Here is a 64,203-nt window from a genome sequence, read left to right as displayed (position 1 = left end):
TAGGGCAGCAAGGTGTCCTGATCTCCGCAGATCATGTGACACTAACCACACCCCTTCTTACCAATGACGATTGTGCGTCCTACATTACAAGGCTTCAATGCCGGACGTAACCTGCAGCAACTTCACATCAGGACTGATTTGCTACAGGCACCCTGTGGTAGGCCACTAACTGTAGAATAAAGCAGTTTTGATAAATGGTGGCACAACCCCTTTAAAAAAAAAAAAAAAAAAAAGTGAGATAGATAGATATATCTATCTATCTCATGCTGCACTATAATGTTGCATAGCCTGCTACAATATTCCATATATATAGATTTTTTTTTTAACAATGTGACTATGGGTGATGTACCTCTAATGGAAGTGTGATACAAGTCAGGGGCATGATATGTAATCACTCACAACCTGCACGGTTCAGAGAGAAAGCAGCCATGTTGTTATAAACCCTTTAAAGGGGTTGTCTCATCTCGGACATTGGGGGCATATTGCTAGGATATGCCGCCAATGTCTGATAGGTGAGGGTCCCACACCCATCTTTAGAATGGAGCCCACCAAGTGCTGGAAGGTGCACCTTGCATGCACGGCCGCCCTCCATTCATTTCCATGGGACTGCCAAAAATGCTGGTTCGCCTATTTCTATCAGCCCCATAGAAGTGAATGCAGCAGTGGCCGCGCTTGCGCAGTACGCTTCCCTTTCATTTCAATAGGACTTCCAAAAATAGTGCACCGCCCCTTTCAGACATTGGGGGCACATCCTAGCGATATGCCCCCAATGTCCAAGATGATACAACCCCTTTAAGGGCGAGTTCACATCACCGTTAAGGATTCCATAAGACGGAAGTCAAAACGTGAGACTTTAAGAGGCATTCCGTTTTACTCCGTCATGATAGAAGTCTATAGGAACCATAACGGATCCGCCTGGTTTCCTGTCAACAGGACTTTGTTTTCCCTCCTGCATAACGGAAACTAGACGGATCCAATATGCTTGGCCATAGACTGGATGAAAACAGAATGCCTCTTAAAGGCTCCTGTTGTGAGTTCCGTCTTATGGATGTTATTTTCCGTTATAACCATATTTAACGGAATTCATAATGGTGATGTGAACTCACCCCAAGTCATAACCTAAAAACCCCTTTACATAAAAAGGATCAGCTCACATTACTGTCTTCCCCAGACACAGCACCACTCCTGTCCACAGGCTGTGACTGGTATTGCAGCTCAATTCAAGTTAAATGGACTAAGCTGCAATACCAGACACAGCCCATGGGCACAAGTGGCGCTGTTTCTGGGTGAAGGGACTTTATTATTTTTTTTCTAACCTCAGATAATCCCTTTAAAACTAGCATATTATATGCATTAATATCCTACTACTAAAGAAACCGAGCAGCGACAGAATGGAGGCCGCTGCATTGTCAGTAAGCAGCTTCCCTCTTCTACAGAGCGCGTGACAGCAGAGTCGTATCTGTAAAACCTTGTACAGTTTGTCAAAATGCCCGTTCACACCCGAGGAGGAGCAATGAACCTTGATATGTGTACGAAATCATCCCAATGTTCATGCGCGGTCTAGTCCGTGAAATGAACGCTCTCCTGGTACTCGTGTATGTTCCCCTTTGAACATTACAGTTTACATATAGAACCATTATAAAAAGTTGAATACATTTTTTTAATTTCAGTGCATTACTTCTCTAATTTAAAGGGATTTTCCAATACTTAGCCCATTCTCAGGATCAGATTGGCGGGGTCCAAAACCTGGCACCCCTGATGATCAGCTGTTTCAAGCAGCCAACAGAAGGTTCTGCCCACTGCTACTTAGGGTGCTTTCACACTTGCGGCAGAGGATTCCGGCAGGCAGTTCCGTCACCGGAACTGCCTGCCGGACCCAGCAATCCAGACGCAAACAGATGGCATTTGTCAGACAGATCCGGATGCGGTTCAGTCTGACAAATGCATTGAAATACCGGATCCATCTCTCCGGTGTCATCCGAAAAACCGAATCCGGCATTTTTTGCACTGGAAAACCGGATCTGTTTTGCCGAAAAACTTAAAGGGAACAGGTCACCGGGACTGTGTATAGAGCTGAGGACAGGAGTTGCTAGATGGCCGCTAGCACATTCGCAATATCCAGTCCCCATAGCTCTGTGTGCTTATATTGTGTAAAAAAAACAACTATTTGATCCATATGCAAATTACCCCGAGATGTGTCCAGCGTGAAGGAGCCCAGCACCGCCCCACATCCTCAGAATCTCCTCCTTGCTCCCCGATGCCAGAGCGCCGTAATCTCGCGATGCGAGAGCTAGCGCATGCGCAGGGTCGTCAGTGTTCCTTCCCTGTGCTGGCATCAGCCTCAGTGAAGGAACTGCGCATGCGCTAGCTCGCGCATCGAGAGATTACTGCGCTCTGGCTTTCTGATGTCAGGGAGCAAGGAGGAGATTCTGAGGATGCGGGGCGGTGCTGGGCTCCTTCACGGGACTGAACTGATGCATCCTGAACGGATTGCTCTCCATTCAGAATGCATTAGGATAAAACGGATCAGTTTTTTTCCCCGGTATAGAGCCACTAGGACGGAACTCAATACCGGAAAAGAAAAACGCTAGTGTGAAAGTACCCTTAGCTCATTCACTTGCATGGAATCGGATCTGTAGTATCCCAGCATGGCCACTAGGTGGCAAACAGAGCTTTCCGCTTCTGGCACTGGGCTGAAATAGCTTATTGGTGGGGGCGAGGCGTGTCGGACCCTCAGCGATCAGATATTAGTGACCTATCCTGAGAATAGGCCATCAAGTACCAGAAAATACCTTTAATGCAGAGTTACAGTTTGTATGGTAATCCTGAGCTGTATTCATAATTCTGCAGCCTTCAAAGCTGAACGCTTTGTTTGGTCTATTCTGTGTATTGGCGTCTTTACAGCAATCCAATGACCTAATCACATTACAGCTACGTGCATAGGGACTGGTTCCAATCACAACGAGCAGAATTGTGAATGCAGCCCTGGATTATAACACAGGATGTAACTCTGGATCAGTACAATATAAAGCATTGCAATGCACTTACATAGCGACTCATCATATTCTTTAGTGCTGCACACACCGTCACCAATTACACTGGTCCTTGTTGTTACTAAGAGCTCACAATCTACTTTTTACTCTCAAATACACACACATACCAGTGTCACAGAAAGCCAGTATATCCATATATAAACTGTAAAATGATGGTCTGAAGGTGATAAATGTATGATTGCCGAGGCCCTGACTCCAAGGGGCCCTCCCAATCATAAGATTACCTCCCCCCCCCCCCCCCAAAGTCACCTGTGTGAATGGAGCCATAGTGCATGTGGGTGACCACCATATTCACTTCTATGGGACTGATGGACATAGCTGAGAGCTGTGCTCCGAAGCCCCATAGAAGTTAATAGGGGAGGGTCACAAGTACTACTGCTCCGTTCACTCAAGGGAATCAGGGATCCCAGTCTTTGGACCCCCAGGGATCATGTACTTGTAATAGAATGTCCCCTTTAAGGTAGATATACCCAACTGGATTGGCCATGTTCTTACTGTTATATAGAAGACATCGGTCTTCTATATAACAGTAAGAACATGGCTGTACCTATGAGGTATGCTGCTCTTCCCTTTCGGTCCTAACTCAATAGGGGGGTTATGAACTTTTGGCCCACCCTGTGTAGTGCATTCTTATGAGCACTAGATCTGCCCATGCAGCAATGGCTTATACCTTGTAATGGTGTTCATTCTGCTGATCAGAGTGTTAATATAAGGCCCCATAGTGACAGAGCGATTATACGTGACCGTTATTGATCAGTACAGAGGGTGTGGATAACAGCCGATCAAGAATTTTCCATGCCACCTGATTTCGGGCTACTTGGATCAGTCTTATGACTACGGCATACCTCTATTATTCCTACTAGAAGTTATGAATGAATTACTAGCAGTTTGCAATTAAGGTTCATCTGGGCGACACCAGTTGGGGGGTGTCCCTGAACAGTCTTCTAGTAGAAATAATTAAGGAATGGCACAACAGAGCTGTAAGAATAGATGCTCCAGAATTATTAGAATTGCAAGTCATATCTAAAACAGACATGTCCGGAGAGGCGACCAGCCTTCAAGTGCTGCACCCATGGTAGTGGACAGGGCGTGATCTCTTTGCCCATTTGTAGCCATGTTCATAGACGATCCGGTGCTATGGAGGCTCCTAACAGAACACGATTTTGTCAATTTATTTTGATTACTACGTACGCTTAGGCCCCTTTGCAGACGAGCGAGTGTCTGGCAGTGCAGCTCCCGTCCTGACCTCCCAGCACTGCCGGGGTCACATAGCATTATACTGATTTATGATGCTATGTAACCCTTACCGTTCTAAAATGTATTAGAGGACACTGACATAATGCGACCAGTGTTATCCAATACATTCCAGAACTGTAAGGGTTACATAGCATCATAAATCGGTATAATGCTCTGTGACCCCGGCAGTGCTGGGAGGTCAGGCCCGGCCCAGTGAGACACTCGCTCTTCTGAAAGGGGCCTTAGTCTGGATAGGTTTGTGTTCCCCATCCGGATTAGGAAGTTGTATGGGGCAACCTGAACTTCTACTCTGGCAAGAAAAGCGGCTACTCACGGGTTATGGGGTCCACTTCTCCTAAACACACGGTGAATCTGAGAAAGGCCCATTATAGACATACCAAAGTACCATGGAAATAACAGGATTATATGGTACAGTTAACCAATGGCAGAACGCAAGTTCTAGAAATAATCTCTGGATACAAGTCATACACACAGAGGAGGCCTCTGGATTGAAAACAGTCAGCAAGCCAAAATTCGTCCCTTTCATCGAAATTTCACCCCTCCTCCTTACTACAATGTATTCTTACTTTAAAGGGCATCTCTCAGCAGATTTGTACCTATGACACTGGCTGACCGGTTACATGTGCACTTGGGAGCTGAGGGCATCTCTGTTGGTCCCATGTTCATATGTGCCCCCATGGCTGAGAAAAATTATGTTTTAAATGTATGCAAATCAGCCTCTAGGAGCAACAGGGGCGTTACCGTTACACCTAAGGCCTTATTCACACGTCCGTTGTTTCTTTCCTGATCTGTTCCGTTTTTTGCGGAACAGATCTGGACCCATTCATTTTCAATGGGTCCTGAAAAAAAAAAAAAAAAAACGGACAGCTCAATGTCAGATTTTTTTTGAGGACCCATTGAAAATGAATGGGTCCAGATTTGTTCCGCAAAAAACGGAACAGATCAGGAAAGAAACAACGGACGTGTGAATGGACCCTAAAGGCTCAGATCTCCGTGCAACAGCTGCGCTCTCTCCACCATCATTGTGGCAGTGAAAACATCATCACACCCGGCCCTGTCAAAGAGCAGGAGGGCGCGGCCGTTGTAGAGAGAGCGGAGCCTCTAGGTGTAATGACAACGCCCCCGTTGCTCCTAGAGGCTCATTTTCATATAACAAAGCATAATGTTTCTCAGCAACGCGGGCACATATGAACATGGGACCAACACAGAAGTCTTCAGCTGCCAAGCGCACATGTAACAGGTCAGTCTCCTGGGTGCAAATCTGCTGACAGATGCCCTTTAAGACTGAAAAATCTGCCCAAGAAGTTAAACCGTTTCCAAATAAGGAACTGAAATGATTTTGGGCAGACCATAGAGCTGCAGCGAGATCAGTGAACCCTTGGCCGTTTTCCCTTATATAAGGGGGGGCATTATATACATAAGTATGGCATTTAACCAGCATAAGAAAATACTCTATTGTCGGCACCGTCTGGCAGAAGAGGAGTCAGTCTTGTAGTAATACCATAGTGATTTATACCGAGAGCCAATCTGATGTGTAGCGCTACACCCAATGCGTAGGTTACCTAGAATTATAGGGTGATGATGATGATGGGTGCGCGCACAGACACCATCCATACAGATCATAGACACTGGTCAGTAATGCGGAGGTCTGGATACACCACCGGTGGTAGGCTTTCTTCTCACAGCCAGATTATGTACCGATTACGTATAAACCCCGAACCCCAGCCCAAAGAAAGCGTGGCCAAAACACTGATGGAAAGTGGCGTGAACAATTTTTTTTACCAACACTGATAACTGCTTAATAATGGAGCAAGACTCCTGTATTATTGCAGGTCTATGGAGTCCTGGACAATAACACTGCTTGCTGTAATACCCAGGTAACTTGGCAGGAGCTATAGTGCTGAAAAGTCAAGACTACTAGTTACCCACTGTAAGAACAGACAGGTGGGTGGTGGAAGAATGGGCAATCTGTGGGTACGAAGCCCACATAAAGGAAGACTGAATGCTACCCATTCCCCGCAGGAAGACAGACAAAAATCGATCCCCTATTTCAATTCGGGGGTCACCAGTGCACATGTAGAAATCCTTCCCTGAGATGATGCTTGACCCAGCATCACGCTTTTCCCAGATTATTGCAGAGCCTTGCCCTGCCAGATCCCCTTTGGTAGCCTTGTGATCTCCTGTTTCTTCTCCGAAGCTTGCAGAACCATGCTTAATATTATCCCCTGCAGAAGTTCTGGAGAGCATCCTAAAATAATATATATATAAAAAAAAAAAAAAAAGCTCCTGCAAAACAGTGTCCCACCAGGCATGAAGAGTGCAGCTCCGCAGACACCAGGGCTTTCTGGCCGTCTGCTGTTTGACCCTTGGAAGATAAAGCTTTGCATGCAGTGTATTGCCACTCTGTGTCCAGTAAGATATCGGTTTGTCTAGACAGATAAAGTACGAGTGGAGCAGCGCTCCGTCAGTGCAGACTGTGCTGTCAAACCGCGTTATGGTGTAAGCTGTGCTGAGAGTTCCTTTGGTTCAGGAGACTGGTAGTTTCATCCACCAAAACCTCGCTGCGCTCCGACAAGGTGTTGTCCGGTTTGTGGTTTCCTCCCTCGGGCGACTGTGGACTACTATCTATACGGGAAGACATCAGGGCACCTTGATACTGTTCTCTGGTGATCTGAAAGAAAGAAGAAGCCAACATCACTCCTCATCCTTTATAATTAAACCAGTACGGTACTATCTGTCCAGCCACTGCTCAATGGAGACACAACCACCATGATGTCAGCTAGGTTCACCTCGTACATGGAGAGATCTAACCCCAAAGACATCTAGCGAGATGTCCTGAAGAGACCCAACTCACTAGAACAGGGATCAGCATACCTACAGCTCACCAGCTGCTGTGAAACTACAACTCCCAGTATGCAAACATAATTGGCTGTTCTTCTAACTCCTATAGCCGTGAATAGAGCATTCTGGGAGTTGTAGTTTCAGAACATCTGGTGTGCCGGAGGTTGCTGATCCCTGATCTAGATTATTATTTTATTTTATTTTTTTTATGATGGCATTTTACTCATTTGGGGCAAAAAAAAAATTATTTCAATTGGTCTTTATTAAAAATATTGAGCCGTTCTGTCACAAAGGATTAAAGTGGTTATCTGAGACTAACAAATGCCTCCCGAAACCGCTCCTGGTCCCCGCACCTCGGCAGCTGTTTCACCCCATGCGCTGGGGTGGGGGGGTCAGCAGCCAATGGCAGGCGGTGATGGGGACGAGCCTCCCTAGCATCACCCGCATCCACGTCGCAGCCTGCCATTGGATGCTCAACACCCCCCCCCCCCCATTAGGGACTAGCTGTTACCGCAACATAGACACTGCGCCCATAAGGTTGTGTGAATGAGCTCTTAATGCCATCTCCCCCCTTCCCCGGGGTCGGTGGGCCACTTTAACATGTAAAAAGTGCCATAAAACGTGTGTTTTTTTTGTTTTTTTTAAAGCAACATGTAAACCCAGTCTTACATCATGGACTAATACCTCCTAAATAAATACCTTGAGGTGGTAGTGATCAGACTCAAGTTACATATCAGATATGTCACAATTTTTAGCCTCCATCTGCTGACAGGGCCTTTCACAATCATCAGACCTTCCCACTCAAAGGTGCCGACATCTAGTGGCCAACAGGCTGAACTGCAGTCCTAACGATACCTAAACAATCCCACCTTACCGTCTACAAGGCAAATTAATAAAGTCGCTTCATTATTATAATCAAGCCGAGCAGACGCTGGCAAGGAACCAGAGGATACAGCTTCCCATTGTCCCTCATGTTTTTTTATGGAATGGTGAATCGTTTCAGAGTAAAAAAATTTTATTTCTTTTTTGTAATAAGGGGCATTTTATGTTCCCCCTGGTTAAGGCCGCATGAAGCTCATGACAGGTTCCCTTGCCACTAATTCAAGGACTTCCCCTTTAACGTGGAGGCATCGCGCTTACTTCCTGAGCAGTCACTGGTGCATAATCCCGTAGACTCACCTTGACATACTGCAGGTCACCGAGGGCCCGCACACTGAAGTCGGCCGTGTACTGCACATGAGCACTGAGCTGAGTGTTGCTGCCGCTGATGGAGGAGATGGAGTCCGAGCGCTCGTGGCTTAGGGATGTAGACCTGTTCAGACTGCCCATATGAGATGGGGAGCGGAGCTCTGTCATAGATGGGGAAGGTGATGAACAGAAGGTCATACACAGGGCAAGAAACAGATGTATACTTCCCTTTTTGTCATAAAATTCCAGCCATTTTTTTTGCCCTTAAAAAGGGAATTTAATCAGCAGAAAATTCACTGATAAACCAGGCACAATGTAGGCCTAGTTCATATGAATGTAAGAATACCTTTCACTTGGCATCCATTGTGTCATTCTGCAAATAAAGTACTTTTAATCCATATGCAAATGAACGGTTAAGTGCACAGAGGGTAGGCCCAAACCACCAAGTGCATCCTTGCTCCTCCTACTTCCTCTTCCAGCCCCTCCCTCTCCTTTCTTGATTGACAGGACCAGGTTTCTGCATGGTCATCTCGCCTGGCTTTGCCAATTAAGATTCACAGCCACTAGACTTCCAGTCCTCGGATCATTTTTGAAAGTCTCACAGCAGTGAAAGGAGAATCCACGCATGCGCGGCTTACCCTTCATTCAGATCGGGGGCCCCGTTCTCGAGATATAAGCAGGTCTCAGGATGTGAGACCTATTGGATGTTTAATAGCATATGCTTTAGATTGGTCATAAAAGACCACATGGGCCGACCCCTTTAAAGGGGTTGTCCCACTTCATTAATTGTGTTTAACTCAATTTACTATCCCCAATGAACATTTATTCCTATCTATGTGATTAAAAAAAATGCATCGTTTCGCCGCGCCTGCGCACTACAGGCAGAGAAATAAGCGGCCGGCCTCTCCATTACATGAACGCGCACGACCGCGCATGCGCAGTATATCCACCGCGTCTTAGATAGAGCTGCGCATGCACGGCCATCCGAACAGTTCGGGCGAGACAGCAGAGTGAGCGGACGGACGTCGGAGGAACGGGATACTGTAAGTATAATATCTAATGGCCCACTAATCGACCAACGATTATTGAACTCTGCAATAGAGGGGGTTCATAGTGAATTCAATGGGGGCATATTTATATATAGAACTTTGGGCAACTATATTATGTCGATTCACACTGGGGGCAACTATATCAATTTTATGCACAATGGGGGCAACTATATTATATCTATGGACACTGGGGGCAACTATATTATAGCTATGGGCACTGGGGGCAACTATATTATAGCTATGGGCACTGGGGGCAACTATATTATAGCTATGGACACTGGGGGCAACTATATTATAGCTATGGACACTGGGGGCAACTATATCAATTTTATGCACAATGGGGGCAACTATATTATATCTATGGACACTGGGGGCAACTATATTATAGCTATGGGCACTGGGGGCAACTATATTATAGCTATGGGCACTGGGGGCAACTATATTCTAGCTATGGACACTGGGGGCAACTATATTCTATGTATGGAAACTGGGGGCAACTATATTCTATGTATGGAAACTGGGGGCAACTATATTCTATGTATGGAAACTGGGGGCAACTATATTCTATGTATGGAAACTGGGGGCAACTATATTCTATCTATGGAAACTGGGGGCAACTATATTCTATCTATGGGCACTGGGGCAAACTGAGTTTTATGCACAATGGGGGCAACTATATGAATTATATGCACAATGGGGGCAACTATATTATATCTATGGGCACTGGGGCAAACTGAGTTTTATGCACAATGGGGGCAACTATATGAATTATATGCACAATGGGGGCAACTATATTATATCTATGGACACTGGGGGCAACTATATTATGGGGGCGGATGGAGGAGGCACTTATGGGGGCGGATGGAGGAGGCACTTATGGGGGCGGATGGAGGAGGCACTTATGGGGGCGGATGGAGGAGGCACTTATGGGGGCGGATGGAGGAGGCACTTATGGGGGCGGATGGAGGAGGCACTTATGGGGGCGGATGGAGGAGGCACTTATGGGGGCGGATGGAGGAGGCACTTATGGGGGCGGATGGAGGAGGCACTTATGGGGGCGGATGGAGGAGGCACTTATGGGGGCGGATGGAGGAGGCACTTATGGGGGCGGATGGAGGAGGCACTTATGGGGGCGGATGGAGGAGGCACTTATGGGGGCGGATGGAGGAGGCACTTATGGGGGCGGATGGAGGAGGCACTTATGGGGGCGGATGGAGGAGGCACTTATGGGGGCGGATGGAGGAGGCACTTATGGGGGCGGATGGAGGAGGCACTTATGGGGGCGGATGGAGGAGGCACTTATGGGGGCGGATGGAGGAGGCACTTATGGGGGCGGATGGAGGAGGCACTTATGGGGGCGGATGGAGGAGGCACTTATGGGGGCGGATGGAGGAGGCACTTATGGGGGCGGATGGAGGAGGCACTTATGGGGGCGGATGGAGGAGGCACTTATGGGGGCGGATGGAGGAGGCACTTATGGGGGCGGATGGAGGAGGCACTTATGGGGGCGGATGGAGGAGGCACTTATGGGGGCGGATGGAGGAGGCACTTATGGGGGCGGATATGCAGAGATGTGTATGTGGCGGTTTAGAATCAATGCGGGTGAAATATAGAATCAGATGTAGCAGAGCTACATAAGCGCTGTTCAGTCACAGTACTAATGGTGAAGGAAATAGAAGGATTTAGCAGAGATGTGTATGTGGCGGTTTAGAATCAATGCTGGTGAAAGAGAAACAGATGTAGTAGAGCTGAATATGCGGCTGTTCTGACACAGTGCTGGTTGAAGAGATAAACAGTCAGATGTAGCAGAGCTGTATATGCATCTATAAAGATACATAGTGTGAGGTTTATACACAACTAGAGTACAGCTGTAATGGAAACAAATCTGCATCAGTGCTGGGGGGTGGGGGTCGGTCAAGCTTTTGGGCTAATGTATAATATGGAATTATAGTTGTTGATGCACAGAATGGGTTTGTAAAAGATTAGACAGAGATTTTATGTGTAAAACTGTACACTGAGCTCACTTCACCTGGCTCTGAGTGACCATTCCCCTCACAGATACTGATGAGTCATACTCTTCACATGAACGAGCACATAAGAACTCAGCTCTCAGTGTGATGTCATAAGGAGGCGTGGCCGGCCTTCACTCAAGCTGCCTAAGCCCGCCCAGCCTTAGCTGCAGAAAACCAGGAAGTTACCAGCCGAGCTGGCTGCAGGTGAAGCTGATTTAGCAAAGTGGGAAAACCCCTTTAAGCCCTGTACAAAAACAAAACAAAAAAAATCCCACCAGAAGAGGGCAGTATATGCAGGTAATATTAGTCTTTTTTTTGGCTGTCTCCCTTCAGGTTGATACTATTGACATCTGGTAGAATGAAGAACCCTGCCCACAATCAATTTCTGCTTTGGCCTGATGTACATGTAGGGGGGGTTATGAACCCATAGGCTTCTACTGTGCAGACGTACCATAAGTGTGTCCTTATGGCACTAGGAAGAAATAAATCAAAGCAAGCCTACTGTCAGGACACAATTTTCTGTTATATCCGTGCCTACTAGTTGTGCGCCAGTTACTACAAGAACAGATCCCAAAAAACAGGAACAGATTCCTGAAAAGTAACCATCAGGGACCTATATGTATAGCCCACATGCAAGACTCCCATCTGTGGTAGGTTAGAGGAGATAAAAATGGGTCAGTAAATACCATGCTGTTACATAGTGTGAAGTATAGGGGCGCCATATTACACTGCAGTCACACTCGGTATAAGCTGTGCAAATGGTGGGAGCACACGCTATACATACGCATGCAGTCTCTTTTACCTGCCAACCTCCAAATCAGAGACCCCCTTTTAATGGAGGGACGGACAGGAGCTGGGAGATGGATGTAAGAAAAGAGGTGGGAATATAAGGAGGAAAGAAAAGAAGAAGGTAATGGCCACATAAGGAGGTGAGAAATGGGGGTTCATAAGCGGAGACGGAGGCTCAAATGGTGAGGAACCAGGAGTACTTACCATTAGCTGATGGAGTACTCAAAGCCATGACACCATAGCATGAGAAGGCCCCAGACTCAAATTTCATGTTCTCCTTCCCAGCCTCAACTTCAACTTTCCCCTAGAAAGGAAAAAGGGGAACAGAATATTAAAACATAACCAGACGGCCGAGAGACTCAGTGGAGAGCATGGCTGCTTGCCCTGGGGTCTTCAGCTTGAACCCCACCAGCACAACATCTGCATGGTCTTCTGCTTGCCCAGATCTTTCCATAGCTCCTACACATTTCACTGTGGACATTGAAGTGCAGAGGCAAATTCCACTGTGTGAACGAGACCGAAGGGTTTATAGTTGCTAGTTTTTATCAAGCATTACCATTAATACGCACTCAAACATGATCTCACAATGCAATCCCACTGTTCCACCACGGATCAGAAAACCGCAGAAGAGAAAGAACTGAGAAGTCCGTTCTTGCTGCAGATGCCACGGTGGGTCGGCACCAGTGGATTAATCCCATCCCAGAGGGCAAAAAAAAACAACTGGCGCGTTAAACTGCGTATCCATGGCAGAAACCCGAGAGAGCCTCAGATTTGTGAGGCAGATTCCATGGTGTCTGAATTTACCCTTAGAAGTCTCACTCGATATCCACAAATAAGTCACACCTGCAAGATCAGGATGAAGTAGTCAGCCATCTTGTTGCGCTGATACAAATAATGCTCTGACGTCTTCTTGTCATCCTCATTGAAATGGAGCTCTTGCACCACATCCGGGTACTTCAGGAGTCGCAGAAGTGTCTTCTCTGACACCAAGGAAGGTGCAAACAGGGCCACCTCTGAAAGAACAAGGAAGTTGAGTGAAGAAGCAATGTTAAGGCCCTTTACACAGTCCAATTAATAGGAATGAACCATCCTATTAATGCTCATTCCCAATAATCGCCCTGTGTAAAGGTGCTCACCAGATGAACGAGTACTATATTTCTGGGCAGCAGATGATTCTATGTAAACTGGCATCTGCTGCCCAGAAACAATGATTCTCTAGGTGGTAGAGTGATCACAGTGGTGATCATTCATCCCCATACAGTAGATGATTGCTGCATGTGACTGGGTAATTCCCAATAATTGCCTACAAAGTTAGTCCATGTAAAAGGCCCTTAAAGTATTTGTGCAAGAATTTTTTATTTTTTTGGCAACCCCCCCCATGTCCCACTTGCAAAGTCAACACTGGCTCCTTCTCCTCTTGGGCCCAAGATGTTCTGCTGGGCTCCCTCACTGAAAACTGCAGTCAATCATTGGCTGCGGCAGCGAGTGGCTCCCTTTGCGTCACGGCAAATGGTGACATAATGCAAGGGGATCTGGTCACCACCTCAGCCAGTGATTGGCAGCAGTTTTTTAGCAAGGGAGCCCAGTGGAGCATTGCATGGAGGAAAAGGAGCGGGGAGCCAGTGCCGGAAAGCAGGGGGGGTTTGCCAAACACCACCCATTCTTTCATAATCCCTTTAGGGCTTTGTTCACACTGGTGTCAAGACCTGCTGCTTGACAGATCCAGTTTAACATTTAAAAACCTAAAATATAAGAAATCTGATTTAAAAAAAGCCTGTGTAAACATTCTGTATGGTCTCATTTTCCCCCTTACCTGTGGATAAGAACCGGTGGGCAGCAAGGAGCAGCTGAGGGGAGATTTTAACTCTCAATTCATGATCTGTATCTTTGAAAACTGAAAAATCCTTCTTGTCTGTGCGACGCCCAACGCGTTTCTTACTGCGATTGTCAGCTGGTGGGGAGAGGTTGAATAATTAATAAGAAAATAATTACTAAGAAAAAATAGTAACAACCAGCCCAGGGGATCAAGATACAGGATGCATCTATAAGAAGAGGACATCTGTGTGAGGCGGTGGGAGACCAGGAGGTACGTCAGGCCATTTAGAGTAGGAAAGATTCGCCCAACACTAAAAAAAAACGATTTTATAGATCACATCATTCACTTCTATGGGGCCTGAGCTGCGCCTAGGTCAGGTGACCGATAAACATGACATCACTGGAGAAGGCTGAGGGGCTATTGAGAGCACCGGTGCCTTCTCAAACAGCTGATTGGCACAGTCCCAGGCGTCGGACCCCCACTGATCAGATACTGACGACCTATCCGGAGGTTAGGTCATCAGTTCAAAACTCTTAAATAAACTGGGAATTGTATTACAAGCAATTTCCCAATGGATGTCTAGTCCCTGATGATCAAACCGGGTAACAGGGCAAAGCTACGGCTGGCAGTTCAGCTTCCCCATGGCCTTGCCCCGCTAATACTTCTGTGAATGTAGGCAGCAGGAGCGCAGTGATGTGCCCCGGTGCATATCATCAGACTGTCTCTAGCAGGCGGACAGGTGTGATGACAGAAAACAGACAGGTAAGCAATGCTTGGTTGACAACGTCTGTCTTCTCAATCGCTGGCTTGTTGCAGGCGATTATTAACCACTGCAGAGGTTTACATAGGGGCTTGTCAGGTCATCTTGTGCATTCGCTTGTTTTGGCTTCGGAAAGACTGAGCAAATAAAATGCCAAGCGCACTGGAGCTAATAAACCGCAGGCTTTCACCGCCGGCAGATCCTCACTCCTCGCTTCTAAAGCCCAGGCATCTCCGAGTCTCACGATAGCGGGGTCTTTATCTCCCCTTTCAATAATGAAGTAAACAGGCTCAAGCAAACCAACTAGGGGACATCACGTCTGGAGCTACAGGAACCATTGTATCCCAGCACGTAAGTGGGATAGGCTTCTTATACAGCCCCCATTTAACCCTTCCCCAGCTTCTCACCACACACTGCACCTAGTAAGTTGTCAGCACATGCATCAAGGGTTAAAGAGGCTGCGGATTAAGGACATGAGGGGAGACAATAGGTGGGCCAGACCTCCAAGGATTACACACACCGGGAACAGAAAACAAAACGCCAAAGTTTAGATCTGAAGCCAGTCTGCTCGTTTTAACCCTTCCCTAGCCAAACCTAGAGGTTAAAGTTGTTTTCCAGGTTTCCTCAGAATAGGTCATCAATACCCAATCGGTGGGGGTCCGACACCTAGCACATCTACTAATCAGCTAGTGACATCTCAGAGCTTTGCTCATGGGGGTCTGGCTGGCAATAGCACCCACAGATCGCTAAAATGAAGAGGCAAAACACTCAGCCGAGTGCTGTTCCCCTTCAACCGCCGAGCTTCGCTCAGCTCTTTCGGCATGGGCTGTACACATTTATAAGCCCCTCCACCACCCCCACCGATCCATTGCTCTCAGCCGCTGCTGACACTAGAACAAACCCAGAATGGAAGCAGACAGCGCCGTTCTCCGTGTAGTGGTCATGCCAGGTTACTGCAGCTCCGCTAACATTCAAATAAGTGCCACTGCCTGTTGTGAACAGCTGACCAGCGGGAGTGCCAGGTGCTGAACGCCTACAAATCTAATATTCATGACCTATGCTAAGCATTGCTAAGCATAGGTCATCAAGATCTGTAGCCCAGAAAACCTATTGAATAGTCCATCATAAGACTAGACCATCAGCATGGTGGCTCGGCGGTTAGCACCGGTGCCTTGCAGCGCTGGGGTCGATTCCGACCAAGGACAACATCTGCATGGAGTTTGTATGTTCTCCCTGTGCTCGCAGGGTTTCCTCCCACACGCCAAAGACATACTGATCGGGACCTTAGATTGTGAGCCCCATTGGGGACAGCGAGTGATGCTAATGTCTGTAAAGAGCTGCGGAATATGTCAGCGCTATATAAGTGCATAAAATAAATATTTTAGTTCCAAAAACCTTTAAAGTTACGTTCACACACGGCATTTTTGTATATTTTTTTTTTTCCGGCAATGGTATTGTATTCTCTTTTACAAAATAATGCTCTTCTGGATATGCAAGTGAGCTCTTAAAGGGGTTTTCCAGGAGTACATCAATATCTGATCGGTCAGGGTTTGACTTCTGGCTCCTCTGCCGAGCAGCAGTCTGAAGAGGCCATGGCTGCTGCCTCTTGCTAGGCCAGTGATGTCATGTTCATTGGTCAAGTGGCCTAGGCGCAGCTCAGCCCCATAGAAGTGAGTGGGCCTGGACTGCAACACCAAGCACAGCCGCTATACAATGGATGGCACTTGGTTTGCCATGAGGAGGCTGCAGCGCTCACCAGAGCACCACGGCCTCTTAAAACAGCTGCCGGAGTCAGACCTTCACCAAATCATTAACTAATAACCTATCCTGGGGATAGAAGTTATAGAACATCAATATTCTACTCCCGGAAAACATGTTTTAAGTGCACAGAGGGCGGGCTCAAGCCCCTCAGTGCACTCAAGCTCTGCCGTCGCACAAACAAAGCCCCTCCTTCCATTGTTTGATTGACAGAGCCAGGCGCCTGTATTCTGCACTGCCTGGCCCACTTCGCAGTACAGGACCTGGTTCCTGGCCAGCAGAAAGGTCTGTATGGCGCATGTGCCAATGAGGTAAATCACTGCCCGGGTAGGAGCCCATATGCATACCAGGAAGAAATGATAGTTTCAGCAGACTGCAGCAATGGTTCTACATAGAAAAGGTACAGTTTTAAATGGTCCATTCAATCCCTACTAGGCATTGTGCTTAATTACACTGCTAATATCTTGAAGACAGATTGCCTTTAACCCAAGCATGTCAAACTCAAAGGCTAACATGGGCCAAAAAAACTAAATTTAAGTTTATGTGGGCCGCATCAAAAAAAAAAAAAAAAAAAAAAAAAAAAAATCGTACATTTTCATAGAACATCATTGTTGTTTCATGACTGCTGACCCCCAACATCCCGTTGCCCAATAACACAAGTGAGACATATATACACACACACACACACACACACACACAAATATTAAACTTCACTATAAGACGCACCTAGGTTTTTGAGGAGGAAAATAAGAAAAAAATATTTTTAACTAAAAGTGGTGCTTTTGGTGGGCTTTGAATTAATGGGGGACCTGTGGATGGCACCGTCATGTGGGGGACCTGTGGATGGCACCGTCATGTGGGGGACCTGTGGATGGCACCGTCATGTGGGGGACCTGTGGATGGCACCGTCATGTGGGGGACCTGTGGATGGCACCGTCATGTGGGGGACCTGTGGATGGCACCGTCATGTGGGGGACCTGTGGATGGCACCGTCATGTGGGGGACCTGTGGATGGCACCGTCATGTGGGGGACCTGTGGATGGCACCGTCATGTGGGGGACCTGTGGATGGCACCGTCATGTGGGGGACCTGTGGATGGCACCGTCATGTGGGGGACCTGTGGATGGCACCGTCATGTGGGGGACCTGTGGATGGCACCGTCATGTGGGGGACCTGTGGATGGCACCGTCATGTGGGGGACCTGTGGATGGCACCGTCATGTGGGGGATCTGTGGATGGTACTGCTATGGGGTGGGATATCTGTGGACGGCATTGTTATGGGGTGGGGGGGATCTGTGGATGGCATTGTTATGGGGTGGGGGATCTGTGGATGGTGCTGTTATGGGGGATCTGTGGATGGTGCTGTTATGGGGGATCTGTGGATGGTGCTGTTATGGGGGATCTGTGGATGGTGCTGTTATGGGGGATCTGTGGATGGTGCTGTTATGAGGTGGGGGATCTGTGGATGGAACTGTTATGGGGGATCTGTGGATGGCATTGTTATGAGGTGGGGGATCTGTGGATGGAACTGTTATGGGGGGGATCTGTGGATGGTACTGCTATGGGGTGGGATATCTGTGGATGGCATTGTTATGAGGTGGGGGGGATCTGTGGATGGAACTGTTATGGGGGGGATCTGTGGATGACACTGCTATATGTCATCCACAGATCCCCCTCATAACAGTGTCCCCCAATACACCGGCCCTCTGCTCACCGAAGTATTTATAAACGTGAATCCTTATCCTGTTATTAAGTTGAACTAACGCTGCGCTCTCCCATGTTCCCCTGTTCCCCTGTATCCCCACAGCACTTACGAACAAGCTTCCATAGCAGGCAGAGCGGACGGCACCAGTAACGTCACTCACTGACGTCGCGCGTCTGCTCCGCCTGCTTCACTCATAAAGTGGGCGGAGCAGGCGCCAGTGAGTGACGTTACTGCTGCCGTCCGCTCTGCCTGCTATTGAAGCTTAAGTAAGTGCTATGGGGATACAGGGGAACATGGGAGAGCGCAGCGTTAGTTCAACTTAATAACAGGATAAGGATTCACGTTTATAAATACTTTGGTGAGCGGCGGGGCCCGGTGTAAGAGTACAGTGACTGCACGGGCCCCGCCCCTAGTTACGGACTCCAGCCCCTCCTCTCTCCCGGCTCATACATAGCAGTGCATCTTTGCCGGGCCGCATGTTTGACACCCATGCTTTAACCCCTTCCTGACATTTTCCATTATTTACTCTCTCACACTCTGCCATAGCTTTTTTACTTCTAAGTTCAGCCGTATGAAGGCTTGTTTTTAGCGGGACAAATTGTACTTTCTAATATTAGAATTAATATTGCATGCTATGTAGTGGTGAGCACGAAAAAAAAAAAAAGAAAAAGAAAGGGTGGATATATATATATATATATAATGCATCTCTCTTACTGTACTGACCCATGGAATAAAGTTAACAGGTCCTTCTTATTACACAGTGAATGGTGTAAAACAAAACCCTTAAAACAATGGCGGAATAGATTTTATATTTTTATTTATGTTTTAATACTTTATAAAAAAATTAAAACTTTCAAACAAAAATAAATCTTTGCATCCCCCCTTTCTGAAATCCATAACTTTTTTTTATGTCTATGTAAGGGCTTATTTTAGGTCATAGTCATAGCAATGTTTTTTTACGGTTTACTTTTATGTTCAAAATCGGGAAAGGGGGTGATTTGAATGTTACTTTTTTACCAGTTTTTTAGCCCCCTATAGGGCAATTACAATTTTTTTTTTATCACCATTTCAAAAAAAACAAAAAAACAAAAACAGAGATTGAGATTACCAGTGCACTCGACAGGAAAATCTCTGTGTTCTTATTAAGCCTGCCACAGGGCTTAATAGGAGTTTACTGTAACTATGGCAGGCCAGGGGCCTTCAGGCTGATATCTAACCAAATACCTTTTGCAATCTCATCAAAGGGGAGGGGGGGGGGGGGGGGAATGAGTTTCACATAGCTCCCTGTAAATGACCGCTCAGAGGTCACAGTCGCAACTGACCATGGCATCTGAGAGGTTGAAAGTCAGCAATCAGCAGGCATCCGCTCAACCCTGACCAGGCATCATCTTTAAAGACCCGACATCTGCCATACATGTACAGCAGAAATTGTGCAGGGGTTTAGAAAAGGACCCTCTGTAAAAGAGAACCTAAGGCTGAAACCACACGTCAACTTGATGCAGTTTTTTGAGAAAAAACACGAGCGGGAATACAAAAGAAGAGAGGCATCGGTCCGGCACTTAGGGGGGCGATTTATCAAACTGGTGTAAAGTAGAACTGGCTCAGTTATCCATAGCAGCCAATCAGATTCCTCCTTTCATTTTTCACAGCTCTTTTGGAAAATGAAAGGTGGCATCTGATTGGTTGCTATGGGCAACTAAGCCAGTTCTAATTTACACCAGTTTGATAAATGACCCCACAAATATTCGGACAACTCCTTCAGACCATTAGATACGACCCCAACATTGCCCATTACCCAGTCACTCTCTGATGAAGCCAACAATGTCCCAGTGAAATTAATGGCTTTTCTGGCATTGTACCCAACCCGGTCCAATCATTTACTGAATGCTGTAACCCCCAGGTCCTAGGCCTTCAAGCATTTCTGTAAAACCCTAACGTTGATCTCATCACATATAGGATGCTGTAGCCTTCATTATCATTAGCACTGTGTGGATTTTCTACCACTCGGGCACCAATATGGGTGTTCCTGGCTTTTGCCTCACAATGGCTATGTGTAAGGTCTCATTCAGACAACCACATCCGTTCTTGTGGTCTGCAAAACACGGATATTGCCCGTGTGCGTTTCGCATTTTGTGGAACAGAATAACGAATAGGATATGTTCCATCTGTTTTGCGGGGCCGCGGAAGAGAAATTTGCCGTGTGCTCTCCCCATCTTTTGCGGCCTGCATCTCTTCCGCAATTATTAGTCGTCTGAACTAGTCCTAAATGTAAACTTACTATAAAGATCAGATTCATCCAGGATCTCTGACTTGATAATCTCTTCTATGACGTCTTCCAGGGTCACCAGGCCCATCACTTCATAGAAGGGATCTCCTTCTCCTTCGCTGTTCACCTTCTGCACAATGGCCAGGTGCGACTTTCCTTCAGAGAACGGACAGAAGGACAAAACACAATGAGTATGGGCTGACCTCCTAAAATCCCTCATTTCAAGATAAACATTGAGCACCCAAGCCTTACCGGTGAGCATAGACCTCCGCCTACGCCCTCTCCACCCACTGATGGAAGGCCCAAACCACCGCACGCAAGTCACGTCAAACTGTTCCCATAAACATCTCACAATATCCAGTTATTACGAAAACCAAATACACGGGCAGAATTACAGTTGTGTAATATTCCCAGCTCCACCACGAAAACAATGGGTGCAGTGTGGATGGGATATAAACTACGCTTTGTGTGCCAAGCAGGTAATAACAGAATGACGGGTGATAACCGGGCACGCAGAGCTCTGCGGTGCCCTTCATTAAGACTCCAAGAGACATGACTTTTGGACCTATAAGAGGGAGGTGGGTCTGTGTGCACAACCTCAATGTTCTGCATCAGCCCAAACATGAACGTGACTAGAGGAGATGCCAGCAATCTGTTGCCTTTGTGTACGTCTACTGTAACCCCCGCAGATGACAGATGTTAGGATGAGCTATGCTGACATCAGAAAAAGCACTGATTGTTCTCAGCAGACGGCTAGGAGATACAGAGCTCTGGAGTTATACTGGTTCATTCAATATGGCCATGGGGTTATCAAAGAGCCATACAGGCAGCTATAATGGGGCTCTTGGAGATAAGAGTCCCAGCCTTGGATGGTCCTAACCCCTTTTCAAGTAATGTACAGGGCCCCCCCGCCTGCTCCAGAGGAACTGCACTGATAGAAAACAAGAGGTGGGATTTGAGCCAAGAGTCATGGACGGGGCAAGAATTATCATGGGTGGCCCCGTAACCCCCTGCAGCCCCGCTGAAATAAACGGTGCAGCCGGCTCGGCATTTTCGTAGACAGACGAGTGATTTACTCGGCTCTGGAACTCCCATAGAAATGAACGGAGTGGCCAGGCACATGTGCGACCGGCTGTTGCATTCATTTCAGGGAGCTACAGGGGGTCCGGGGCCCCCATTCTCATGATCAGTGGTGGACCCAGCGGTAGGACCCCCCATACAACTTAATCTAACCACAATACCCCTTTAATGAAAAATAAGAGGGAATAAGAAATTAATCACTATATTGGTTAATAAATCGCTATGGACACTTCCGCACTGATTTTTTCTTATGCAAAATGAAGCAACTTTCTAAATAATTTTCATTAAAAATGTAAGACCATAGTAGAGTCTGTGCGGCTGCTTCAGGCTTCAGCTGGCTCGGTAGCGTCATCTGTGCTAATCTTTGTATTGAAGAGGACCTGCCACCACAAAATGCAGTGCAATCTGAAAGCAGGAGAAGCCGAGCAGATTGATATATAGATTTGTGGGAATGGACTCAGTAAAGCCTGTAGTTTATACATTTATATCCTTGCTTTTTCCACCACCTGTGAACAGCTATTGGTACAGGAGGGAGGTGTTATCAGTGGCCGACAGCTCTCTCTCCATGTATACTTAAGGTCCCATTACACGGGACAACGATCTGGCAGATTGTCAGGAAGAAAGGGTTGCTTCCAGACAATCTGCCGATCGCTAGCAGAGGAGATCGGTGCAATCTCCTCCAGAGTACGGGAGATCAGTGATCACTATTGCCATCGATCTTCCCCATACTGTCTTTTTGGTTCCCGGCAGCAGATGCCGTTTACACAGCACTATCTGCAACTGGAAAACCGCAGCATTCGGTGGTGCATTAACACCTCAAGATCATCACTAACGAGCGTTAATAGTACCACTCAGTGATAATCTGTTCAATTTTTATATACACAATGCTATCAATCACTGATATCACCTCTTTCCCATACCTACAAATCTCTCAGGGACAGTAATAGGTAAAGTAATCCAAGAATGAAGCTAGTGAAGACATCAGCATCCTGCACACACAACTCTCTCATCTAGCATGTATTACTGGGAGCGACACGTCCACATGAGAAAAGTCTCAAACTAAGAGCAGGTTGTAAACTATATCTGGGGGGGTCTAATAAAGAATGAAGGGATGAAGATTGCAGTCCGAATCGAAGTGCAATTTTTTTTTTTTACTCAAGGTAACCACTAACATAGGTAATAATCATTTTTTGCTTGTCAGAGGTGTCCATAGCCTTTAAATTCAGGGAAATATGAATGTCTCTTTCTAGATACACTGGGCAGACGCCTACCTTTCTTGAACTCCTCCAGCACAGTGTCCAGCTTGGTGTCACTGAAGACAAAGTGGACGGGGTGGCTGTAGAACCGTGTAATGGTGCTCAGAGGGGTGCAATCGTCAGGGTCTACAAAGGCCAGGTCTTTGATGTACAGGATGTCCACAATGTTGAAGCGATCATTCTCAAACACAGGGATACGGGTGTAGCCGCTCTCCATGATACTGGACATGGTGTTAAAGTCTAAAAAGGCATCACTGGGCAGCATAAAGCAGTCCTCCACCTTGGTCATCACATCCTCCACTGTCTTTGTGCGGAGTTCCAGAGCCCCCTGGATGATGTTCATCTCTTCCCGCACCAGTCCGCTATACGGTTCTGTAACCTGCGCCAAGAGTGAAAACGTTTATTGCATAAGTTGTCATTCTGCCATATATCTGTACACGCAACATTTCAGCAATGCTCATGCTGAGCCACCGGGTTCATAAATAAAATGGCCAGAATGAAGAGTGGTACTGGACTTAGTCATGCCCATGTGTCATATCCTTAAAGATCAACATATACATGACCATATATAAGGACTGCTCCCATTACCCTGCAGTCAATGTCCCTGTCATCAGACCGGACTTTAGCAGTGACTAGCGTATATTAGCCATTTATAGCCCTGAGTCTGCGTCAATAATATACCCTGCACACAAGTCACTAGAACTGAAGCCTCAGGCAACACAGAAATTAATCTTCTCTGCTCATACACCAGGAGCGGGCATCACCTTGCTTCAATGACGGGCAAATTCCAGCATAGCCGCTGTACACTGTGTATCCTCTATAGCAGGGATGCCCAACCTGCGGCCATCCAGCAGTTGCAAAACTACAACTCCCAGCATGCCCGGACAGCCTACAGCAGGGCATGCTGGGAGCTGTAGTTTTACAACAGCTGGAGGGCCACAGGTTGAGAATCCCTGCTCTATAGAGACAATGTGAATCCCTCCGGTAATACTATCGGTCACGTCCAGAGCGGTCGCCATCAGCACTGCACAGTCAGGCACGTCTGCAATGCTCCGCCACACTGTGCAGGGCTTATAGCAAGTTCTCCTTGTATCTCATCAGAACAATCAGTCACCACAACACAAAGGGCAGAGCAGATAGCAGAGGATCGTATATCGCCTCTTAAAGGGGACCTCTCGCCTCTCCTGATGTGTGTTTTTGTAATTACCTTCATCACAATTCTGGAGCTCGATGTTCTGCCATCCTTCTATTATTCCTTCTAGAAGCTTATGAATGAATTGCCAGCAGTCGGAAATAAAGGTCCAGATGGATGTTACCAGTTGGGGGGTGTCCTTGCCAGTGCTAGACCCAACTGGTAACGCACATCTGGTCCTTTATTGCCATTCATAAGCGTCTAGTAGGAATAATCCCAAGAATAGACGCTTCAGAATTGCCATTACATGGAGAAAGCAAGTAGTTACGAAGGACTCGTGCACACGACTATGTATTTTGTGTCCGTGTTGCATCTACATTTTTTGTGACCCGCATTTGGTAGAGAAGTATGGGGACATGTTTTATCCTTTGCGGACCTCAAAATAGATATGGTCGTGTTCGTGAGGCCTAAAATGGACATGTCAGGGGAGGCGACAGGCAGAGAAGAAACTACTGTGAACTGATAATATCCAGAGTTATCAGGACCAATAAAGACAGAGGGGGCGAAACGCACATCTGAAAGGCAACCGGAGGAAATGCAACCAAAAAAAATAAATAAAAAAATTTAAAAAAATAAGCACGTCCTTCGTAAGTAAGCTTATTCCACCATCAAGCAACAGTGGGACGCGGTAAAGAGCTAGCGGTGGTCACGCCAAATCAGTTAAGAACTAGAGGAATCTGCCCATGTACCGGAAGTGCCCTTAGGTCACTCTCACGTGGTGGGTTTTCCACATGCGTTTTCCCGACTAAAATCCACACAAAACCAGTCCCCCCCTCAATGGGAGATCCGCACTGTGGTCCACTCAGAATTTTTATTTTCCACATGATGACTGAAAACTCAAAAATCTGCGCAAAACAAACCACAGGAACCGTGAGGAACGTAGATGCAGATTTCTCGCCTCACTTTTCAGTGTCCTCATACAACCTACAAGCTGCACATGAAGATAGGAAAATGATGGCTGAACTCAGACTGGTTGCTCTTTGTCCTCATATAGGTCATTGTTGTCACCTCAGAAGCCACCTCTGGAAACTGCTGACATCATAAGCTGCAGAGAACACTCATCTCTTGCACTAAATTTTCCTTCTCTTTTGTGAAATACTTAGTTTGCAAAAAAAAAAAAAATTAAAACTAGCTGAGCGTACAGGCGGTGGTGCTGCGGCCAGACAGATGACGTCATGTGAGGCACTTAGTTATTGATGGTGTACCCTCCAGAGAGGTCATGGAAATCGGATGAATGGGGTGGTCCGACACCCCGCACCCAGGGCTGTGGAGTCGGTAGATAAATGGTCCGACTCAGACTCCTCTGTATTTTATACATTCCTTGAAGGAAAGAAAGGCAACATACATGTCCTTACCACAGAACTACTGGCTCGGAAGCCGTTGCCTTCTCCTTTGTGTGCTGATCTTCTGCTGAAGATCGGGCAGTGGGGGGATCCAGGACGGGGCATTTATTGTAAAACCTGAGTTCCCTAGTAGAATCCCATAGTCATGGTTAAAGTTTAAGCGAACAATCTGAGTTTACAAGTTTTTATAGCCTTTGCTGAATGACAGCAGTTTTAAAAATGGTTTACAGCTTCAGTCTTGTATAAGTGACGGGAATGGATAGTCAATAGTTCAAGTGTCTGTAGTCCTGCAAAAAACATTTACCTAATCAGTTATCAGTGAGAGGCGAGGTTAACCAACGTTCCCTGTAACAGCGGAACACAACACAATGGAAAGTATAAGTATTGCCGCTCCTTAACTGTGCGTTGCGTGCCATAGAGTGAAGCATATGAAAAGCTTCTTCATGGTCACTTAACGTGTTCGTTTTGCGGTAAAGTGACGCACTGCATGCATTGGCCTTTATTCTTACAGTAGAGAAGTACCGTATTTTTCGCAAAAGTGGGGGGAAAATAGCAGTGCGTCTTATGGGGGCAAATGCTGCGAGCCTGCGACCGTCCGGTGAATAGGCTGAGAGGGAGGAGGGGCTGGGGGCCGACATCTGTTTCTGTAATGGCAGCGGGGCCCGGTCCAGTCACTGTATTCTACTACACCGGGCCCCGCTCACTGTAGTATACGGTAATCATATCTATCTAACTTGTGGGTAAATCTAGCGCTGTACTACTTACTAACTTCTTGGCAGTCAGGAGGCCGGGCGGGCGCCCGTAGCGTAGCTCACTACGTCACGCGCTGCTCCGCCCACTTTATGAATGAAGCAGGCACCGGGCCCCGCTGCCATTACAGAAACAGATGCTGGCCCCCATTCACTACACAGGGACACTTATGGGGGGGGGGAGGGGGGGATCTGTGGATGACACATAAGATAAGATGCTATATATGTGCCACCCACAGATGCCCCCATAACAGTGCCACCCACAGATGCCCCCATAACAGTGCCACCCACAGATGCCCCCATTAGTTCAAAACCCACCAAAAGCACACCTTTTGGTTCAAATTTTCTCTTTTCTTATTTTCCTCCTCAAAAACCTAGGTGCCTCTTATGGGCAGGTGCGTCTTATAGGGCGAAAAATACGGTAATTAATTATAACTTTTTGTGAATTGGGACAATTTTTATTCCAATTTAAATCTAGTAGGACTCTGAGTCTGTTCATTTTTTGCCGACTCCAGGTACCCAAAATTGCCTCCGACTCCTCAGCCCTGCATGAGGCTTTACCTGGTGCCCCCCTTTTCATTTTTTTAGCTGAAGATCCATCAATTTCCGTGGTTTTGTTTTCCATCATCCAAGATGGCGGCACCGCTTCTCAGACTACCTGATGTATACCATGCACTTCCTGCTTCCCTCCGATTGGCTAGCACTGCTCATGTGAGGGGCAGGGCTGGACAAGCAGGAAGCATCTTAGGCTACCGAGTGCACAGTGTACATCGGGTCGTCTGAGAAGCGGTGCAGCCATCTAGGATGACCGGAAAAGAGCCCGGGAACTGATGGATCGGCAGCTAATAAATTGAAAAGGAGGTCACCAGGTAAGTGTTCTGTTCAATCCTCAACGTATGTGAATCTTCTTCTCTTGAACCAGAGGGTCACTTTAAGTTACTCATACCAGCAATGAGGGTGTGACACGGAATTTCTCTCATTTTTTCTATATCTTAGACATGAGATTCTGACGTCTGACATTATAACCCGTGTGAAATCCTGGAAAACCCCTAGGGCTCTACAGGACAAGGCCATCCATTATGGAAGTCTACGAGGGCACATGACACGTCGATGGCTGATGCTGCATGTCCGCTGGATTTCTTGCGATTATTGCACATCGCAAGCCCCCCCCCCCCCCCCCCCCCCCACTAGTTTTGCATTTGCCATGTACAGAGTTTGGGCTGCGCCTTTACATGAAAAAGATGTGTCACTTGATCCTCTTTTGACCACAGCTTGTTTGTTGCACCACATACACACTCACGAGATTGGGGGGGGGGGGATTTTTCTTATTTGACTCTTGATTCTTTAGGCCACTTTCACACGAGCGTGACGGATTGTCTCCGGATGCGTTCACTGAAACTCGCACCATTTTGAAGGCAAGGTCAGTCTGTGATTTGTCTGTGATTGCGTTCAGTTGTTACGTTTTTGCCGTGCGGGTGCAATGCGTTTTTCACGAGCGTGGAAAAAAAAAAAAAAAGGTTGGTTAACAAACAACTTCTCTTGCACTTGCTTGCAGCCCAAAACTCGCTCATCTGAAAGGGGCCTTAGGAGATAAGCGGCACCTCTGTTAGAATATCCACAATTAGCCAAGAAATGGGGACTGAAGGTCTGCGACTGGAATAAAAGGTGCCAAAAACTTGGCTGGCCGCTCATACATGGTGTTGTCAACGAGGTGTAAGACCCTGCCAGACTCCTCTGGTGGCAGGTGACCTCCTTCCAAAAAAGGCTTTTGTAGTTCAACATATCCAATCTTTCGTTCCTCTGATACAGTATCGGGAGAGAGTCAGGAGGCTACCATACACAGGATAGTCGGCCATCAGGTCCAGCTAACCATTAGCTTATGTGTATCACCAGACCAAAGGAGGTCCTCTAATGGACTGCCATTACATTCCCTGAGATGATTACCAGCAGAGGTTACTGCTAACACTTCTTCCAATAACTCTCTCAAACATTACCGACACAAATTGTTCCACTCTGATCTTTGATATCACAGAAGAATCATGGACCTAAAGACCACCACTAATGGTTGCTCACCATAATCATCCTAGACGGCCATTAATATTTGGCTAAAGATGACCTGAACGATCATTCACCGGGTGGAGCTGTCCTCGCCAGGAGAGAAGCTTATCGCAGTTGCAATTTTCTACACAGTCGCTAGTCCATGGACGACCCTTCCATGAAAGTACATTCCCAGGAAGACCTCATGTCACTCAGCTGATGTCTGAATGACTAAGAACTATGGCCGACCATACATATTAGACAGCCATCACTACTACCCATCCCCTCAACCGCCTGGTCAGCTAGCATGGGAGGGAGGGGACACAGCCACTGCCAAACTCCTCTGGTGGTGGCTTATCGCCCCAAGAAAAGGATCGGACATGTAGAAATCCAACTGCTCGATCCTCAGCTCCCCCAATATCTGCTGTCGGAAGGAATCTGTAGAAATTAGGCTAGTTTCACACTGGCGTTGGTGAACTACATGATTGCCGCCCGGACCCATGAACTATCTGGGTTGCGGACGGCTCTCCGCTGTTCCCCCAATATAGTTAATGGGGGGGGGGCAGCAATCATGTAGTTTCTGGAAATGCCAGATCCAGAGAGGCCCAGCAGGACGTTCCCTGCCGGTTCTCACTAGCGCTAGTGCCACTGAAATCAGCGGTATGGCCGGATCCTTTTTACACCCGGTAACGAACACCGATCAACCATATAGCAAATTGTTCACCGCTTTACTAAAGACCCTCACGTGGGCAGATAATTGCCTGAATGGTCGCACGTGGGAACGTCTACATGGTGATTGTGGGCATGACATGTGGCCAGCACCCAAGTATCGCGATGTTGCAGGACTGCCATAGGAATGAAAGGGGCAGTGCCGCTTCCATGTCTGCTGCAACAGCAGTGCTGGATTTTTTGCAAGTTGTAGCAAATCTGAGAGTCGCACTACGACCCCATTCATTCCTATTGTCGTTTAGACATACTCTGAAAGATTGACTCGTTTCACATTTGCGTTTGCCGATCCGGTAGGCAGTTCCAGCCGAGAGCAGCTTGTCAGACGCTACCACAACGCCATCCTGCCCCAATAACTATAATGGGGTCTGGTGGTGATCGGGGCGCGATACGGCAAATATGCAGAGAACAGGACAGACAAAAAACGTTTTTTTGTCCAGCCGATTCCCAGCATTTTATACCGAACAGCCTGCCGGCAGCGCGAGCCCGGCCTACGTTACTGTCAGCAGCACTTCCACCATTCACACAGGAGACCAACATGTAAGAACTGATCAGCGGGTAACAGGCGGCCGCTCATCTGATCGCCCGTTGACTGAGAACAAAAGTTTCTTTCAGCTTCATCATCGGCCTGTGTAAAAGGTCCACACGGCAGCAGAGTAAGGCTACTTTCACACGAGTGTTCGGGTGTCCGCTCGTGAGCTCCGTTTGAAGGGGCTCACGAGCGGCCCCGAACGCATCCGTCTGGCCCTAATGCATTCTCAGTGGAGGCGGATCCACTGATAATGCATCCGCCTGCCAGCCCTCAGCCTCCGCTCCGCTCAGTGAGCGGACACCTGAACGCTGCTTGCAGCGTTCGGGTGTCCGCCTGGCCGTGCGGAGGCGAGCGGATCCGTCCAGACTTACAATGGAAGTCAATGGGGACGGATCCGCTTGAAGATGACACTATATGGCTCAATCTTCAAGCGGATCCGTTCCCCATTGACTTTCAATGTAAAGTCTGGACGGATCCGCTCAGGCTACTTTCTGACTTAGAAAATTTTCTAAGTTATAATGCAGACGGATCCGTTCTGAACGGAGGCAACATCAGACGGATCCGCCCTGAACGCTAGTGTGAAAGTAGCCTAACAAGCATCCACCAGACAGGTGTTCTTAAAGGCGATGGACACCTTCAGGGCAAGTTCTGTGATTCCATTGTACTCATTTGGGGCTAAAAATTATTTTTGCAATCGGTCTTTATTAAAAAATTTCAACAGTTTTTTGTGAAACGGGGGTCAAATTTCTGTCCATTTGCAGAGGAGACTCACGTAGAGCTCTTATCTCTGATCTCCTGACCTCAAACACTCATCACAGCTAAATGGTTAACAAACTAAAAGGAAGATGGCATAAAAGTGTTTGTAAGGTCAGGAGATCAGAGATAAGGATCTGACAGGACTTTGTATTACCGGACAGATCTCCTGGCCAATCATTGGTCAGATGGTCGTTTACACACACAGACTAATGGTCTGATTGGACAGATAATCTGGTGGTGTAACACAGACCTTAACCTCTGTATCACAAAAAACTGCTGAAAACTTAATAAAAAAAACAATAGCAAAAGTTATTTTTAGCCCAAAATGAGATTGCAATTAAAAAAAAAAAATCGAAATAAAATAAAATTGCCCCTGAAGGTCTTCAGGTGGGGGGGGTCATTATGGGGGTTGGATGACCCCACTGCTACCTTAAAGGGGTATGCCCATCTGGGACATTGATGGCATATCACTAGGATAGGAGCCGGTCCTAGTTGTGGGACCCATACCTATGTACAGTACGTGGCCTGCGCAGCCACCCTCTGTTCATGGCTATGGGGGTTCCGGAGACGGTGGAGCGCACCGAGCTCCCAAAGCGATGAATGGAGAGCGCGCTGTGACACTGATGGCATGTCCTAGACCAGGGATGGCCAACCTGCGGCAAAACTACAACTCCCACCATGCCCTGCTGTAGGTTGATAGCTATAGGCAGTGTGGGCTTGCTGGGAGTTGTAGTTTTGAAACAACTGGAGAGCCTCAGGTTGGCCACCCCTGTCCTAGACAGCGATGGGATGGTTGAGTAAAATTCCGGAGATCAGCGGCATCAGTCACTCCGGCTGGCGTGAGACTACAGTTCCCAGCATGCTCCATTCCGGTCTATGACAGTTCCTAGAAGAGCATGCTGGGAGTTGTAGTTTCAAACTACTACCCATAAGATAGACAACGATCGTTCCCTCTTCCTGGCTGGAGAACTACAAGGCCCAGCCCCTCTCTCACCCACCTTGAGCATCTCCAGCAGCTTCTCCCGGTTGTAGACGGTGCCGATCTCCTGGCCCAGGACGCAGTCCAGCAGGCGGCTGACCGGATAGGCCACCGGGAAGGTGAGCACCATGAAGACGCGGGTGAGCCACAGCGTGTTGGCGCCCACAGCCAGGCCGTGCCGGGAGCAGAGGGCCTGGGGCACGATCTCCCCCAGGACCACGATGCCCATGGTGGAGGCGGCCACAGCCCAGAGGCCGGAGCCGATCAGCTCGTCCAGCATGGTGGTGAGCGTGGTGTTGACCAGCACGTTCCCGAGCAGCAGCGAGCACAGCAGGTAGTTCCCCTGGCGGCGCACCGGCTCGATCTTGGCGGCGTACCTCCTCTCCCGCTCGGAGCCGCAGCGCTGCACCACCCGCAGCTCCATCGGGTCCAGAGCCATCAGCCCCAGGTTGAGGCCGCTGAAGATGCCGGACAGCGAGAGCAGCACCACGATGATGATCCCCTGCAGCCAGACGGGCAGCAGCGGCTTGTGCTCCTCCAGCACCCGCAGCCGCCCGTCCGGTCCCGGGTGTAGAGTCCACGGCAAGCCGGGGCCCCGGCGCGTACACAGCATGTATAGCCGGGAGCTCTGGCTCTTCCGCAGCGGCAGCACCTCCAGGCGCAGCAGGGCCGCCATACCGTCGGCCTCGTCAGTAACGTTAAAGCCAGCGGCGTCCCGCACCAGATCCCGGGTGTCCTCCACGCAGCTCCGGTTGTCCTGCGGCCCCGCGGACACCCCGGCGAAAGCGATCAGGTGGCCGCTGTCGGGCCGCAGGTAGAGTCCGTAGAAGCGGAGCTGAAGCTTACTGCCCTCCCTCACCTCCAGCTCCCCGGCCGCGGACAGCTCAGCCTTATGGTCGCTGCTCTCCAGCCGGAAGCCGAGGATAAGAGGCAAGTCCTCCGGTGACGAAGAATTGCTGTGAAATGCGCCCAGCGCCGGTAGGAAGAAGACCGTCAACAAGCAGGCTATGGAGACCGCCAGCCCGGCCATAGCGCGAGTGACTCCCCTGGGACCACGGCCGGGTGTGCGACGCTGTAAACCACGCCCCGCGCCAGGACAAGCCACGCCCCGCTCTTTTGGCACCCATCGCGACACGCCCCTTATAGCCGTATACCACGCCCCTTACCTTCCTACAGCTACCGTTCTGTAGGTCTTCTGAAAGGCGTGTCATCAGAAAGGAGCCTCCGTCTGGGACACGCCCCTTACTTTTTGACAGCACATTTTTCCCTGAGTGACGGGTCCCGCCTGCTGAGCTCAGGTTCCCGCCCGAATTCTGCAATCCTGTTCTGTGTACTGGGAGATAGGAGGGGGTTAGATAAACAGATACTACAGGGAGCAGCGGTCACGGCTGGAGGATAACTCCTATCATGTAATGTAAATGCCCCCAGTGTCGCACTCAGGTGCCTAGGGCCCACCAGTGAAATGTATTTTGGGGGCCCACCTTGTTCAGGGACCCGCCAGGGGATTCACCTGGACCCCTGTGGGCCAGACCGACTACTACAGCTGGGGCTGGGATGACACAGAGCTTTGAGGGGTTTTCCATGAAGACCCTGCAGCCATCTGCCACCTGGGACGGCAGGACACTTGGCACTGTCTTAGTCCGCAAACATCTTGGCAATTCACTTACCTTCAAGTAAGGCGACTTTCACACTGGTGTTTCGGCTTTCCGTTTGTGAGATCCGTTCAGGGCTCTCACAAGCGGTCCAAAACGGATCAGTTTTGCCCTAATGCATTCTGAATGGAAAAGGATCCGCTCAGAAGGCATCAGTTTGGCACCGATCAGTCTCCATTCCGCTCTGGAGGCTGCCTGCAGCGTTTCGGTGTCCGTCTGACAAAACTTAGCCAAACGGATCCATCCTGGCACACAATGTAAGTCAATGGGGACGGATCCGTTTTCTATGACACAATAAAAAACGCATTCTGAATGGATGCGGATCCGCTCAGAATGCATCAGTCTGGCTGCTTGCAGCGTTCGGGTGTCTGCCTGGCCGTGCGGAGGCAAACGGATCCATTGTAAGTCAATGGGGACGGATCCGTTTGAAGTTGACACAATATGGCTCAATTTTCAAACGGATCCGTCCCCCATTGACTTTCAATGTAAAGTCAAAACGGATCCGTTTGCATTATCATGAACAAAAAAAAAAAAATTGTTTATTTTTTTTTGTTCATGGTAATGCAAACGGATCCGTTCTGAACGGATCTAAGCGTTTGCATTATAGGTGCGGATCCGTCTGTGCAGATACCAGACGGATCCGCAACTAACGCAGGTGTGAAAGTAGCCTTAAAGATAATACAAACGGATCCGTTCTGAACGGATGCAGACGTTTGCATTATCTGAACGGATCCGCACTAAACGCGAGTGTGAAAGTAGCCTAAAGTGGGTGCGTCCCACAACTAGAATCCAAGGGGCCCCATAGTAATGTCAGGAAGGGGCCCCTGTCTTCTAGCGACTTCTGCTTGAGTAACTACCAAAGGATGGACAACGTTTTTTATATCAGATCTTCTGCACAAAGGAGAAGCCATGTAGCAGAGCTGGACAACAAGGGGGCTTCAAGACTGGGGAGAAGTTTTTTTAGGTGTTAGTTGATATCCCTGGTGGTCACGGGTGGTGCAGAGGTCAGCAGTGATATCTAAGGTTCATTTGAAAAGTGGTTTTACCACAATGAACATTAATACCCATTAAGGAGGAGGACTAAAAGATTTTATTGTCAGGGCCCCCTCAACATTATATACAGTGACATGACATACAGTATAAACATGTAGGGAATTGACGTTGCGGCTGCCGGGTATCGCCTGAGAGTGCGATCTTGGCTACCCTCAGGAGTGGGAGTTGGTGGGGCCCGGTCATTTCTAGTTACGCCATTGGTTCTGCTGAGTACCGCATGTTCCGTGTCTGATCAGTGTTGGCGATGTCAGAAAGAACTGGGCACTGTGCTACACCTTTAGTGGGCCTGCCCTGTTAGGGCTCATGCACACGACCGCTGGCTGTTTTGCGGTCCACAAATTGCGGATCTGAAAAACACGGATACCTGCCGTGTGTGTTCCGTATTTTGCGGAACGGCCGTCCCCTAATAGAAAAGTCCTATCCTTGTGCGTAAACGTGGGGCCACGCAACGTACGTACGGATGCGGACAGCACCCATCGAAATGAATGGGTCCACATCCAACCCACAAAAAATGTAGATCGGATGCGCACTGATAATCCATTCCTGTGCATGAACCCTTATTCAGAGCTTTTGGGATCAAGTGCTCCATATATATGAAACATTCGTGTGGAAACCCATTCCTAAATTGCCTCAGTTACTTTGCTTTCTCTGTTGCTAGGCTCTTCAGCTCAAGATACGAAAAATGCATGAAGATATTTTTTAATGGCGTCCAGGGTGGTCATTCCGAGACATTGGAAATCTTTTCTTCTGCTTTTTGTGTCTATATTTGTGTACTTTCGAGTAATATATGCTACAACCAGGTCGTTGTAGGATTTATAGTTTATTATTTCCAGACAGACCAGACTGGATACAGATTTGACTATACAGCTTTGCTTTTATGCTATTACATGGTTTCTACAAAGCTTGTACCTGTTGTAGGAAGGCGCAAGGGGCTGTCATTGATGGAAGGTATGTGTCACCGAGATTCCTGGCCTCGGTGAGGTAAGAGCCGGTAGTTTTAAGTGTCAGCGGCAGCTAGTGCTGACTGACACTGTTTGTTGTTAGTATGGCTGTAAAGCCGATCTGAGCCGGCTCTTACTGGGAGTAGCCAAAGTGCTGGGTGGGTGGCTTCTCCCTACGCTCCAGGCTGGGTCTTTTTTAGCCTATATAAAACCCTGCCAGCAGTCTCAGCTGGGTGTGGATGATCCTCCATCTGACAGAGAAGCTGGGGAGTCTCTGTGTTTTGGGACCTATGAATTTGTGACGTGCTAAAGACCTGAGAGCCGCATGTCGGGAAACAGGCCCCTAAAGCGTGGTGTGGACTGCGGGTGGAAAACTGCTAACCAGGTGAAGATTTTGTTCTATGGACATTGCATGGTGTGAACAAACACCAAGAGCTGTGAACGGTCATTTTTTGAATAAACACCAAACTGTTTAAGGTAAAGACTTTGTGATTGCCTCTATACTGCGTCCGCTAGCCTGTCTACCCGATAAATACCCCACAATTGGTGGAGGATGCGGGCAAACGGTAGTGAAGCAGGCCTGAAGGCCGAAAAGTTATTTTGTTTTTCCCGGGCACAAGTGCATGTCCTATATTAAGACGGCAAGGTTACGACCCGGAGGCGGTCGTGAAAGCCCTCGTGGAGGCTAACTTGCAACAGCGGGAGACTAACAAGCAGCAGCAGGAAACTAACCAGCTGCTATTACAACATGTTATGTCGTTACAAGCGGCCGGAGCCTCCCAGAACGTCCACGATGGCCGGAAAGCTGTCTGTGTCTGGTCCTGGCTCTTGGGTATTTGTCAGCCCGTTTTCAAAGATGCGCTCTCGGCGCGCACCATGGTTTCCTGAGCCGGCACAGTGGAGAAGGAGGGAGTCCCTCCCTCCCCACTGTGCGCGGCTGCCGCTGACCACCAATGAGAACAGAGTAGGAGGAGGAAGGGAGGGACTGTGGCCACTGCGCCACCAATGAATGCCTGAATACCAATGTGCCGGCCATATCCCGGCCCCTATGACTGCACGCTGTGATCCGCACGATTAACCCCTCAGTTGAGGGGTTTATTGCGCGGATCACAGCGTCCTGTCAGAGGTCGGGTGCCTGGAATGTTTGTCTGCATTGGTGGCAGTGGGCAGTTCCGATCGGAGTCCCAGCAGTGTAATGCTGGGGCTCCGATCGATTACCATGGCAGCCAGGAGTCACGCTACTGAAGTCCTGGCTGCCATGGTATGTTAGTGAGCAGCATTATACTCGCGTGCGCCGTGGCCGCCGGACACTCCTTCTTCTGTCTGTGCGGCGCATTGCTAATGCTATTGCTTATGGCATTAGCAATGCGCCGCACAGACCTATGAGAAGAAGGCGATCACGGCGCACGTGAGTATAATGCTGCTCACTAACATACCATCGCAGCCAGGACTTCAGTAGCGTCCTGGCTGCCATGGTAACCGATCGGAGCCCCAGCATTACACTGCTGGGACTCCGATCGGAACTGCCCACTGCCACCAATGATGGGGGGGAGGGGGACCCTGTGGCCACTGCCACCAATGATTAATACTGGGGAGGGAGGGGGTGGGTTTGTTACCAGAGGGGGCTGATAAGAGGGAGGGGCTGATCAGAGGGGGGGGGGGGCGCTGGAGGGGCTGATCAGAGGGGGGGGGGTGCTGATCAGAGGCTGGGGGGCACATGATAGGCTGGCTGCCATGGTCAGCTCCCTGCTGTAGTGTGCACAAAGCATGGGCAGCAGGGAGAGTGTAAAGTCCTATTCACCCTAATAGAGCTCTATTAGGGTGAATATGACAAGGGTTCTAGCCCTTAAGGAGGCTAATAGTTATTAAATAAAAAGTAAAAAAAAAAAAAAAGTTTAAACACCTACCCAAATATAGAAAACAATACAGTTGCAAGAAAAAGTATGTGAACCCTTTGGAATGATATGGATTTCTGCACAAATTGGTCATAAAATGTGATCTGATCTTCATCTAAGTCACAACAATAGACAATCACAGTCTGCTTAAACTTATAACACACAAATAATTAAGTGTTTGCCATGTTTTTATTGAACACACCATGTAAGCATTCACAGTGCAAATGTAAAAAGTATGTGAACCCCTAGACTAATGACATCTCCAAGAGCTAATTGGAGTGAGGTGTCAGCCAAATGGAGTCCAATGAATGAGATGAGATTGGAGGTGTTGGTTACAGCTGCCCTGCCCTATAAAAGACACACACCAGTTCTGGGTTTGTTTTTCACAAGAAGGATTGCCTGATGTGAATGATGCCTCGCACAAAAGAGCTCTCAGAAGACCTACGATTAAGAATTGTTGACTTGCATAAAGCTGGAAAGGGTTATAAAAGTATCTCCAAAAGCCTTGCTGTTCATCAGTCCACGGTAAGACAAATTGTCTATAAATGGAGAAAGTTCAGCACTGCTGCTACTCTCCCTAGGAGTGGCCGTCCTGTAAAGATGACTGCAAGAGCACAGCGCAGACTGCTCAATGAGGTGAAGAAGAATCCTAGAGCGTCAGCTAAAGACTTACAAAAGTCTCTGGCATATGCTAACATCCCTGTTAGTGAATCTACGATACTTACAACACTAAACAAGAATGGATTTCATGGGAGGATACCACAGAGGAAGCCACTGCTGTCCAAAAAAAACATTGCTGCACGTTTACAGTTTGCACAAGAGCACCTGGACGTTCCACAGCAGCACTGGCAAAATATTCTGTGGACAGAAGAAACCAAAGTGGAGTTGTTTGGAAGAAACACACAACACTAAGTGTGGAGAAAGAGGCACAGCAAACCAACATCAAAACCTCATCCCAACTGTGAAGTATGGTGGTGGGGGCATCATGGTTTGGGGCTGCTTTGCTGCATCAGTGCCTGGACGGATTGCTATCATCAAAGGAAAAATGAATTCCCAAGTTTATCAAGACATTTTGCAGGAGAACTTAAGGCCATCTGTTCACCAGCTGAAGCTCAACAGAAGATGGGTGTTGCAACAGGACAACGACCCAAAGCATAGAAGTTAATCAACAACAGAATGGCTTAAACAGAAGAAATTACACCTTCTGGAGTGGCCCAGTCAGAGTCCTGACCTCAACCCGATTGAGATGCTGTGGCATGGCCTCAAGAAAGCGATTCACACAAGACATCCCAAGAATATTGCTGAACTGAAACAGTTCTGTAAAGAGGAATGGTCAAGACTCACTCCTGACCGTTGTGCACGTCTGATCTGCAACTACAGGAAACGTTTGGTTGAAGTTATTTTGTTCAACCAGTTATTAAATCCAATGGTTCACATACTTTTTCCACCTGCACTGTGAATGTTTACATGGTGTGTTCAATAAAAACATGGTAACATTTAATTATTTGTGTGTTATTAGTTTAAGCAGACTGTGATTGTCTATTGTTGTGACTTAGATGCAGCCTGACATATTGACTCCCACTGCTATGCTGGACCGTCTCTTGGCGGATGTGTTTTGGAGGGCTTTGTCGTACCCTCTCCAGCACCGGATCGGCCAGGTGTCTCCTGGTAATGCCTTAGAGATGGCTGACCTGGTGGAGTGCTACGAGGCCACCAGAAATCTGCAGGGGGGTTCTTTTGGGAGAGGGCCAGTCAAACCCCGGAAATCTCCACCCAGACCCGGCGGCTGGTGCCAGCCAAACCCGCCCGGGACGTACCCCCTGTAGACCCAGCCCCGGTGGTTTGCTGGTGGTGTCACGAGCCTGGACACATAAGGGCCGACTGTCCCCATCGGGGTGAACCCATGGATACCAACTATGGCTACCGCCACTCATTGTATGCCAGGAAGCTGTGCGCCACAGGTACCTCCGAGACTAGACAATAGGCACCTGTGCCAGGTGGAAGTGGGGGACACTCTGGCGTTGGCACTGATGCGGCCCGTCGAGTATACTGGCCGAAGGGTCAGCGTTGTGTGCATTCATGGGGAGTTAAAGGACTATCCCACTGCCCTAGTCTCTATATCAACGGTGGCTGGCAGTTGGACTCATGAGGTGGCCGTCGCCACAAAATTACTGTATGAACTAATAATTGGGAGAGACTACCCTGGTTTCCCGGCACTATGGCCGGGCACAAAAGTTACCGATACCCATGAGACAGATGTGACCCTAGCAGAGTAACCCGGCTCAGGGGGGAGACCAGAACCCTGGGAACCTGAGTCCGAAGGACCAGTGGTAGGGGTGACCGACACTTCGGTGGAAGAGGGGGAGACAACCCTGCTAAGTGGTCTCTAAGGATGGAAGGGACTGGGACCTCCTGCCCTATCTCATGTTCGCAGTGCGAGAGGTGCCCTAGGCCTCTACTGGGTTCTCGCCCTTCGAACTGCTATATGGCAGACACCCTCGCAGTCTGTTGGATGTGGCCAAAGAGGCGTGGGAACAACAACCCATACCGCACAGAAGTGTTGTTGAGTACGTCACCCAGATGCAAGGACGAATGGAAACAGTTTTACCTCTGGTTAGGGAGCATATGGAGTAGGGATCGACCGATTATCGGTTTGGCCGATATTATCGGCCGATATTGAGGATTTTGAACATTATCGGTATCGGCATCTATTTTGCCGATATACCGATAACGTATTGGGAACACAGAACGCGCTGCTCTCAGCGCGTTCTGTGTTCCCTCCGCAGCACAGGGGAGAAGGAAGCAGTGTCTCCTCCCCCTGTGATGCTGCTGCCGCTGCCGCCAATGGCAGGAGAGGGGACAAGAGGAGAGGAGGGGCTGTGGCCGCTGCGCCACCAATGAAGATGAGTCTTTCATTAATTCAAATACAGGAGGCGGGAGCTGGCTGCAGAATCACATAGCCGGCTCCCGACCTCTATGAACGGCAGCTGCGGTCCGCGGTAGTTAACCTCTTAGGTGCCGCGGATCGCAGCTACCGCTCATAGAGGTCGGGAGCCGGCTATGTGATTCTGCAGCCAGCTCCCGCCTCCTGTATGTGAAAGAGAGGTATCTTCATTGGTGGCGCAGTGCGCCCCCCCCCCCCCTCAAGCCCCCTAGTATTAATCATTGGTGGCGCAGTGCGCCCCCCCCCCCCAAGCCCCCCAGCATTAAAGGGAATCTGTCACTAGCAATGTTTAAAAAATTTTTTTTCATGGATCCATGTTTAACCACCTCAGCCCCCAGTGCTTAAACACCCTGAAAGACCAGGCCACTTTTTACACTTCTGACCTACACTACTTTCACCGTTTATTGCTCGGTCATGCAACTTACCACCCAAATGAATTTTACCTCCTTTTCTTCTCACTAATAGAGCTTTCATTTGGTGGTATTTCATTGCTGCTGACATTTTTACTTTTTTTGTTATTAATCGAAATTTAACGATTTTTTTGCAAAAAAATGACATTTTTCACTTTCAGTTGTAAAATTTTGCAAAAAAAACGACATCCATATAGAAATTTTGCTCTAAATTTATAGTTCTACATGTCTTTGATAAAAAAAAAATGTTTGGGTAGAAAAAAAATGGTTTGGGTAAAAGTTATAGCGTTTACAAACTATGGTACAAAAATGTGAATTTCCGCTTTTTGAAGCAGCTCTGACTTTCTGAGCACCTGTCATGTTTCCTGAGGTTCTACAATGCCCAGACAGTACAAACACCCCACAAATGACCCCATTTCTGAAAGTACACACCCTAAGGTATTCGCTGATGGGCATAGTGAGTTCATAGAACTTTTTATTTTTTGTCACAAGTTAGCGGAAAATGATGATTTTTTTTTTTTGATTTTTTTTTCTTACAAAGTCTCATATTCCACTAACTTGTGACAAAAAATAAAAAGTTCTATGAACTCACTATGCCCATCAGCGAATACCTTGGGGTCTCTTCTTTCCAAAATGGGGTCACTTGTGGGGTAGTTATACTGCCCTGGCATTCTAGGGGCCCAAATGTGTGGTAAGGAGTTTGAAATCAAATTCAGTAAAAAATGACCTGTGAAATCCGAAAGGTGCTCTTTGGAATATGGGCCCCTTTGCCCACCTAGGCTGCAAAAAAGTGTCACACATCTGGTATCCCCGTACTCAGGAGAAGTTGAGGAATGTGTTTTGGGGTGTCTTTTTACATATACCCATGCTGGGTGAGATAAATATCTTGGTCAAATGACAACTTTGTATAAAAAAATGGGAAAAGTTGTCTTTTGCCAAGATATTTCTCTCACCCAGCATGGGTATATATAAAATGACACCCCAAAACACATTCCCCACCTTCTCCTGAGTACGGAGATACCAGATGTGTGACACTTTTTTGCAGCCTAGGTGGGCAAAGGGGCCCATATTCCAAAGAGCACCTTTCGGATTTCACTCGTCATTTTTTACTGAATTTGATTTCAAACTCCTTACCACACATTCGGGCCCCTAGAATGCCAGGGCAGTATAACTACCCCACAAGTGACCCCATTTTGGAAAGAAGAGACCCCAAGGTATTCCGTGAGGGGCATGGCGAGTTCCTAGAATTTTTTATTTTTTGTCACAAGTTAGTGGAAAATGATGATTTTTTTTTTTTTTTTTTTTTTCATACAAAGTCTCATATTCCACTAACTTGTGACAAAAAATAAAAACTTCCATGAACTCACTATGCCCATCAGCGAATACCTTGGGGTCTCTTCTTTCCAAAATGGGGTCACTTGTGGGGTAGTTATACTGCCCTGGCATTCTAGGGGCCCAAATGTGTGGTAAGGAGTTTGAAATCAAATTCAGTAAAAATTGACCTGTGAAATCCGAAAGGTGCTCTTTGGAATATGGGCCCCTTTGCCCACCTAGGCTGCAAAAAAGTGTCACACATCTGGTATCCCCGTACTCAGGAGAAGTTGAGGAATGTGTTTTGGGGTGTCTTTTTACATATACCCATGCTGGGTGAGATAAATATCTTGGTCAAATGACAACTTTGTATAAAAAAAATGGGAAAAGTTGTCTTTTGCCAAGATATTTCTCTCACCCAGCATGGGTATATATAAAATGACACCCCAAAACACATTCCCCACCTTCTCCTGAGTACGGAGATACCAGATGTGTGACACTTTTTTGCAGCCTAGGTGGGCAAAGGGGCCCATATTCCAAAGAGCACCTTTCGGATTTCACTCGTCATTTTTTACTGAATTTGATTTCAAACTCCTTACCACACATTTGGGCCCCTAGAATGCCAGGGCAGTATAACTACCCCACAAGTGACCCCATTTTGGAAAGAAGAGACCCCAAGGTATTCGCTGATGGGCATAGTGAGTTCATGGAAGTTTTTATTTTTTGTCACAAGTTAGTGGAATATGAGACTTTGTATGAAAAAAAAAAAAAAAAAAAAAATCATCATTTTCCACTAACTTGTGACAAAAAATAAAAAATTCTAGGAACTCGCCATGCCCCTCACAGAATACCTTGGGGTGTCTTCTTTCCAAAATGGGGTCACTTGTGGGGTAGTTATACTGCCCTGGCATTTTAGGGGCCCAAATGTGTGGTAAGGAGTTTGAAATCAAATTCAGTAAAAAATGATGAGTGAAATCCGAAAGGTGCTCTTTGGAATATGGGCCCCTTTGCCCACCTAGGCTGCAAAAAAGTGTCACACATCTGGTATCTCCGTACTCAGGAGAAGGTGGGGAATGTGTTTTGGGGTGTCATTTTATATATACCCATGCTGGGTGAGAGAAATATCTTGGCAAAAGACAACTTTTCCCATTTTTTTATACAAAGTTGTCATTTGACCAAGATATTTATCTCACCCAGCATGGGTATATGTAAAAAGACACCCCAAAACACATTCCTCAACTTCTCCTGAGTACGGGGATACCAGATGTGTGACACTTTTTTGCAGCCTAGGTGGGCAAAGGGGCCCATATTCCAAAGAGCACCTTTCGGATTTCACAGGTCAATTTTTACTGAATTTGATTTCAAACTCCTTACCACACATTTGGGCCCCTAGAATGCCAGGGCAGTATAACTACCCCACAAGTGACCCCATTTTGGAAAGAAGAGACCCCAAGGTATTCGCTGATGGGCATAGTGAGTTCATGGAAGTTTTTATTTTTTGTCACAAGTTAGTGGAATATGAGACTTTGTAAGAAAAAAAAAAAAAAATCATCATTTTCCACTAACTTGTGACAAAAAATAAAAAATTCTAGGAACTTGCCATGCCCCTCACGGAATACCTTGGGGTGTCTTCTTTCCACAATGGGGTCACTTGTGGGGTAGTTATACTGCCCTGGCATTTTCCAGGGGCCCTAATGTCTGGTAAGTAGGTAAATGACCTGTGAAATCTGAAAGGTGCTCTTTGGAATGTGGGCCCCTTTGCCCACCTAGGCTGCAAAAAAGTGTCACACATCTGGTATCTCCGTACTCAGGAGAAGGTGGGGAATGTGTTTTGGGGTGTCATTTTACATAAACCCATGCTGGGTGAGAGAAATATCTTGGCAAAAGACAACTTTTCCCATTTTTTTTATACAAAGTTGGCATTTGACCAAGATATTTATCTCACCCAGCATGGGTATATGTAAAATGACACCCCAAAACATATTCCCCAACTTCTGCTGAATACGGAGATACCACATGTGTGACACTTTTTTGCAGCCTAGGTGGGCAAAGGGGCCCAAATTCCTTTTAGGAGGGCATTTTTAGACATTTGGATACCAGACTTCTTCTCACGCTTTGGGGCCCCTAAAATGCCAGGGCAGTATAAATACCCCACATGTGACCCCATTTTGGAAAGAAGACACCCCAAGGTATTCAATGAGGGGCATGGCGAGTTCATAGAAAAAAAATAATTTTGGCACAAGTTAGCGGAAATTGATTTTTTTGATTTTGTTCTCACAAAGTCTCCCTTTCCGCTAACTTGGGACAAAAATTTCAATCTTTCATGGACTCAATATGCCCCTCAGCGAATACCTTGGGGTGTCTTCTTTCCAAAATGGTGTTATTTGTGGGGTGTTTGTACTGCCCTGGCATTTGAGGGTCTCCACAATCATTACATGTATGCCCAGCATTAGGAGTTTCTGCTATTCTCCTTATATTGAGCATACGGGTAATGAGATTTTTTTTTTCCGTTCAGCCTCTGGGCTGAAAGAAAAAAATGAACGGCACAGATTTCTTCATTCGCATCGATCAATGTGGATGAAAAAATCTCTGCCAAAAAAAAAAAAAGGAGGGGAAAGGCGTCTGCCAGGACATAGGAGCTCCGCCCAACATCCATACCCACTTCAGCTCGTATGCCCTGGCAAACCAGATTTCTCCATTCACATCAATCGATGTGGATGAATAAATCATTGCCGGGATTTTTTTTTTTATATATACAAAGTGTTTGCCAAAGTATATGAACACCGCCACCTCCTCAGCTCATATGCCTCGGCAAACATATCTTTTACTGCAGAGGAGAAATCTCGTCTTGCAGCGCCGCATACACCGACTTGCGTGTAATCTGACAGCAGCGCAATGCTTCTGTCAGAATGCACATCAGTGCTGCAGCTAGTCGATCGGTTGGTCCACCTGAAAGGTAAAAAAAACAAAACAAAAAAGAAAAAACCAGGCCGCAACGCAATAAATTTATTAACTGTTGAACAGAACATAGAAACTTTTTTTTAACTTTTTTAACTGAACGTTTAACTTTTTTACTTACCGGTAATTTTTTTTTGTTTAGTTTTTTTTACCTTTATAGAACAAACCTCTCCTTCCCCATGGGACAATGTGCAAAGCGCAAATTGCCCAAAGATGTGGCGAAGTACATTATGCACTTTATCCCAGGTGAAAGGAGAGGTTTGCAGCAGCTGTGAGTAAAAGGGCCCTAATAGCCCTGTGTGCCTGTCCTGTGAGATGCAATCCCTATGCTAGGTGTACCTGTGTGTGGTACTTCCGGAAACACTCACCAAAGCATAGGGCAGGGTGGTCAGGACAGTCAGGACAGAAATAGCGGGTGTCACGCCTTATTCCACTCCTGCTACAGACACGACATTTTTTTCGGGGTGGCGGTTGGGTTGAGGTACCAGCAACGACACTGGGGAAATGTCGCTCGTGTAGACGGCTAACTACACTGGTGGATGGGGCCACGGAACCTCCTGGGTAAAGGAGGTTCTCGATGATCTCTTCCTGGAATTTGAGGAAAGATCGTGTTCTCCCAGCCTTACTGTAGAGAACAAAACTATTGTACAGCGCCAATTGAATTAAATATACAGACACCTTCTTATACCAGCGTCTGGTTCTGCGGGAAACTAAATAGGGAGCCAACATCTGGTCATTGAAGTCCACCCCTCCCATGAGCGCATTATAGTCGTGGACTGAGAGGGGCTTTTCAATGACACGGGTTGCCCTTTCAATTTGGATTGTCGTGTCTGCGTGAATGGAGGAGAGCATGTAAACGTCACGCTTGTCTCTCCATTTCACCGCGAGCAGTTCTTCGTTACACAAGGCAGCCCTCTCCCCCCTTGCAAGACGGGTGGTTACAAGCCGTTGGGGGAAGCCCACGCGACTAGTTCGCGCGGTGCCACAGGCGCAAATCCGTTCTAGAAACAAATGCCTAAAGAGGGCCACACTTGTGTAGAAATTGTCCACATAAAGATGGTACCCCTTGCCGAATAAGGGTGACACCAAGTCCCAGACTGTCTTCCCACTGCTCCCCAGGTAGTCAGGGCAACCGACCGGCTCCAGGGTCTGATCTTTTCCCTCATAGATCCGAAATTTGTGGGTATAGCCTGTGGCCCTTTCACAGAGCTTATACAATTTGACTCCATACCGGGCACGCTTGCTTGGGATGTATTGTTTGAAGCCAAGGCGCCCGGTAAAATGTATTAGGGACTCGTCTACGCAGATGTTTTGCTCAGGGGTATACAAATCTGCAAATTTCTGGTTGAAATGGTCTATGAGGGGCCGAATTTTGTGGAGCCGGTCAAAAGCTGGGTGGCCTCTGGGACGGGAGGTGGTGTTGTCGCTAAAATGCAGAAAACGTAGGATGGTCTCAAATCGTGTCCTGGACATAGCAGCAGAGAACATGGGCATGTGATGAATTGGGTTCGTGGACCAATATGACCGCAATTCATGCTTTTTAGTTAGACCCATGTTGAGGAGAAGGCCCAAAAAAATTTTAATTTCGGAAACTTGGACTGGTTTCCACCGGAAAGACTGGGCATAAGAGCTTCCCGGGTTGGCGGATATAAATTGTGTGGCATACCGATTTGTTTCTGCCACGACTAAGTCCAAGAGCTCCGCAGTCAAGAACAGCTCAAAAAATCCCAGGGCCGAACCGATTTGAGCCGTCTCAACCCGAACTCCAGACTGGGCGGTGAAAGGGGGAACTACAGGTGCGGCTGAAGTTGGTGACTGCCAATCAGGGTTTGCCAGCACCTCAGGGATTCTAGGGGCTCTACGGGCCTGTCTGCGCGGTGGCTGCGACGGGGTAACTAGTGCACGTGCCACCGTACCAGCTTCAACTGCCCTTCTGGTGCTCGCCACGTCACCATGTTGTACGGCAGTGCTGGTACTAGGTCCAGGAAGGGCTGCGCTGCTGGTGTATGCCTCACCACGTGATCCGGCAGCGACAGCCCCACTCTGCTGCTCTTGAAACGGATCCTGCGTAACCTGTGGTCTAGCGACACGGGGCCGGGTACGCCTGGTGCTGCCAGGGACCTCCACCTCCTCGTCCGAACTTTGGGTCAGAGAGCCACTGCTTTCCACAGGTTCATATTCTGACCCGCTAGATTCATCAGATGAGGGTTCCCACTCCTCATCCGACTGGGTCAGAATCCTGTAGGCCTCTTCAGAAGAATACCCCCTGTTTGACATTTGGACTACTAAATTTAGGGGTATTCCCTGAGACTACCCAAGAAAAAAAGCAAACCTGTCTTACAAAGGGGAGGCTAGCGAAGTACCGGAGGCTGCTGCGGTTGATAAAAAATATCAAAACTGATTTTTTTATCGCCGCAGTGCTTGTAAAGTGAATGTGCAGTGATCAAAAAACAAAATTTTTTTTGTCACTGCGGTGGGGCGGGCGTGGGTGAACGCACGTGTGGGCGACCGATCAGGCCTGATCGGGCAAACACTGCGTTTTGGGTGGAGGGCGAACTAAAGTGACACTAATACTATTATAGATCTGACCGTGATCAGTTTTGATCACTTACAGATACTATAAAAGTACAAATGCTGATTAGCGATACGCTAATCAGCGAATAAAAGTGACTGCGGTGCGGTGGGCTGGGCGCTAACTGACGCTAACTACCTAACCAAGGGGCCTAAACTATCCCTAAAACCTAACAGCCAATACTAGTGAAAAAAAAAAGTGACAGTTTACACTGATCACTTTTTTTCCTTTCAATAGTGATTGACAGGGGCGATCAAAGGGGTGATCAAAGGGTTAATTGGGGTGCAGGGGGGTGATCTGGGGCTAAAGTGTGGTGTTGGTGCTACTCACTGTGAAGTCTGCTTCTGTGCTGGATCCAACCGACGAAAAGGACCAGCACAGGAGCAGACAAGCCATTTACTAATATGATCTGTTATATGACTTTGGATTGGATTTTTTGAAAATCGCCAGCCTGCCAGCCAATGATCGTTGCTGGCAGGCTGGTGACGAAATACTTCTTTAACTTTTGCCGGCCCGCGATGCGCATGCGCGGGCCGGCAATGCACGAAATCTCGCGTCTCGCGAGAGGACGCACCGGCGCGTCCACCCAGAACAACAGGACCGCCGCAAAGACGCAATCCTGCGTACGGCGGTCCTGAGGTGGTTAATAAAGTACCTTTTTTCCATCTGTGTTCTTCTTTTCCATGTCAGTCTTGTCCTTTCTTCTAAAAATCGATTCTTAGGATATGCAAATGACGCTGTAAGGAGCCCAGAGGGGCGTTTTTCTTTCTCCACGGTGCCCAGGAACGACCCCCTCTGAAGTGCCGTGCCCGGCTAAATATGAAAACTACTAACGCCTCCATGTTTAGCTGAATCGCCTCCCAGAGGCGCGGCTAAGTCCTCAACATTCACCCCCCCCCTCCTCCTCCTCCCTTCCCCTCCTCAGCGCCGCGCTCTGCGAACACCCGATCCTCCTCTCGTCGGCGTCCCAAATCCCGCGCAGGCGCAGTGCCGGCGATTGCCTGCGCTCTGATAATACGGCTGAGGGCAACAGCTTCAACATTGTCACTGGGCTCGGCGCATGCCCAGTGACGATGTTGAAGCTGTTGCCCTCAGCCGTATTATCAGAGCGCAGGCAATCGCCGGCACTGCGCCTGCGCGGGATTTGGGACGCCGACGAGAGGAGGATCGGGTGTTCGCAGAGCGCGGCGCTGAGGAGGAGGAGGGGGGGTGTTGAGGACTTAGCCGCGCCTCTGGGAGGCGATTCAGCTAAACATGGAGGCGTTAGTAGTTTTCATATTTAGGCGGGCACGGCACTTCAGAGGGGCGTTCCTGGGCACCGTGGAGAAAGAAAAACGCCCCTCTGGGCTCCTTACAGCGTCATTTGCATATCCTAAGAATCGATTTTTAGAAGAAAGGACAAGACTGACATGGAAAAGAAGAACACAGATGGAAAAAAGGTACTTTATTAAACATGGATCCATGAAAAAAATTTTTTTAAACATTGCTAGTGACAGATTCCCTTTAATCATTGGTGGCGCAGTGCGCCCCCCACCCCAATAGTAAAAACATTGGTGGCGCAGTGCGCCCCCCCCTCAAGCCCCCTAGTATTAGTCATTGGTGGCGCAGTGCGCCCCCCACCCCAATCCCAATAGTAAAAACATTGGTGGCGCAGTGCGCCCCCCCCCCCAGTTCTAATCATTGGTGGCAGTGGCCACAGGATCCCCTCTCCCCTGCTCCTCCGATCGGAGCCCCAGCAGTGTAAGCCTGGGGCTCCGATCGGTTACCATGGCAGCCAGGACGCTATTGAAGCCCTGGCTGCCATAGTCAGCTCCATGCTGCTGTGTGCACAGAGCACAGGGCAGCAGGGAGAGTGCGAGATCCTATTCACTCTGATAGAGATCTATCAGGGTGAATAGGACAAGGGTTCTAGTCCCTAAGGGGGCTAAAAGTTAGTAAAAAAAAAAAAACACAAAAATATTAAGTATAAATGAAAAAGATTTACAAAAAAAATAAAATAATAATACACGTTAACAATAAACATTAATTTTCAGCAGATTTGTGTAGGAAATTTTTTTTTTTCCTCAAAAATAAAAATACCCAGAATATCGGTATAAATTATCGGCTATCGGCCTGAAAGTTGACAAATTATCGGTATCGGTATCGGCCCTAATAGCCGGAGCAGGTGTACCATATGAATCTGCTCAAACCCTGGAAAGATGTACGGAAGACAGCCCACGTCCAGGGTTTCTAGGGGAAGCGGTTTAGGCCCCTCTGTCTGAAGCAAGGGAAGCAGCTGCCACAGTGAAAATTGCTGACAGCCTCTCCTCTAAACAGGCTCAGGAAGTCAGGGAGTTCATTAGTCGGAACACGGATGTGTTCTCGGACCTCCCTGGACGCACTTCCATAGTTTAATATGACATTATCACTGAGCCTCAGGCAAAAGTCCGGTTAAAACCATACCGAGCACCCGAGGCTCGGCGACAAGCCATCGTGGAGGAAGTGCAGCTAATGCTCCAGCTAGGTGTCATCGAGGAGTCAAAAAGTGAATGGGCTAGTCCGATAGTCTTAATACCCAAGCCGGACAGGACATTGCGGTTCTGTAACTACTTCCGCAAACTGAATGAGGTGTCCAAGTTTGACGCATATCCCATGTCCCGAGTGGATGAGCCTATTGAGAAGTTGGGCCAAGCCCGTTATTTTTATGTGTTGGACCTCACCAAAGGGTACTGGCAGGTACCCTTGACGGAGGCTGCCAAGGAAAATATGGCTTTCATCACGCCAGAGGGGCTGTATCAGTACCTGGACGATATTGTTATCCACAGCACCGACTGGGAAAGTCACCTACCTAAAGTACAGGCTGTAGTGGACTCCCTTAGGAAAGCTGGCTTAAGCGCTAACCCAAAAAAGTGCGCAATAGGGTTAGAAGAGACCAAGTACCTGGGGTATGTAATTGGGCACGGAATTATCAAACCTCAGGTGAACATAATTGAGGCAATTAGGAATTGGCCCTGAACTGTCACTACTCGGCAAGTAAAGTCGTTCCTGGGTATGGTGGGGTACTACAGTCCTGATCAAAAGTTTAAGACCACTTGAAAAATGGCAAAAAATCATATTTAGCATGGCTGGATCTTAACAAGGTTCCAAGTAGAACTTCAACATGCAACAAGAAGAAATGGGAGTGAGACAAAACCTTTTTTTTGAGCATTAAATTTAATGAAAACAACAAATAAACTGAAACAGGCTGTTTTTCAGCCCCCCGAAACAGAAATCCAACTTCCAAACATGAACTCAGTAATGAGTAGCTCCGCCGTTATTGTTGATCACTTCCAAAATTTGTTTCGGCATGCTTGATGCAAGCGTTTCTATGAAGTGAGTGGGAACATTTCTCCAAGTGGTGAAGACGGCCGCACGAAGGCCATCTACTGTCTGGAACTGTTGTCCATTTTTGTAAACTTCCCTTGCCATCCATCCCCAAAGGTTCTCAATTGGATTTAAATCAGGGGAACACGCAGGATGGGCCAAAAGAGTGATGTTATTCTCCTGGAAGAAGTTCCTTGTCCTGCGGGCATTGTGTACTGTAGACGCCCCTGCACTTCCTGAAGCTCCATTGTTCCACTGAAGGAAAAAGCACCCCAGACCATTATGGCGCCCCCCCTCCACTGTGGTGCGTAGAAAACATCTCAGGTGGACTTCCGGTTCCGGCGCTGGGATGCTAGCAGCGGAGTGAAAGAGCTCCGGCACCCGCTCGTCTTCAAACCAGATCCCCACCGTGTGTGCATACGTGGGAACACTACTAAAAAAGAAGCTGAGGTCTGCTATTGATCAAACTACCTGGTGCATGGAGCGGTACCTTTTACGGAGCGGCAGCATTAAGTCCACCATGTCGGCCAGCACGGGAGACTCGCAAGGCAAGATGGCAGAGAGACATGCGCTTCTACACCTGAACCGGAGATCAACATTTGTGACGGGGGTGAGTCGCTGGCAGTGGAGTCGATGACACCGATGGCAAAGGGCATCGATTATAAAGGTCTGGCTATAGAAGTGGCAACTTATTTGGCTCCTGATATCAGGGATACGCTGATGAAAACGCTGTCAGCGTCCCTGCAACAGCTGCATGAAATGATTCATCAACGTGATGGCAGGTTAGAGGAGTTGGAGCAGAGAGCGCATTCTATTGAGAGTGAGACTACCAGCCATGCTCGCACCCTGAGTGAACTGTCCAAACAAAACGCAATTTTAATGGACAGGGTGGAGGACCTGGAAAACAGGTTGAGACGTAGCAATCTGCGCTTGATAGGCTTACCAGAGTCGGTAAAAGCAATGGACTTGAAGGGACTTTGCAAATTAGATTTGCCGCGGGCTCTGGGCCTAGAGGGCCGTCATAAGGTGGAGAGAGCGCATAGAATTCGGCCTATTGAAAACTCACAGGTGAAAAGAGCGGGGGATACACATGGTGCGTCCGTAAAACCACGACAAGTAATTATGAAGTATCTTGATTACTGTGATAAAGAAGCCATCTTAAGAGCATTCCGGAATAGGAAAAGCCCCCTCAGTATACAAGGAAATAATGTGCTGCTGTTTGCAGATTATTCAGCGGCAGTTGCAAAGAAAAGAAGAGAGTTTAGCAACGTTTGTTCGCAGCTATACCAAAGAAAAATCAAATTCCAGCTAATGTACCCAGCAAAACTGCGCGTTACGCATGCAGATGGATCTACGATTATATTTCATGAACCGCTGGCTGCAGAGGAAATGTTGGACACTCTACAGAACAGAAGACAGGAGGGGGAAGAGGAACGCAGACAGAGATCCTCATCACCGCGTCAGGATATGAGTGAAGGAGAAAGGTGGCAGACGAATTCTCAAGATACAGGGCGGGGACGCCATGACAGAGAGAGCCGTCCAGGGATAGACAACAGACGTACTTCCAGGAGAGAAGTGCGATCGTATCCGAGGAGGTGACTGTTCCGGTGACAATATGTGTTATGGTTCAGCATGATCCACCACTTGTAGTAGTGGGTTCTATTGTTCACAGGGGATGATCTTCCCTTTGTGTTTATACTTTCCACTGATATTGATGAGTGGAGGAAGTTATCATTTGAGATGTTTATTGTTCAAGAATATGCTTGGTTGATAATATTAATGCTTACTCTGGGGGACAAATGACTTTTGGTAAATTATGGCTTGAGTTAGGAGGTCGAGCGGGTGCCGCAACCCAGAAAAAAGGAAGTTTAATTAGTGTAAACATAGTTAGGGGCTGCTCTAACGGTTAGGGAAGGGGGGTCAGGGGGGTAAGGAAGGGAAGTTTATTTAGGGGTTTTGGTAAAAGCAATTAGTAACTTTTGTCCATTTTGAGCGTATTTGGTAATCCGGCTACAAAGGTAGTGGTATTGAGGAAGATATAAGATGAAAATCATCTCCTGGAACATAAAAGGTCTGAGGTCACCCCATAAAAGATGGATGATTCTCAGACCTTTAAAGAAACTCAAGCCTGGCATTGTGCTTCTCCAGGAGACCCAACTTGAGGAGAAGGACTTTGACAGGATGAAAAGGTTGTGGGTGGGGGCAGTGTTTGGTTCCTCGGCGTGTGATAGGAAGGCAGGAGTTTTAACGTTAGTCAATAAACAGCTCAACTGCACGATAATAGGGCATTCTGCTGATACAAAGGGTAGGTGGGCACAGGTTCTGATTCAGGTTCAGGATACACAATACAGCATTTATAACGTGTATGGCCCCAATACCAACAATGGTGTTTTCTTTAGTGAATTGGAGTCCAGGGTGTTAGGAGATGCGAACCCTCATAAAATCATTGGAGGGGATTTTAACTCAGTGGTGAGAGGTGCAGAAGACAGAAAGCGAGAAGGTGATAGGGTTGGGATTGATGGGCCACAGGACAATGTGATGCAACCCTTCATGGAAGGAGCGAGTCTGGTAGATCCTTGGCGCCAATTACATCCGGATGACCGGGGTTTTACATTCTATTCCAACTCACAGCTCTCGTGGTCGAGGATTGATTATATACTTCTTTCACTTTCATATAGGGTGGAAGAGGCGGAGATTGGCGACCTGGTTCTATCAGACCATGCACCAGTATCCATAGAATTGTTTGAGTCATTCCCAAGAGGGTTAGATTATATTTGGCGCTTTCCTTCTCATCTGAGCACAAGAGAAGAATTTGTAGAAAAGCTATCCATATGGTGGGAGGAGTTCAAGTCTGATAATGAGATACATTTAGATGATCCGCAGCTATTCTGGAACGCATCAAAGGTGGTGATGAGGGGAAAGATCATGGGATATATAGGTAATATTAAAAGAAGGCCCAAAAATACTTTAGTGAAGCGAGCCAGAAAGTCAGGATAGCATATTCTAAATTCAGTGGTAACCCGTCAGATATTAACAGACAGAATTGGATGGCTGAGCGACGAACTTTTGAAAAATGCGTGAAGGAAAGGGAGTCACTGAGACAGTCAGAAATGGAAACAAAGCTATATACTGTAAGTATGGTAATAAATCGGGGAGGATGCTTGCAAACCTAGCTAAGGGGATGAGGAATCCACAACATATTGCATTTCTGGTGGACAAGGAGGGGAATGGGAGCCATGACCCTGAGCCAGTTCGGTTGATGTACTGCTCCAAATTAATTAATGTACGTGCACGGAGAGATCAAAACTGAGTCAACCCACAGCTCGGAGTTAAACAGTATCTCTGGTTTATTTCTGAAAACAGCAGACAATTCATAGGTTTTACGACAGGAAGAAGTGGGAGGGGGGTGAAAAGATAAAGTATATCTTTCCTATTGGCTATGAACTCTATACTTTTCTGTAACCTTGACGGCCAGAGGAAATTCCTCCCCCCTCCCCACTTGCTAGTGGGTGAAACCGTTACTTCTTCTTTCTTTGTAACTGCTTGCTTGAGCTGAACGGAAACCACAAAGAAACACATGATAAAACACAAAGTAAGATTCTAGTTTATAGGTGTTGGCTGAATGCCTGGCCGCCATCTTAGCTAAACATAGTCCTCAACAAGCAAGTATCCATTTTGTATCAATAGTCCATAACAGTCCCCCCTTGGAAACTTGATTGTAGACTTTCCCTTCGCCTAGTGAATCCCCTGGGCATACCATTCGTATCCTCTTCACCCGCAGTGGCGACAACCTACCCCTTATAGGTAGGCTCCCGGTTGCTCGTACTTGTGGTAATACCCTGGGATTCATCTCACCCTATCTCAGCCAGGCATCATTGTGAGGAGGGGGAGCTGTGTTGAACGATGTTTCCTTCTGTCCTTCCTCATCGTAGAGGAGCATAATAGGTCGTTCATCAGTTTTCTTCATTCTTTTTGAAAAGCGGGTCACACAAATAAGAACGAGCTTAATCACTACATATATCACCAATATTATTAGGGCTACCTGCAATATTACTTGGACAATTCCCATGAGCCAACCCCCAATACCTTTGAACCAGTTATTGGGGTTAAGGGAAGAGAAGGTATCAGACCACCATGTATCTTTATCAGCTTTATGTGCATCCAGCCATTTATCTCTTAAATCCGCCATCTTCTCTATATCCACCTTAACTTGCAAATTACCCTGCGGGTCTATGTAATGGCAACAAGAGGGTCCCACAATCTGGCACATACCTCCATCTTTAGCTGTAACATAATCTAGAACTAATGTGTGTTGGTTGGTGACAATGATTAACTGGTTTTGCACAATGTTTGAGGTATTCATAAGTCTCATCACTTCCCATATTTGGTCATCCAGGTAGTCTGTTGCTACTACCAGATGATCCCACATCTGCATTATCATGGGATATATGAAGATGGAACTAACAATTTTGTTGGTAATGCTCATCTCTACTACATGTGGCTTGCCATTTGGTCTGGGTGTGTTATCTTTGGCCCTACGGTACAAGGTGTGTTTAGGTACTGCATTTATGTCAATTTCAGAGTGTGGTACTATAAAGGTAGCAGGAGTAAGCCTGGCGATGGTGCACAGTCCTGTGACATTCTCGGATAACCATTTGTATGCTTTGTGTCCACAAACTAAGTATATGTCGTCTGGAACTGCTACTGCTGTGTCATTGAATAATCGGGTAATTAGTTTGGCTAATTGTGTCCCTTTCGCCAACTCATATCCTTTTGACTGACTTTCGGTGTCGTTAGCTAATATACCTGTCCGGAGATCCTGTACAGTACGGTTGTTACAGGGCAGATCCTTTCCGTTCTCAGCATCTACACCAATACACTGCACGTGGCTGTCTGTTTTTAAATCATTGCAACCTGAGTGTATGTGTGGACTAAATGTCATACCTTTGGTTTGTACTTGGAGACAATAACAGTGTGTCCAGCTAGGAAAACATGTGACATTAGCCCAGTGTCCCTCTTGCCAAGGAGTAGAGCTATAATCTACCGAGGGTCCTGATCTGTTTATCATGAGCCATGGGGCATCTGCCCACCCTGCAACAGGCAAGGCTACTTCCCTGTCCTTGTTTGTATTGGATTTAACTTGGTGTATACTAGTGAGAAAGATGGTAGAATTAGACAGGTCAATCAGTTCAGAAAGGTCCAGGGGTATTGCAAAATAAGGCATACTGGTTGAACTCACGGGACTGTGGGTACAGATCCAACAATCTCTCAGAGTTTCAGTCTCCTTCAACCCCTGGACTAAAATTTGATGGTGCCGTATCAGTGAATTGTCCCATTCATCACCCAGTGGCGTGAATACTGCAGATATGCCCACTGTCAAAGTCATGATCAGTATGTGAATCCTCATGGCTTATGGTTCCTGGGACGGTGGGACAGCCTTCACTCTTTTACAATGTGAAGCGTGGATCCAGGTGGGTCTCCCTTCGAGTTTCACAGAGGTTGGGGTGGTCAGCAACACCTGGTAAGGTCCCTCGTATCGTGGTTCGAGGGTGCTTCTGACGTGTTTCTTGACCACCACCCACTCTCCAGGTTTGAGAGTGTGGCTTCCCTCCAGGGAGTTAGGATCTGGAATGGAAGAGAAAACTTGTGCATGTATATTAGACAATTGCTTGCTCAAGGCTATCACATATTTTGCAACAGATTCATAATGCATTTGTAACTGTTGTGGGAAATATTGTCCCATTCTTGGCCCTGTTCCAAATAAGATCTCATATGGGGTTAGTTTGTGTGGGGGCCTTGGTGTATGCCTAACTGAAAAGAGGGTTATAGGCAAACACTGAACCCAATTAAGCCCTGTCTCCCTGGTCATCTTCAGCATTTTAGATTTTAACACCCCGTTCAATCTTTCGACTTTGCCGCTGCTTTGGGGCCTGTATGGGGTATGATACGCCAGGTGTGACCCTACCATCTTCCAGACCTCTTGGGTTAGACTAGCAGTGAATGCTGGGCCCTGATCACTCTCAATGACCTCAGGTACTCCGAACCTACAGACAAGCTCCTGCATCAGTTTTTTTGCAGTAGTGGTTGCTGTCTGGTTTCGGACGGGGTAGGCTTCTGGCCACCCAGAGAACAAGTCTATCACTACTAGCACATATTGAAACCCTTGGCACATTGGCATCTGGATATGATCGATTTGTATCCTCTGAAAGGGATATAAGGCTTTCGGGAGACATTTTCTGGGAGTGGGCTCGGTTCTGCCGGGGTTACACTCTGCACAGATGAGACACGCTTGAGTATGTCTTACCAGGACAGGGGTTTTCCCTGGGGCCACCCATATTTTGTCAATTAGTTCTTTCATGATGGTTTTGGATTGGTGGGTGGGCCCATGGGCCACTGAGGCTATTAGGGGATAAAGAGCTCTAGGTAGGCAGACTCTCTTTCCTTGTGTCCAGAGTCCCGATTCTTCTTCGAGGGCTGATTCTTTCAGCCAGATTTCCTTTTCCCTGGGAGTGGCCTGTTTCTGCATTTGTTTCAGTAGGTCCCATGTGATTTCTTCTTGTTCCAGGTCTTCCTGTGTTATCATAATCTGGTCTGACTGGACTCTTTCCTCTTTCACTGCTGCTTCCTTGGCCGCTTGGTCAGCTAGGGCGTTTCCTCTGGCCTCAGGGGTGTCAGCTCGAGCATGGGCCTTTACTTTGATCACTGCCACTTGGTTGGGCAGGAGTACTGCTGCCATTAGGGCTGCTACTGCTGCAGCATTCTTAATCTGGGTTCCTGCAGCTGTGATGTAATCCCGGGCCTTCCATATTAGTCCAAAGTCATGAACCACTCCAAAGGCATATCTAGAATCTGTGTAGATATTGGCGGTAGAGTCTTTTGCCATGAGGCAGGCTTCAGTGAGGCAATGAGTTCAGCTTCTTGTGCTGACTGGTCTGGGCGCAATTGTCTTGCACACAGCACTTCATGCTCACTTGTGACTGCCATGCCTGTATGGAACTTCCCCTTGTCATCGGCGTACCTTGAGCCGTCCACAAAGAGAATCCAATGAGGGTTTGTCAGAGGAGTGTCTTGGACTGATGGTGGTGTCCCTACTTCAGCTTCCATCATTGTGATGCAATCATGTTCTTGTTCCTTGTAAAGAGAGTCGGTTGAGGCCCATAGTTCTTCTTCCTGAAGATCCTCTTCAGCATGTAGATCAATAAAATCTTCAGAATCTCTATTATACTCCCCCCTTGGAAGAGGAAGGAGTGCAGCAGGATTGAGGATGTGGCACCTCTGAATGGTGACATTATCTGGCAGAAGCAAACTACACTGAAGCCGGAGGTGGCGCTGTGCAGTGAGGTGTTTAGGTTGAGTCTGCTGGAGGATGGCAGAAATGTCATGGGGAGCCAGAATAGTGAGGGGATGACCCAGCACAACGTCAGATGTGACGTTTAGAAGAGAGCTGGCAGCATGGATAGCTCTGACGCAGGAAGGGGCAGCTCTGGCTACCGGGTCAAGACGCTTAGAATAGTAACCCAAGGGCCGATTGCGGCCACCATGAGTTTGAGTGAGGACTCCAGTAGCGTGACCTTGGCGTTCCATGACATACAGCCGGAAAGGAAGGTTGTAGTTGGGGATGCCAAGAGCAGGGGCAGATGCAATGGCGGCCTTCAATGACTGAAAAGCTTCTCTGGCCTCCATTGTCATCTGGAAAGGAGTAGCAGCATTGCGAGGTATACAGTCATATAAGGGCTGCATGAGGACAGAAGCATCAGATATCCAAGGCCTGCAGTAGGAGATGAGTCCCAGAAAGGTTTGCAGCTGATGAGGAGTGTCCGGGAGTTGGATGTCAGAGATAGCCTTCTTCCTCGCCTCAGTTAGGTGCTTGTGACCTTGAGAGATGCAATGACCTAGGAAGACAACTTTGGGGAGACACAGTTGTAGTTTGGCTTGTGAGACTCGACATCCAGCAGAGGCTAAAAACTGGAGAAGTGAGACAGATTTTGTCATGCAGATTTGGGGAGAGACCGCACAGAGGAGAAGGTCATCCACATACTGGAGGAGTTCCACATCCGGGTGATCTGCTTGCCTGGGTTGCAGAACAGAGGACATAGCCTTGCTGAAGCAGGAAGGGCTGTTTTGAGCCCCTTGAGGCATAACAGTCCAGGTGTACTGTTTGCCTGCATGTGTGAAAGCAAAAATAAACTGACATTTCTCATGTAAGGGAACAGAAAAGAATGCATTGGCCAGATCAATGACAGTGAAAGTAGTGGCAGTGGGTGGAATGCCAGCAAGGAGTGTGTGCGGATTGGGGACAATAGGTGTCTCAAGAACAGTAGCCTCATTGACAGCTCGGAGGTCCTGCACCATGCGGTACGTTGGAGGCTGTCCTTTCTCCCTTTTCTTCCGTACTGGGTAAAGGGGTGAGTTACAGGGAGAAGTAGTGATCTTGATTGCCCCATTCTGCAGGAGGGCCTGCACCTGGAGGGTAATAGCATCCTGTTGTGAGATAGAAAGCGGATATTGCGCTTTGTATGGCCGAACCTTGGGATCCTTCAGGGTCACAGTGACCGGTGGGACATTGAGGCGTCCGATATCCTGGGGTCCTTTGGTCCAGAGAGTATCGGGGATGAGGTGCAAAATGGTTTGCAGCGAATCCCCTTGTTCATATGAGTCAGCGTCCTGAAGTGTGGTTAATGCCATAAGGAGGCAAGTATCTTCCGGGTGTAGGGCTGTACCGAGGGTGACTGTTCCATCCTCTTTGAACTGTATGTTAGCCTGGATTTTCTGAAGAAAATCAGAGCCTAACAGATTGAAGGGGCATGTTTGGCTGACAACAAACTGCGACATGACTCCTGCAGGGAGGTGGAGTTGGGGGGTTTTAGTCCAGGAGAATCTAGGGGAAGTGACTGTGAGTGGCTTGGTCACGGAGTTATGTTGCACAACCCCCTCTAGTCCAGAACAAGGTAATTGAATGTCAGTGAGCCAAGAATGAGGTACGGCAGTCTCACATAATACACTGCGGGCTGCACCAGTGTCCACAAGAAATGAAAGTTCCTTCCCTGCAACCTCGAGAGTCACTCGAGGGGTGGGACCGGTAGGAGGGGTAGAGACTGTCATATATGGAATGTCCCCTCCCTGCACTGGTTTGCCAGCGTCCTATTGCGATGAAGGGGGCTGAGTGCCCCCTTTCGCCGTTGATTGGTTGGCCACAGATGTTTGCTACGGCAGTACCGTTTTATGTGTCCGGGCTTGCCGCACACATAACAGACATAAGGGGGTAGGTGTTCTCCACCATCTTCTCCTGACATTACGGCTATCACAGCAGCACGGGTTTTCTTTGTGTTACTCTCTAGACCCTTTGCAATCTGCTCCAACATATCTAGTGTCAAGGATTTCCACTCGGGGCGACAGGTCACAAGGGCTTTGTTTATCTCTGGTCGTAGACCATCGACAAACGAGCGGGCCAAGAGTCTGAGATGAACAGGCTCATTCTGACTAAAACCCATGTCTTTGTAATTTTGTTTAATCCTCTGAGCAAATTTCTCGACAGTTTCAACTTTTTCCTGTGTCATATCCTGTAATGTCGTGGATTGGTCTGCTAATCTTGCTTTCGCCCATTTCTGTAGTTGTTCTATAAAGAATTCTCCAGACTCATGATCCCGGGGGTCAAAGTTAGCACCTTTAAGTTCAGGGATGTGGATTTGATCCATTATTAATGTGGAGTATTCACCTGTCTTGTTTTCCACTATACTTTGCAGGTCCGACCATGTGCACCCATAGGTTTGATGCACTTGGGACAGTTTCCTGAAAAAGGGCATGGGATGGGTCTCAGGGTCAGGCAGTAAATTCACTATGGTGAATAACTGTTGTGGGGTGAAAGACACATATTTTGGTGGTCCCTGTGGCCGGTTAAGTGCTAGGGCTTCTTTCAGTGTCTCAAGGTTTCCCTGCTCAATTTTCTGTAAATTCTTTTGTAACTCTGTAATCTGACCCTGCAGTATTTGATCTTGTGAACGTCGTGATGGGCGCACGACCATGGGCACAGTCCACTGTGGTGCCAGGGATAAAGTTGGCGGATCACCGTAGTTTGTCGGGGTACCCCGCGAAGGAGTCTGCATATTACCCGGTGCATTTTGTATGCCCATTGTGGATTCTGCAGCACCGTCTGCATCCCCCTGTTCTGCTTCATCAGGTTGCCCCCCTACCATTATAGGAGTAAGGGTGGCAGGTGAGTGGGGTAGCATGAATGTACCGTCCGGGTTAACCATGGGGTACAAGGTAGTAGGAAGGGGCAAGGGTGACATAGGAGTGACGGGGGGGTCCGGACCGAATGATATTAAAGGTCCGTTCATGGGCGTTGCCTGGGGACAAGATGGCGCTGTAGCTAACACGGGAAGTGATGGGACGTGCCGGGGAGTAGTTACCAAGGTGTGGTTTTGTGGGTGGGGAACCCCACAGGGAAGGCACGTATCACGGGAGGAGGGATTCTGTTGACCACATGTTTTGCAGGTCCACCCACCTGCTTTCTTCCCGGCGCCATTATAGGGTGGTGGCAAGTCATGTATCAATGCAACACCAGGCTTACAGAAATATCTCTGTCTTTTCTCATCAAAATTTAGTTCCCCCCCGGTCTGTTCAAATTCTTTACTACAGTCCAACCACACACGGACCATGTCTGTCAATTTATCATCTTCTAACTTCCCCCTCTTCTCGTTTAACAACACTTGCCAGGTGGCACTACATAGGATGCCTCCTTTACAGACACTATAACTCTTCTCCAACTTAGTTAATCCTTTTATGAAACGTTTGCCTCTCCTGTCCGCCACGTACTGTTCAGGTGAACAGTAGCCCTTCGGGACACTTTCCTCATTTCCCATTATCTCTCGTACCTACTGAAGCCGCCTAAAGACCTCTGTATAGAGTAATCACTGGACGTGAAGACCTTTGAGTCCCGGTCAGCACACTCTGGGCTACCGCGAACCGCTCTCCACCCATCTGTGATCGTCCCCTTTATGGAGATTCGAGTCAGACACCGGGCTGAACTCCGATACAGGCACACAGGAGAACTCCGTGTCTCAGTCAGTGATACTTGTCAACAGGGTCTTCACAACTTATAGGCACAACACAGTACATCAAGACTTTAAAAAAACATATGGGGTTCTTACTTTCATGCCCTCGAGGACGTCCCAGACTGCTTCCGCACCCCTCCCTCAGACGAACACCAAGAGGCTACACCAGGGGACACTTTATGGGCAAGATGACTCAATTTTCTTGCCTCATATCACGGGTTACGATCCCGGTGTCCGTTAGTGCGCCTCTCCTCGTCTGGTCTCTGGGGGTACGGGAACAGAGGGTCCAATCCTCGAGCCCCACGATTTTGGCGCCAAAATTGTTCTGGTTCTGGCCAAGCTGCCAGTTCGGTTGATGTACTGCTCCAAATTAATTAATGTACGTGCACGGAGAGATCAAAACTGAGTCAACCCACAGCTCGGAGTTAAACAGTATCTCTGGTTTATTTCTGAAAACAGCAGACAATTCATAGGTTTTACGACAGGAAGAAGTGGGAGAGGGGGTGAAAAGATAAAGTATATCTTTCCTATTGGCTATGAACTCTATACTTTTCTGTAACCTTGACGGCCAGAGGAAATTCCTCCCCCCTCCCCCCTTGCTAGTGGGTGAAACCGTTACTTCTTCTTTCTTTGTAACTGCTTGCTTGAGCTGAACGGAAACCACAAAGAAACACATGATAAAACACAAAGTAAGATTCTAGTTTATAGGTGTTGGCTGAATGCCCGGCCGCCATCTTAGCTAAACATAGTCCTCAACAAGCAAGTATCTATTTTGTATCAATAGTCCATAACAGATGAAGCAACGAGTGATCTGACTGATACAATTTTAAATAGGGTGAAGCTACCAAATTTGACAGAGGAACAACTACTTACTCTGAATGCTGATATATCAAGGCCATTAGACGCTTGGGTAATTCCAAAGCCCCAGGGCCTGATGGGTTCACAGGGGAATATTTCAAGGCTCTAGTAACCCAGGTCTCCTCTGTCCTATTGGAATTATTTAACAGTGTCTTTCAGGGTCGTATGACATTAGACAATGAAAATATGTCTTATATCAAACTACTTCCCAAGCCAGGGAAAGATCCATCGTCACCGGGTTCTTACAGACCCATATCTTTAATTAATGTTGATGCAAAACTGCTGGCCAAGATTATAGCGGACCGCTTAGCGAAATTTTTGCCCCAGTTAATAGGAAAAGAACAGGTAGGGTTTGTGAAGGGTAGGTCAGCTGTGACAAATATAAGGACTGTCTTGACGGTCTTGGATCGAGTTCAACATTTTCCAGTTAGGGGGGAGTTTCCGGCCATGCTCACCTTAGATGCGGAAAAGGCATTTGATAATGTCAGATGGGCATGGCTGGAAGCAGTGTTAGATAGGATGGGCTTTAAGGGGGCATTTAGGGCTTATTTATCTCAGATGTATCATAACCCGAAAGCAAGGGTGTTTACTCAAGGCTTTTTGTCTAAACCCTTTCGACTTCAAAAAGGTACCCGACAGGGTTGTCCGCTGTCTCCTCTCTTGTTTAATTTAGCTCTAGAACCACTTGCCAGGGAATTGTGTGACTCTAATATATTTGAGGGCATCAAAGTTGGGGGGTGTAGGGCAAAGGCGGCCTTGTTCGCCGATGACATAATATTATTCTTAGCCCGCCCGAAACAACATCTGGGTAAGATTATGGAATTGCTATGTGAGTTCGGGAAATACTCGGGTTATGCAGTGAATAGAAGTAAATGTGAATTGCTTCCGTTGGCCCAGGGAGATGATGGGAGAGATATTGGCACAGAGAAGTATGGCATCGCTAAACCGTCGACACAGATTACTTATTTAGGGGTCAAAATAGGGAAATCGCCACATTCCATTTACAGGTTGAATTACCCACCTTTGTTTATCAAAATTAAAAAAGATCTGGACAGGTGGATGAATTTACCTCTTTCCTTAATGGGTCGTTGCCAGCTGATTAAGATGATGGGGGCGGCGAAGCTAATGTATCCTTTGCAGACAATACCGATTCTCTTGTGACATGCAGATATTAGTGACCTAGAGAAAAAATTTACTCGATTCTTGTGGAAAGGGAGGAAGGCAAGAATATCGTTAAAAAAGTTGAAAATTAAGAAGGAGCAGGGAGGTCTTAATTTCCCAGACTTGAGGGGGTATAATTTAGCGTGCCTTAGCAGACACATATTAGACTGGGCAAATAAGACTTTGTTTTACTCAAACTTAGGTGTCGAGAGTCAGCTAGCAGCTCCATGGAACCTGGTATCCCTCCTCCACACCCAGGTGTCAAAACTCCCATGTGTAGCAAGAAGGTCTCTTATTCTTCGGGACACAATCATTGCTTGGAAAAATGTGAGGAAACTATTTGGTTTGTCTTATCTGTTCTCGAAACACCTTCCTATACAAGGTAATCCTAATTTTCCTCCTGGTTATAGCGAAAAATCCTTCCAAGAGTGGGCGAACAAGGGAATTACAAAGTTGGGGGACCTGATACACGAGAGAGAGACCAGATGGGCATCACTGGAAGAGTTAGTAGAGAGATGGGGCCTACAGAAACCGGCACAATTCTCGTATAGGCAAGTTCATAGTTACATAGTTACTTGCATCCCTGGATCCGATGAAAGCTGTAATGGCACCGGACGGGGTTACAAGCAAAGTGTACTTGGCTTGCATGCTGACCTGCATTCCCTGGATTTTATGTGGCTGTCATGGCCCATGAACAGGTAGGAACAAGAGTTAGGGACCACTCAATTGAGACGACCTTGACACGGTGAGTGGCTTACTATGCTTTGGCCAAAATATAAACCAATGTCTCATCCAGCATGGAGGGCAGAGTGCTGGATGCAGTGTGCGATCACATTTGCATTTTCCGTTTGTATATGTATTTCGCCATAGTGATCTGCACCTGCAGGCAGGTTGTGCTGACTCAACCC

General features: G+C 47.7%; 1 protein-coding gene across 1 annotated transcript; it reads right to left on the bottom strand.

Annotated features, from left to right (window-relative positions):
- Window positions 1-5,490: 5,490 nt before the first annotated feature.
- Window positions 5,491-32,213, bottom strand: CNNM4 (cyclin and CBS domain divalent metal cation transport mediator 4). Its single transcript, XM_040414500.1, has 8 exons — window positions 31,164-32,213; window positions 22,846-23,209; window positions 20,507-20,650; window positions 14,003-14,140; window positions 13,033-13,202; window positions 12,394-12,493; window positions 8,331-8,500; window positions 5,491-6,981 (listed from the first exon to the last, which is right to left on the bottom strand). Exons 1-8 carry the CDS (start codon window positions 32,172-32,174, stop codon window positions 6,793-6,795), a joined length of 2,286 nt encoding a protein of 761 aa, XP_040270434.1. The 5' UTR covers window positions 32,175-32,213; the 3' UTR covers window positions 5,491-6,792.
- Window positions 32,214-64,203: the final 31,990 nt, after the last annotated feature.

This window comes from Bufo bufo, chromosome 1 (genome assembly GCF_905171765.1).
Source record: "Bufo bufo chromosome 1, aBufBuf1.1, whole genome shotgun sequence".
Lineage (NCBI taxonomy): Eukaryota > Metazoa > Chordata > Amphibia > Anura > Bufonidae > Bufo > Bufo bufo.
Note: the sequence above shows the minus strand (reverse complement) of the source record. Positions and strands in the feature narration are given on the sequence as shown.

Excerpts from the sequence above, each read along its gene's own strand:
- CNNM4 (XM_040414500.1), bottom strand. The coding sequence starts at position 32,174 with ATGGCCGGGCTGGCGGTCTCCATAGCCTGCTTGTTGACGGTCTTCTTC. Across the intron at positions 13,203-14,002 it reads CCACCGGTTCTTATCCACAG|AGGTGGCCCTGTTTGCACCT; the intron begins GTAAGGGGGAAA and ends TTGTTCTTTCAG. Across the intron at positions 6,982-8,330 it reads GTGACCTGCAGTATGTCAAG|ATCACCAGAGAACAGTATCA; the intron begins GTGAGTCTACGG and ends TCTTTCTTTCAG.